This window comes from Nesoenas mayeri, assembly GCF_963082525.1.
Source record: "Nesoenas mayeri genome assembly, chromosome: 3".
NCBI lineage: Eukaryota > Metazoa > Chordata > Aves > Columbiformes > Columbidae > Nesoenas > Nesoenas mayeri.
In genome coordinates, this window is record NC_137544.1 from 25,780,162 (window position 1) to 25,852,250 (window position 72,089).

General features: G+C 38.3%; 1 protein-coding gene across 1 annotated transcript; it reads left to right on the top strand.

The window, feature by feature from the left end:
• Positions 1 to 6,529: 6,529 nt before the first annotated feature.
• On the top strand, positions 6,530 to 51,929 carry FAM83B (family with sequence similarity 83 member B; the record flags this gene model as incomplete). Its single annotated transcript, XM_080342774.1, has 4 exons — positions 6,530 to 7,362; positions 39,350 to 39,514; positions 47,287 to 47,411; positions 49,562 to 51,929. The coding sequence occupies exons 1-4, from the start codon at positions 6,919 to 6,921 to the stop codon at positions 51,927 to 51,929; spliced, it is 3,102 nt and encodes a 1,033-aa protein (XP_080198900.1). The 5' UTR covers positions 6,530 to 6,918.
• Between the last annotated feature and the right edge of the window lie 20,160 nt (positions 51,930 to 72,089).

Consider the following 72,089-nt stretch of genomic DNA (forward strand, 5'->3'; position numbering starts at 1 on the left):
TATTTAAAAAGAACTGATTTTAAGTTTTCTTAATCTCTTCTCATCACTCTGCTTACCCATTAATTTTAAAATTGGCACAATGTACTGGCTATTTAGAGAGCGCATCATTCTCTTTAGTAACAACAGCAATAATAATGCCTTAATATTACTGGTACTGTATTGCTGTTTTATACTGTATGGTTCATTTGTATTGCATCTGTTTGTCTGTATTGCTTAAGATCTCGGTATTAGATCAGTTTCCCACTGAGCTTGGCACTGTAAAGGCACAGAAAAAAAACCCTTTTATTGTACAGATAGTAATGTAGCAAAAAAAAAAACCCTAGGTCCTTTTTTCATGCAGATTTTCTTATTTAAAAAGCTATTACTGGTCTCATTACAGCTTTTTGTTTATGCAAGCTAGTACTCAACCACTGAATTCTCTAAAAGAAAGACCCAGTAATACTTGTAAATTTTATGTAATAAAAGTCCAACTAATTCAGTCAAGGTCAAAAGTGCTTTTGTGATCATCTGTCTACCTTCCTACCCTTTCAAAAACAATTTTAGAAAATAGATCTGCTCTTTAAAAAATTTACATGGCCCCACCACTTTATGTACAAGTTTCCACAGAAAGATATTTTTCTTCCGTACCACACATTTTCATGAGATAAGAAGTGCTGTGTATTAACTAGCTATAAGATACTAAGCACATTTTAAAAATTTGTTTGCTTTTACAGCAGTTTTCCCCCTTTATTTTTCATCAAAACCAGGGAAATTCTTTTTTTTTTTTTCAGGTGTGAGAAGAATCTAATCATTTAACCCAGGTGATCCTGTGTCTGTAAAGTGTAGTTCACGAGAATATTCGCACCAACTATTTCCTCTCATGCATTCCATTACCTGAATTAACTGTACAGAAAAAGTCACTGCCCGGTGGCCACCAGACATATACGTATATCATTGTACAGATATTGCATATTTTTACTTTTTTTTTTTGTACCTGTCAGAGAACTGTCATCAAAAAGTCACAGTAGAACCATGCTTACCTTCAGGAATAGGATATACTCTGCACTTATATTGAGCAGTAAAAAAAGTTTGTGCTTTAAGCAAGACTCGATGAATTATTGCTGATAAAGCATAATTATCAGGGTTAGACTGTATTGTCTTAAATGGATCATGAAGTAGCTGCCTGCAGTTATCCACCACAGGGTATGATATGGACAAAGCCTACAAAAAGTTTTCTATCTATTGCCATCAATTTAAAACGACAAAGAAAACCTCATTAGGTTAAGCCTCATTGTGCTTAAGTCATGCACATATGTGATGAGCTGATCTCTTGGCAGTTGCACAATCCTACTAAAAAGATGACTGTGTTTTGGAAGAGCCTTTCAGAGAGGGCTCTCAAACGTTTCCAAAGGTGAGATTGCCAGGTTGGGGTGCTCAGCCTGCAGGCTGGCGAGGAGGATGATGCTGGCTGCAGGAAGGCCCATCCAGCACTGGAGCCAGCAGGAAGGCTCTACCTTCCGTTCCCTTTCTCTAACCGGAGACATTAAGAGCGAAAGAGCGTTTTAAAGAAACTGAGCAATGGAAGAGGGCTCATCGGCAGAACCTAATTTAGAGACCTCAAAGGGGAATCGCTCCCTTGCCATGACTTGCTCCCCTGGAGTTAACCTGGAAACCGTGACTCGAGGCTGACAGGTTTATTTTTTCTCCAAGCCAACGTCTGCATTGAGCTTCATCTCCCACGCACACCCCGATTCCAGAGGTCCCCCGCGGGGCTGCCGATGTGAGCGGCCGGGGCCGGGGCCGGCCCCCGCCCCGCGGGACCGCGGCCCCCTGCGCCTGCCGGGCGGCCCGGCGGGCAGGGCGGGCCGGGCAGGGGCGGGGGACCCCGCCGCGCCCCTGGGAAGGCGCTGCCCTTTGCTCCGCGCGAGGGCCGGGCTTCCCCAGTTCAGGCAAGCCCTTGCCCCGCTCCCGCGGCGGCGGCGGGTTTGGTGCGACACCGTCCTGACATGTTGTAACTGGTTTCCACACCCACCGCGCCTGAGAGCGACGGGAAGTACCTGCGATCAACCCTGCGCCGCCTTGACTCGCCGCCGCCGCGATCGCAGCAGCCGGGTCGAGCCGCTCCAGAGGTGAGACCCCACCGCGGGGCACCGGCCAAGTAAGTGGGTTTCCTTTCTGCCTCCCCCGGGCCGGGCGAGGAGCAGGAGCAGGCGCATGCTCTGCCCCCGCCGCCCCCGCTCTGCGGACGGGCGGGTGGGGCGGCCGCCCCCCGCCCCGCCAGCGGCCGCTCGGCGCCGCGGGGCGTTTGAAACGGGGGCGCGGGGATCGCGGAACGGAGGCGGTGGGGCTGCTGCTGCGGGCACCCGACGGGAGCCGGCGCTGAGCGGTGGAGAGCGGCGGCGGGAGAAGGGCCGGGCGGGGTCGGTGGCTCTTGGGGACGGGCTCCCCCGCCGCGCTCCCTCCGGGGCCGGGGTCCGGCGGGGCGTTACGGCCCGACCGTGGCCGGGGGTGACACCCATGCGGTGTCCTCAAGGCTGAGGCGTGCCCGAGCACGTGGCGGTGCCAGCTGCTTGCCGCCGTTTTGCCTGAAAAGTTAACTTTCTGGTTTAACAAAAAACCAAAACAACAACAACAATAACAACAACAAAACAACAACAACAACAAAAAGAAAAAAAGAAGCAGGAACGCTTGCAGTGTTGTTTTTTTTGGCTTGAATTTGATGCCCTTTGCATCCACAGAAAATCCTGTAATTTCATTAATAATTAAATAATTGCCTTAATGTAGGTAATTCTTATTTGTTCCTGATAGAACTTTTCAGTACAAAGGTTGGTGGGAGGCAGCTGTCATAAAACGCCTGTTTATTCTGTGAAAGGCTGGTCACACCAGGCCATTAAGCAGTGGGGAGGCTCCTCAGCACAGCCGTGGGTTGGAGGTGCTCAGGTGGATACCCCAAAAAAACATACCTGAGAGAGAGACCTGCGACAAGATGTTCCTGCGGCTTAAATTTCCCTTAACTGAGGTGTCAAGGTTGAAACTTTATGCAGAAACTGTCAAAGCAATCATTTTTTCTTTGGAAAAGAGATAAGGACGTCCTGAGGAGACCACCAGGGCCTGGCCAAGGACTGGCTGTACAAGCCTGAGATTAGAGCTGCTCCCCAAAGTTGCTGAATAGGGAGAATATTAGTAAGGCAGGGAAGCTGCTTGTCTCTACCTCTAGCCTGGAGGACTGTGCTCCTGGAAGCACGGCAGAACGCTGCATCATTTTCTTCAGTGGTCATTTGTCATCTGCTGCTTCTGTGTAAGCTGGGATACCCTCTGTATCTTTCTGCAAAAAGGCACATTTACTCTTCTTTCAAAGAAAAAGCTCTCTTCTTGCTGGGTTCCTGATAATGGCACTGGAAAGGTCCAAGCATGTTGTTAACAGAAGGACAAGATCACATCAGTGCAGGATTCAGAACTTGTGTTCTTCAGCAAAAGATCCAGTTTTAGCAGCTGCATTGGAGTTTAAATTCAATCTAAGCCCCTTAATGGTACTTCATAAAAAAGTTTTAAGTACTTGATCCCTGTTTCCAAGCACAGAAGATGGTTCATACAGTTGGCTGGGATTAACAGCCAAGGTTATTTCATAGAGGATGAAAAGTAGCTTTCCTGGTGCTGGTAAAATTTGTAGTCATGTACATGGAGTCTGATCAAGCTCTGGAAGCCTCCAGAGATGGGCCTCATTCTGCACAACCTTGCTAATAGAATTGTTGACCTGAGGAGGATTCTTTGAAGAATCAAGTTGATTATGCAGAAATCATTGTACACAGTTGAAGAAGACACCAAGAAGTTTATTTTAGACTTTTGTCTAAACCTCTGCCTCTATCCAAAATGATACTATTTTCATTTCCTGTAAAATAGCTCTTAGCTTCTAAGGACGAAAATACCCGTATCAAGACATTTAGAGCTTTTGTCAAATATACCTGAAGCCATCATTTTAATTCAGGAGTTTGCTTTTGTTTCTTCTCATGAATGAATCACATGCTGATGTCCTTAATTCCAAAAACCAAAATTAAAATTTTTTCATTTGTCTCATCTGTTCTGTGATTTATTTCCATGCTGGCAGATTCTACATTTACTTGCTTAAATAAATGTGCACTGCTTTAAGCTTCTTTTATAAACAGCACTTGTAAATCAAAGATCAACATCAAAGATGTTCATTGTAAAATAACTATTGTTGTTTGGAAGACACTACATTAGAAGTCACACCTTTCCAAGATTATGCTACATTTATACCCTGCTTTCAGCATAAGTCTGAGCACAAGTTACTGCTTTTGACTTATGCCACAATCTATTCATTCATTGATGTCAATGAAAAGTCAAACAAGATACTATACTATTAAAAAAATCAAAATAACCAAAGAAAAGAAAAAAAAGCATATGAGCCAGCACACACATGCAATCTTTTTTTGCCTTTTACTTGTTCATGATATTCAATATTTTATATTGCACAACTTTACGTATTAAGTATAGTCCTGTTCCCCTATATTACTTTCAAAGGAAAGAGTGAGAAGAAGAAAAAAGGAATTTAGACAAGCTTTTGAAATAAACACTTAGGTCTTTCTCAACTGTATATATGAAATTGATGGAAAAATTCCTATTTTAGAAGTGTATCCCTTCCAAAGTTGTAAGAATTTTAGAAATGTATTTCATTTGCCTTTGTAAAATCTGATCTAGTCTTGAATGTCATAAGAAGACTGTTTTACTACACCATTTAGAGAGTTACTTGTCCTGGAGGCCCTACAAGGGGTTTTGATTGGATTCTCAGTAAGGTCACCTGTATTAGCGTTCACACTCTTCAGAACAGCTCAGCTGAGTAACTCTGCATTTTGTTCTCTCAGTGGTTTTTAATTCTAAAATTCTTTATCTAAAATGTCTTGAAAACCTGTCCTAGGTGATTGGCTTCCATGGGACACTGATGTGAAAGTGTTAATTCTACACTGTTGTGAGTTTGACCTTGAATTGGTCTGTCTTGTCTGCACCACGTGCTTGGTTCTGCGTCACCTCACACCACAGGCTGTATCTGCCTCTGTGCAAAGTGAAATGGCATCACTCCTGTTTTGTAATGTTTTATTTCTACCTGTGAGAGCAGTGTAGAGTGAAGCCCTGGGTATCTGTCACAGGAATAGATGTAATTCTCTGTTGGGGGAGAGCAGTCAGATCCCTTTTACTTACTGCTTTCCAGTTCACCACCAAGCTACTCTGGAAGCAGCCAGAAACACTCCTTTCCCCCAGGCTCGAAAGCAATCCTATCTGGGAAGATCTGCCATGCTACTTGGCTGAGAGACAGGATTCAAATGGAATTATTTCATATGACATGCTGATGCCAGCCTCAGATCTGGATTTTTCTTTCTTGGTCTTTTTTTTAACCTCAGACTTCCCAAGTTCCTCAGAAATCTTGGTTTAATTGAACATTTAATTGGACTTTGGAGTATCAGTAGTGTATGGAGATTTTGATTTTCATCCCTTTAAGTTAATGTAGCTAATTTACGTTTCCTTTCAAGATTGAAACTGTTCCCAGCAGACAGTGGGAATCAAATGCAGTTTGCAAAAATATCTGAAATGTGGAGAGAGAATTGTGTGAGGTTCGTAGGCCAGTAAGTGAAATGAGAACCCCGTAGCACTATTCCTTGCTATTATACTGCCATGCTATTAATTTGGCTTGTAGGGAAACTTTCAAGATATACTTTGTGTATGCATTTTGTAACTATTCTGCCTTCCTTGGATGTCTGTCCTACTTCTGCTGTTTTAAGCTTCATGCAGTAGACCTGACAGATTAAACACTGCTACCATGTATCATCTTTCTATTTTACACCAACACTCTCATGAAAATCCGTCCCCCACCACCCTTTTTGTTATTTTTCGTGGCTTACCTGCCCCCTGCAGAAGTTCATTGCAGTTTAGGTTTTAGGCGAATGGTGGAGTTGCTGTAGTCCTGTAGGGTTGCACAAACGTGAAGGAAGAAACGTTGGCCATTTGTCCTCTCTCTTCCTTAAATCCCAAGTTGTTACAGCAGGAACCAACATGCTTAGCTTTTGCTAAATGAAATAAGAAGATGGTAAGAATGAATTTATAAATCATCAGCAGTAAACAACTTATTATTAATGTTTTGGAAAAAAAAAAAAAAAGGTAAGATTAAAGCAGCCACTCCTTTTGGCAGAAGGAATGAAAAGGGTGGAAACTAGACATCAGATTGCTGATTCAGAGTTTGATCCCAGATGTGGGAGGAGAAATCTTTCTGGAGTTCCTCATAACTCACTGAAATGAGGTAGGCTGGTTCTGCTTGGGAGCAACAGATGGATTAGATCAACATGGGAGAACAGAGAGATAAGGAGAAGGACCTGAATGACTGTGGCTTCAAAGAAGCCAGAGAAAAGGAATGAGTTGAAGAGAAAGATTAATGCATCAAAAAGTAGGAAATATAATTGCTTTCTGAAGTGTTTCTCTGAACCCTGTCAGTTGTAAAGAGTTTTGAAACAACCTATGGTAGCATATTGGAACACATGTTGGGTATGTATTGGTGTTACTGGTAGAGATCTTCAGTGTATTATGAGCTCTGCTGTAGCTTTTAATGTAAGAACTTCATCAAATCCTTTAATTATGTGCTTAGTTTTGCCTTATGTAGAAGAAGCTCTTTGTCTAGCTCTTTAACATTCATTTGGCAATATTAGTCCACGAGCCTTTAAAAAATATTTTTGAATTCTTGGAAGGTGCTAGAAAAACTTAAAGCAACATTACCAGAAAATTATTTTGAATAGTATGTGTGTATATGTCATAGATCTCTAGAAACATTCTAATTGTTGGTGTTTGTTTTTTTTTTTTTCAATTTTCTCATTACAGATACATTTCGTCAGCTCATAAATGGAAGTTTAAGAGACTTTATGCAAAATATATGTGAAAATGGAAACTTCATCTTTGCTATCGTCTTTACATGATGAATGCAGATCAGACAACTATATTGAACCTCACTACAAAGAATGGTACCGAGTAGCTATTGATGCTCTAATTGAAGGAGGTTTAGAAGCCTACAAAGAATTTCTTTCCAAGGAGAGATGTTCAGAGTTCCTAGCAGATGAGGAAATTGATTATATTTTGAACAATGTTCACAAACTTCCCCAAAACACAGTTTATTCCTCTAACCATGCCATTGATGACACCTCTTCCTCGGGAACCTACTGGCCCATTGAATCAGATGTGGAAGCTCCAAATCTTGACTTAGGCTGGCCCTACCTGATGCCTGGAATTTCTGGTGGCACGAATATTGATCTGCTTTTTCATCCTCCACGAGCACAGCCTTACACCATAAAGGAAACTATTCGGAAGCTGATACGAGATGCAAGAAAGGTAAACATGAAAAATAATATTAAGGGGAAAAAAATGGCAATAATAATGTAGTTGGTGTTTTATTAGAGGCTTTTTTTTTTTTTCCTGTCAAGAAGAAAACAGTCTGGCTGCTAACAATTAAAATGGAAAAGTTTTCCCAGACTGAGGTCGGTCCCTTAGTAGCACATGCACCAATACTATTAACCTTATTTACAAGGGATCAGGGATTAATTGGAGGGATTAATGAAGAATAATTACTATTTTACTGTAATGCTGGCCAGTTCATGAGAAGTTTGTAGATAATCAGTGCACCTTTTCTTTGACCTCAGCTGAATATACCTCAAGTGATACAATTCTATATAACTTCAGGATGTATCATAAGGTTTCTCATGTCCATCAGTGGGAACATGCATCAGTTTGATATGGTAGCCAGTTGTTATAAGAAAATAACACCTTGGTGTACATCTGACTCATGTACCTGGAGAGTCCCAGGTTTTGTGATTTTCCATGCCAACTGTCCTTGCAGAAATTAGTTAGAAAATATTAAAGAGAGCTCAGAAGAAAACAAAATGTTTAGGCAACAAGGAAATAGGTCTTAGTTGGGTACCTTACCTTCATTTCTGACTAATGACTAATTCATAAGAAATGTGGACGTTCTCCAAATGTACTTGTCTCCACTTAGGGGCACTTACATATTGAGTTTCCTAAGGCACACCTGGCTTCCACCTCAGCGGCAGGGTGCTGTATGCACAAACCACCTTTTGCTTGCCAGTGTTGATTTTAAAGAAACACCAAGCTTGCAAATCTGCTTGACCCTGGGCCATGTTACCTTTTTAAACAGATGTGATCAGGTTTCAGAAGTATTTTTGGCAAGTACATCATCCTCCCCTTTCTTCCCCGTGAAATAAATTGGGTTCTGTGTGACCCTCCAGGTTTTTAATCAGTAGGATGGGCTCTAGCTCCAGTGCATCCATAAATACTTCAGTGGCTGAAACATACCTGTAAATGTGTGCAATAGAAATGAACTGAAAGGGGCAGGGAAGGGGAGGACAACGTCTCTTTTACAATGTCTCTCCTCTATTTAGATAAAGCATATGATTTGTTGCCATAACAGTTATCACTAGGCCTTTTATCCTGCAGTTTACAGTCTAGAATGATTGTATACTCAAGGAAGAGGAGAATGAACTACTTCTCTCCCTCTTTGTCCCTTTCAGAGGTAGATATGGTGTTTTCTGCTTCTGTATGTAGAAAGACTTGACTGTGACATGCCCCAGATACTTTTCAACTTCAGCTCCTGAGCTACCAATGTATCTACTCTAAGGGAAAACACAAAACCACAGTTAACTCTATTGCCAAGACTAGTTCAGTTTTGCTGCAAGGTCTCGAAATGCCATGAAGAAAGGCTGTTTCCAGTCAGTTCCCACGCTTTTTATGCCTAGCTGGCTGGCTACATGCAGCCCAGTCCCTTTCCGACAGCTCTCTTAGCTGGTGGTGCTGCCTTGTGAAATGCTATTTTAAGGAGTATCCCTCCTCTGAATGCAGCTATGGAGAAAAATTAGGTGTGATTCTTTCCCCTCTTTGGAAAAAGGGTTGAGTGCATAGTGTTTTGGCTCTCTAATGTGCTTGTGGTGCTCCTATAAAGAGGATGTTATGTATGTGTCACTGTCAAATCTCACAGATGAAAGGTTTGTTTAGTTGATCAGAACAACCTCAACAGCAACAACCATAACACTTTTGATACAGTGATATGGTTTGGTTGCTTCAGGAAGCAGCAATTAAATCTAAAAGACATAGTGTTGTTCAGCCTCTTCTGTCTGCAGATGTATAGAAAAGTTTAAAGGATTTCTAAGTAAGGTAAATCAAGGTATTTAAAACATGCTTACAGCAGGCAAACACATTGTAAACAGGCTAACCTACTTCTCCTAAGCCACATATAAAAATGTAGTTATACTAAACAAGGTTCTTTGTTATGTAGTAGTCGAGATGTGTAGTCTTATGAGAATATTCAAAGGAAATAGGAAAAGGTTACACATGAAAAACAGAAACCTGTAAAGAATAAACAAGTTCTTCAGCAAATCGCATTAAACCAATACAGCTCTAAGCAAAATCTATGGGAATTTCAGCAAACTTCTGTGGGAAAATAGAGACAGTCGGAGGTGAGCATATTCATACCACCAAACTTTAAGCACTAAACATGAGTGCCTGAGTTCAGGCACTGATTTCCCTGTGCTACCCGAACACTCAGTGCAGTAGGAAACCAGCTTCTACAAGGGCAAGCAGAGAATTTTTCTGCACTGATTCATCACATGAAGGAACCCATTCGATTTGTATTTATGTGTGTATACTAGCCCAAATATTCATGAAGGAGACTGAGCCAATTGAAACCTAGCTTCTTTTGAATATTTGGAGATACATAAGGTTAAGATGACATTAGTAGACTTACTCTTGACCTCTTTCATGCTTGATGCATCACAGTGTCAGTTGTTAAAATGACTATTACATATGTTAATTTTGACCTTAAGAATACGTGTTGTAAACAACATTAAGCAACTTGCTTGCTGACAGTGATTTTTCCTGATGAAAGAGGAAAATACATTTTAAGGCTTAGCTACACTAGACTAAAAATAGTGACTATGAAAAAGTGTCGTAAGAAAATCTTGTGTAAATTCATAATATTCATAAAAATTATATGTCACCTTCATTGTAAGTACAGTCGATATAACAATAGAGTTTTTCTTACAGAAAAAGATCAATATTATTAAATCCTAGATTTTAACCATTTTAAGGACATGAATCCATTCTTGTGATATATATTTCTTATATTAGAGTAGAAGAACTGTATCATAAATAAGATGGCATTATATTCGTCTACACTAGAGCACTCCTGTGGGATAGGTGTGATGTTAGCAGAGTGCCTTAGGTCAAACCTAACATGTCAACAAAATGGGTTTACTGTTGGTATAACTAAACCTCATCTCCAAATGATACGGTTGCCAGCCACGCTCTTCTGTCAACATAACCTGTGTTCATACAAGGAGGTTGTTTGGCGTGACTGTGTCAACTGGGGAGACATGAGTCTTTTGCAGATGTTGATATAACCATGCAGGGAAAAAGCACTGCAAGGTCTGTCTGACCTTAATGATGGACGGACTTTTGCAAACAAGCCAGTAGCCTTATTTCTTGTGTGTTTTGGAGGCTTCTACCTTTAATCACTGGCAGGTTTCCGGCTTCTCTGAAGCTTGAGGTGCTCCTACAGCCTGACTCATCTCGCTTGGCTGTCTGAACCACAACTGATAATGTTTAGCAGTTTTTTCTGAGAAGATTATTCATCTGGGAAATAGTATCAAGAAGATTACTCATCTGCATCAGGTTAATGTGAAACTTCCTCTTCTTACTATTATATCAAGTAGCACACAGACTTCGATAATTAAGTATCCTTTCCCTCTGTGAATTTTCATAAGAGTTGCCTCAAAACTGTCAGTTATGAAGCTTGTAAATGTGTACAAGAAACAACTCGTGCTGTCTTCTCAGGTATGATTGACAGGGTGAGGCAACAGGGAAGGGGCAGGACAGAGCACCAAAGGGTCCTTCTGGCAGTGTGTTTTTCTCTTACTTCATTAACTGGATTCCTCTATCCACCACCGAGACATTCCTACATAGTTTTAAAGAGAATGCAAAGCTCTGAGTCTTTCGGATTGATATCCACATAAGGACCAGCTCTTCCTGGAGAGAATTCAAACATGTTTTTTAAAGAACCACATTGTTTAGGCAACTCAAGGATTACTGGTTTGCAGCACAAGCCAGGAAATACTGAAAGACTTCCCTGACATACTTTAGGGAATTTCTGATGGAATGTAAGAAGTTGCATGCTATTCGACAAACATGCAATACTTTTCACTGATTTTGTTTTATTCAAAGAGATTAGCAGTCTTAAACTTGGCTTCATAAAATCAGTGATAGTTGTGAGACTTTTAAAAATCTTATTTGTATTCAGAACTTGAGATGGTTAGCTTGTTATCATTTTGGAAACTCAAAAAAGGCAGTTGTTTTTGCAGAATTACTCATGATTGCGCTTTTTAATGTGAGAAATTATTGCAAAACTTGGATCCTTGTGAAAGAATTAAGTTACACTGTAAACAAGTGTAATTTGTTTTTAGGTCTTGCTGAACCCACTGTAGGTAGACCTTTAGTAAGTCAAAAAGGACTGAATTCTTGTGAGAGATGCTTGTGTTATCTTCTAGAGCAGTGAACCTAGGCAAATAAACAAATCCAATTGACTCATTTTACAATCGTATAAAAAGGAAAATATTTTCTTCCAGTTTGGGTGAGGTTTTTTTTTTCCTTTTTGTTTTGTTTCAGGAGAGAACGAAAGGTTGTTTATTACAGACAAAATTATTATTCACTAGTGATCTCATTTTGTCATGTGTATAATGCAGTAATAATGATCTAGTTCTGGCTGCAGTCTAGTGTGAAAGAACATCAAATTCTCTGCATGCCTGTATGAAGAGTGATGTTTCTATATAGAAAGAAATTTGTAGAATATGGGTGTGTTGAGCAATCTTTTTTCACTCTCTCAACAATATTCTCAACCAACTATTTTAAATATAATTTGAACACACACTGGAATAACAATAATGTATCATGTTTTTGGCAATGCTTATCTGAGCTCATTAATTGCAGCAGTCCAAGCAGACGAGGGAGAGGGGCTGCATTTTTTTTTGTTCATAAAAGCTACAGCAATCTGCTTAATTCAGGGAAAGGGAATAGATAAATGTAATAGTCATCCCACTTAAAAGTTTTCTATATGGTCTGTAGAGTGTCTGATAAACAATGGATATATTTTAAGCTGAATGTAACACATAGAAAGACTCAGTTCTCAGCTGAAGATGTATAGGCAACATTTTCCTGCCAAAAAATTCTACCCCGCCAGTATTTCAGCAGGTGCTTTTTGGTTCAGCTGCTGTGCTGAAGGGTGCATTTACCATTCACTTCTAGCCACTTTCTGTGAAATGACTTCCTGATGGTTGAAAACCAGCATGTCAGTCATGCGTGGAGTTTCCAGGCGAAACATGACTTCTAGCTTTTGATAGATTTATTACAGACAGTGAAGTCACATCCCAGCTTTTCTAATCACAGGGCACATGCCATGCATTAGAACAGGACATGTGTCTTGCTCTTGGTGCTATTATTGTGTGACTTGGTATCAATTTGTTGTTGTGTGCTCACAACACATAATCATTTCAAGTATTTTATATGCTCAGATTTGCCTTTAGAGTCCTTACATCATTTCACTTGCCTGTCCCCTGCTCCCTCTGCCATCCCGTAAGGGCGGTCGCAGCACAGTCACAGCAGAGCACTCATAATGCAGACCGAGGGCAGCCGGCCATGGGACGTCTGCAAGCACTTCTATAATCTGGAATGCCTGGGACTTGTGTGAAATACATTTCTTGTACATAGTTGCTCTACACGTAATACCAACAATTTTTCCTGATAGCCTTCCCTCTTGGTTGGGAAGGACCTAAAACTGAAAAGCAAGGTAGGGTGAGCCTGGGGTGTGGGAATCTGATAAAGTAATTTTTAATCAGTTATGCAGGATTTTTACTCACAGGTTTCCATCAGGTCAAAGGTTTACAAGACTATTTAGAGGTCATCAGTACTCATATTAAAAGATAGAATTACCTAATTTATAGGTATTGGTATTTTAATGTCACAACTGTGCTGATGCGCTATCAAAATATCAAACATCCATGATAGATTTAAAAATATAATATGGAAAATGAAAGGCCAGATCTTGCAGGAAGCTGTATGTGTTTATTAATGTCTGTCCCATTCACATGTATATAGGAAGTATGCATACACATATGCTTTGTAGCAATATTTTTTCATTAAAACCTTTTCTCTCATTGACATAAGTCTTTGTCAGTTAAAACAAAAGTGCTGTTAAAAAGTCAATTACACTTTTTGCACATTCAGTAGATTAAAATATTCTTTATCATATTCTAAAATAACTTTGTACTACAATGTGCTGAGGTGACTGTAGGCAAAAATATGCTACAAATACAAACTCATTGGTTTAAAATAATTTTGCCCCGGCAGAATTCTTCTTTCAGTGCCCAGTCCAATGTACTTGGGTTTCATCCCTCTCCTTTACTTGCTTGTCAAAAACAAAACCAGATAATGTTGAAGTACTATTTTCGTTCCTCTGAATTCCTATCCTCAGGAGATCTGAGTTTTCCTATTATTTTTTTTTCAGCCAAGGAACAATCTTGCCTGAAGAACTACAGGCTTAATCACCTCATATTCATATTGCCATAGGCTGTTTTTGATCTCTTGCAGTTTTAGCATAGCTTTTGATCTCTAGTAGCTTTCCAACATAGCCAGTGATGCTCTGGGGGTGGGGGACACATTTTGGGTGATCTTAAACTTTAAATTTGTTTGTCATGTAATGAGAATTTGGAAACTAAAATATTTTACTATACGTGAGCATAGTTTGGTACACAGACACTTGCAATACTGCAGCAGTATTTGTGTAATACAGTATGATAGAAACTACATGGAAAGTGGAGAACTGCTGACACGGAGCAAAACAAAAAGCACAAAAATCCAAGGAGAGCTGCCAGTTCAGAATTTCCCAGTCTCCTGTTTGGAAGGAGCAGGATTGAATGCCACCAAGTTATGTGTATTAAGTTTCCTTATATATCAGATCTGAGTACAAGTATCTACCTCACTTGTAATTATTTCAGGACAATTCACTGTATTATTTTCCCAGAGGAGTACTGCACGTATTCAAGTGCAGATGGTAGAGGAGTCAAAGTACACTTTGGTATTTACCTCTTTAAAAGAAGTGCAGACCTTGCCTTTGATACCAGTGCGATCATGCCTTTCCATTTAGCCTGTTGATAAAGTATGTCTGTAACCATTTTCTAATAAAGAGGTTCTATTCTGTACAATAAAAGTTAAGGTCTGCATTTTCAAAAATGGTGTCTGCATGCCTGAGACCTCTAAGGGTGTTTACTCTTAAAAATCCTACCCTGATTTATCTTAGAGAGGAAAGAAATGATGGCCATCAAAACAATAACAGGGTGTAACTGGCATTGAGCTGAATACTTTATAGTAGGATCTGCAGACATCCATAAAATGACTCACCTCAATAGAGCTGTTCAAAATAAATAAAAAGACAAACCCATGGCTTCCTTGATCAACAAAGTGAATAATTTTTCAGTATATGGTCCACTGATCAGTAAGCCAGTTGAATTTACTGTAGTGTTATTCGCATTACAAATATAGAAGTGAAAGCAACCAAACTAGCCATCTTTGCTTTCCTTGCCTTTGTTTGACATCATGGTCTCTTCTCCCAGGCAGTCAGCAATAGGACAAGGGGGCATGGGCTTAAACTCTGCCAGGGGAAATTTAGGCTGGATATTAGAAAGAAATTCTTTACAGAGAGAGTGGTCAGGCATTGGAATGGCTGCCCAGGGAGGTGGTGGACTCACCATCCCTGGAGGTTTTTAAACTGAGATTGGACATGGCACTTAGTCCCATGATCTAGTACATGGACTGGAGCTGGACCAAGGGTTGGACTTGATGATCTCTGAGGTCTCTTCCAACCCAGTCGATTCTATGATTCTGCGATCTTGTAGCCTCCTCTAGGTGTTCCTGCTCCGACAGGGGGATTGGACTAGATGATCTTTTGAGGCCCCTTCCAATCCCTAACATTCTGTGATTCTGTGATCTTTTCCGATATCCTGGGTGTTTGTTTTCTTAAGCTGGAAACATTATGTTTTGTTGTATGTCTGTATATCATATAGTTTTCTGGTGTTTTGGTCTTCCTGATCAGTGCCAGCCAGTACAGACATACCACTACTGCATTATAAACAGTAGATTCCGAAATTACATACTCTCCTTTATCCTTTATCATCAAAGAATATGACCAAAGTGTGTGCAGTTTTACAGATGAGAACACTGAGCCACAAAGCATTAAGTTAGTATATGTCACGATTTAAAAAGAGATACAATTCTGAACCAAAAGCCTTAGAGTATTTATGTTAGCAAACAGTACTCAGAGAAAGTAGAGACCAAATAACAAGTTTTTATTTTCTCGTCTTTGTGCTTTTTAGTTGATAAAAATCATAGTCGTGCGTTTAGTGTTATAGTTATGAAAACTGATTTCTGAGGAACATCAGTACTTCTCAGAAAAAAGTTTGCATTTGTATATGACTATAGCTTTATAGTGCTTACTTTTCAGAAATATTTGTAAAAGCATAAAGTCCTTTCTTATCTTCAGATAAAGAGGGTGTATCTTCATGACATACACAGGGTGTTCTCATACCTTAGTTAAGAGCAGATTATCCTAACTAGTTCTGTCTCTTGGTCTGGAGTGCTTGCACTGCCTGGCTGTAAGACCCAAGGGAACCAGAACAAGATTCCTCAACACCAGGTTCCACGCCGACCCCTGCTCTCCTCAGCAAGGTGTGTGGGCATGAAGCTGCCTTCAGAAAAGTTCTGTGCTGCGTCTTTCATCCGGGGGTTTTTGCTAACTGCAGCACCAGATCTCCTCAGGCCTTTTCACTTCTGCCAGCAACCCTGTTGAAGAAGATGAAGCTGGGCGATAGGATAATATGAGAAGTTATGCACCGAACCTCATAGAGATGAAAAGAAAACTTTGATATCTGCTTCATCCACTTGCAATCAGGCTAAAAGAGTAGCACAGGATTGTGCATTCAGGTAGGCAAATGGGTGTGCCTTCAGTTCAAACAACAGCAGATATAACATCTCACCCTTATTTTCATGCTGTTTCCTGGAGCTGCAGGCACTTTTTGCCAAACAGGCTGCACTTCAGCTCAATAAGCTCCCTTTATTATGGTTTAAGCACTAGGTAAAGCACTAGACAACACATTGTAATTCAGGTGAATCTGAGTGGCATCAGCCCACAGATGGTATTGTAGTTAGTGTTTTCCTGCTAGGCTTTTGATGCTCAATAAGCCAGAAATAAAAATGAGGATGAGATGAAATAACCAGCACGTAAGAAGAGTAAGTGCCTGCTGATTCTCTGGACCTTTCTCAAGAAATGCCTACCAAGGGACAGCCCTTTTTAAGCTGTGCAGAATTCACTGCTAGTGAGCTGTGCCTCCTGATCAGAGACATCAGAGGCAGCGAACAGAAGTGACAGTGTCAGTCAGCAAATCTTATTTCCCTCAAATGCCAACAGGATACTGCCTGTCAAAGCAGCCAGATCTCCATCCAGCATGACAGAGCACCATATTATCTGAAGCTATCTGCTGTTCTGATAATTTCTTGGCACTGCCTGATAGTGGATTAGCGCAGGCATGTAATAATTGCCTGAAAAGTCACTGTCAAGGGTGTGGGTTTCTTTTAAATAATAGACAGGTATATGTGGCTGCACAGTGTCTGGTTGATAGAGATCTGTAACCTGTCTTTGCTGAGGATGGGCCTAAACATATCAGCCATCAACAGATCCAGCTCTTTCAGTAGTATGTACTGTTACAAATCTACAGAAAGCTGCTTTACAATGTAACAAAAATATTTTGGTGAAAGGAGATACTTTTGAAGTGAAAAAATTAAGCATAGAGATGAAACCGTGAATTATGAATGATTCTTCTATTTGTTTATTTGTTTGCTATCTCCTTATTTCATGTCTTAGTGCTCTGTGTTTACTAGGCTGACATATTACATGATTGACAGGCATTAAATAATGCAGAAATAGTTACTTACACAGTAGCTGTAATAGTTATTTTTTCAGTAATATCATTATCTATTTCATTCACAATTTCTAGGCTTGCTGACAGAAAGACACTTGCACCAGAAATCTAATTAACAAGATTATTTGATTTCTTATGCATAAGTTGAATTTAATGATGGAAGTGCAGTCCAGATCTGAAGTGCTGTGATACAGGATTACAATTTCCTGTTACAGGATTTCTGTCCCAAGAAAGGTCTCAGTGCTTTGACTTGAAACTCAGAGGAGTTAAACAGTGTCTTTGCAATGGGCTCTTGAGACTCCAGGAAACTCTTCTGTGTGAACGTCAGAGCCTTGCAAGGCCAGGGGTCTGCATGCTTTTTGGAGGAGTAAAAAGGAAGGAAAAGATGTGCTGTTTCCAGTTCTGGGCCCCTCAGTTCCAGAAGGACAGGGAACTGCTTGAGAGAGTCCAGTGCAGAGCTACGAAGATGATTAAGGGAGTGGAGCACCTCCCTTATGAGGAAGGGCTGAGGGAGCTGGGTCTCTTTAGCTTGGAGGAGACTGAGGGGTGACCTCATTAATGTTTATAAATATATAAAGGGTGAGTGTCACAAGGATGGAGCCAGGCTCTTCTCAGTGACAACCAACAGTAGGACAAGGGGCACAAATACAAACTGCAACACAGGAGGTTGCACTTAAATATGAGAAGAAACTTCTTCACAGTGAGGGTGACAGAGCACTGGAACAGGCTGCCCAGGGGGTTGTGGAGTCTCGTTCTCTGGAGGCAGTCAAAACCCACCTGGACACCTTCCTGTGTAACCCCATCTAGGTGTTCCTGCTCCCACAGGAGGATTGGACTAGATGATCTTTCAAGGTCCCTTCCAATCCCGAACATTCTGTGATTCTGTGCACCTCAGCCAGAGGTATTTACTGCCCGCTTTAGGTACTTTCAGCATCTTTCTTGGATGCAGTGCCTGGTGTGATATGGGAATATGAGCTCCCTCATAGGTCATAAAGAAACATGAATGCTTTGGAGGGTGTCAGTCAGCACACCTGAAGCCAGTGCTTGCAGTGGGGAGTTTGAATCTTTTCCTTATCTCTCCCAGTAAGAAGTGGTAAACCATAGTCATGATATAAGAAATACAGCAATGCTTTTGAATTTCAAGTCAAATAGCTCAATTTTATTGGCAGGTTTCTGATTAAATGTTGGAGGAGGTATATTTTCTGAATAGAAATATCTGATTTGCCCTCTGTTTTTTTTTGCAATAAATTGAACTCTTGGCAACAAGGATGACGGTTAAACGTAGAGCATTAATGTATCGGAAATTCCAATAGCCTATTTAATTACAAAAATTACTTGCATACACAACTGATTTTCATCTGTTTTTGTCAAACAATACATTAATGAAACCTGAAAAGAAATGTCATAGGTATTTAGTAAGGGGCAGAGAGAGGAAAAAATATTACTTGTTCAAAGAAGAAGCTTTTTTTTGCTTCTTGAAACAAAATTAGATCCCTAATTCTGAGAGGATTTAAATACTACACTATCTGTACACAAGAGGTTCCATTAAATTAACATACATATATGTTTGCGGGATTGACACCTAGGGTTCTGACCACGTATCGTTAAAAATCTGATTTTAAATATTTAAATTATCGCTTTCTCTTAAATCCTGCCGTGGTAAACTTGTAGTACAAAATGAGCATGTATCTCCATCCACTGTGAGCAACTAAAAAAAGTATAACGTGTCCAAGCAGACTCCTGTAATTTTTTTAATTCAAAAGAAAAACTGCGTTGAAGAACTGAGTATCTGAAACTCAAGCAAGGCAGTGAAATTGGTGGAAGGTTTTCCCTTCCTAGGATGCTGTTCCAGCACTCAGTTCTCATTTACTGACCCCAGCATGCCCATGCAAGCTCAGGTCCCACAGAAGTCTAACCCAAAGGAATGGACGTACATGTGAACGTTATGGAAGACAGGCTGGTTCCTTAACAAGAAATTCAAGAACAAAACTAATTTATCATGTTGATGCATAAACAGTAAGAATAGTTTTTGCTGATCTAGAATGTCTATCAAATAACTTTTTTTTTTTCCCTCTAACTTTGTATAAATGGCCTGAACCAAAATGATGGAGTTCTCTGCTAGCAAACTTTGAGAGTTTGTAGCGGGGATAGAGGCTTCATTATCTTCTGCCACATTACATGTGCTTACTGAGCTCAAATACACTGCCAGGAAAACTCCATAGAGAAATTTCTCGATTTGTACTCCTAAGGCTTTAGAAATGATTGCAAAATATGTATTAAAAGCACACATGTGCTTTCTCATGCATGCTGACATGCAAGCAAGAAAAATGAAAAAAAAAAAACGGTAAGAAGTGAACGTCTGGAATTTTGTTATTATGGGAGAGCTGTCCAAAATATTTGATGGACTTTGTTTTTTAAGTGCTGCATATTCTTAAATAAAAACAAACAAACAAAAACTAACGAACAACCAACCAAACACACACACATACAAATATAAACAAAAAAACCCACCCAACAACAACAAAACAAAACACCTTGAGAAACTGTCTCGTGGACAATTATGCTGATACAAAATTGTGTGTACATAGATATGCATAATTATTTTGAATTTTGTTAGTGGTGTTTCAAAAAATCCTAGGGATCAGAATTTCATCATCTGCTGAATTCTGTGGAGAGACATTGCTTATACGATCTCAGGAGGTGACTCACTGCGTTTAATTATACAAAGTAGTCCCTCTTGAGATAAGAAGTTAAAGAAGAAAGCATTTCAATGTAATCTGTTACTCTCTAGTGCCTAACCCAGCTCTCTGTTTTTAAGGTAGTAGACTATGTGTAACAAAAATACAGTTATTTAGAAAACAGAAAAGATCTAATAGCTGAAATTTGTAACAATAGTACTTCAGTGCAGACATTGAAGTTATCAGCCTGAGTAGTATATTTGAAATCAGAAGTAAAAGATTATCTTTGACAGATTTTTTTTCCATAGGATGTGATGAGTTTGAGAAGAACACAAAAAGCCAGATGTTTGAAGATTTTTTTGGGGCATTTCCAGCAAAGTACATTGACTGAAACATTTTAGCCGCACAGTTATATAGCATTATACAATGTGAAAATCCACACTGAATTAGAAATAAAAGTGTGGCAATTTAATTCCAAATACAGAAATATCTCTGTCTCATTTTAAAGCTACTCAGAAGTAACAAGAATTTGTTGACTACATTTCAGTTCACCCTGATGTTCACACAGAGTTTCTAGTTTTAAAAACCCAAATGGAACTTACTCAAAACTGCTTGTTTTCATACAGTTTCTATGGGGATTCACAGTTTAATGAATGCAAAAGGAAATGGAGCTCAGTTCAAGTTCTTCCTTAAGAGATCTAAATTTTGTCCAACTCTTTGACCAGTCTTGGCTGAATGTGTGTCACAAAGCTTAGGCACAGAAGTACAAAAAAATGTTTTGGTGCCTGTTGGAGGCATTGCTGACCTATCATTGCTGTCCTAACATAGTTCTGTGAACAGTGGAGATGTTACTGATAATTACACTAAATATTCTTCTGTTTGGAAATCACGCCAAAAAATCGCTTTGACCAAGCTTTGAGTTATTTCCCTAGGGAGGAAAATTTTAAAAAATATGGTATGTATCTTAACATATAAATTAAAAATGATCTTGGACTATATTTCTTTTTTTTTTTTTTACTAAATTCTTCCATTTTCCCTAAATCCTATAGTGCTGAGTTAAACTAAAAAATATGCTGAATTATATTTTCCCATCATAGTATATAAATTTTTTATTAGCTCTGAATAAAGTCCATAACAATTGCAATGTAAGTGACAGGCATTGATCTCTTCTGGTTTTGGTGTTAAATTGCTTCTCTGTGGCTCTGGATGGGATTTTAGCTTGAAATAGTAAAACGTAAAGCAACATGGTTGGTCAGTCTTGTTACTATAAACTATATAAACCCAATAGGGGAATTCTATTTACTTATAAAAAAGGGAAAAAGTGACATTAAATACTTTTCAAATTATCTGTGTAAACAGGTTACATTATATTTATAGGAATAAATATGCACGCACACACTGGAATTTCATTGAAAAGTTTACTGTCAGAAGCTGCCACAGTAAATGTTGCACCACATAGGCTGAAATGCAAAATACCTATGAATATATGTATGTGAACATTCTTTCATGTTAACTATTAACATATTTAACTAAATTAACACATTAGGAAAACTGAGAATGGCATTTCACTTAGGATATTTTTAATTGATTTCGAAGTTGTCCTTGGCTCCTGAAGGTCTGCACGTTGTCCAGGACGGATTTTAATGTTAATAAACTATACACTCTTTTTCCTTCCTTTCTCATATTTTCCCTGAACCACAAAACCAAGAAATTCTCAAATTAAATGTTTCATTTGTTTTCAAGTTGCCAAATGTTCCTCAGTGTTTCATTTGCAGTTTTTGCATGCTCTTGGGTGCTTTATGCCTGGGATTTTGAAGAGAATGAACCTTTAGCACTGCATCCAGTGAGACTCCCCACACTACAGGTTTGTTCCCCTCAAAATCCCAGCAATAAGGCTTTAGTTTTCAGCTCGTTCATGTAGCTGTGATCTTTCCCCCCTCCCCGAAGACTAGCTGCAATTCTGATATTTTAATGAATATGATTTTTTTGTATAAATCAGTCGTCTTCTTGATTTCATGCTGCTGCTTGTTCTGTGTTTGCCTGTGCTCTCCATGGGCACTGGCATTGCTTTCCATTTGAAATAGAGTTTTCTAATTAATTTCATTGGAAATTAATTTGGAAAATGGCTGGGCAAACAATAATCAATATTTGTATCCTTTAAAAACTCATAGCTTGTTATCAGATTTGTGGACCCTCTCTTTTCATCTTTGCAGCTATTTCCAGACTGCAAAATCAGCTGAGGTTAATAAAACCAGGAGATTCAGAGATTTTGGTGCCAGAAGGGACCATTATGATAATGAAATCTGAGTCCCTGCACAAGTCTGGCACTGTTGCATCTTCAAAGAGCTGCTACTAAGAATAAATCTGACCTTAAAACACTTGGGTGCTAGCCTTACAGTCAGCACGTCTGGGTAACTAATTCGTAATTGTTCAGGAGATCAGTTTTTTGGGTTTTTTTTTTTGTATGATCACTTTTCTCTAAATGATGGAATTTACTTGAAGAAGCCCATGACCAGACCAAGGCAGCCTGAACTTCCTGCTTGTGTATCTCATCACTCAACATGACAGTCAGCCAAAAGAGAAGGTGCAGAGAATTTTAAATATGGGACTGGAGGGTGAGGCTCAGCTCAGGCTGCTGAGTAGCTGCAGGGATTGCTTTCAGAGGGACTTTGGGATGCTCAGCGTCTCTGTAAATACAGGGCATTAGCCTCTGAGGATTTGTTCGCATGGCAGGGTAAAGTGCAGTGAGGAGACTGACAAGCAGCAGGGTGTTTTCACCTTCCCAAAGCATCACATCAGCCTGACTAGACTGTTTCCAGTCACAAAACTAATTAGCCATGGGCTGACTCAGATGTCCCTGCGCAGGAGAGCGGTGTGACAAGCACGTGCACACACCCTATATATTTTCAGTTTCCCAGATAAAAATAGATGTAATAATGTTATTCCCACATTTATGAGACGGTTTGTGCTTTCATATTAAAAGTTTTCCATATGTACTGAAGTGTTATTGTAAGTCATGAAAAAGCAATTCAAAAAGTTGCCCTTTTTTTTTTTCTGGTTATTTTTCCAAGTCTTTTATGACAGAGAAGTGGCAGGCTTCAGTAAGTTTTAAACTAGATTAAATGCTCTTTTTTTGGAGTGATTCACATGCTTTTCTAGCTCCATGCGTTTGTATAAATTCAAAGACCTTTTACGTCCTTTAAAAAAATAACATTCTTTGTATCCTTTTATTTTTGCTGGTTATAAGTCTTGTGATTAAAAGCACTGGTTTTAGGACTTGGAAGACTTGTATACAAATTCCTCTTAGGACACAGGCTCCTCCGCTACAAATATGAATATTAGCTCAGAGGGATGTGTGAAGACATACGTAGTTTGGAGTCCTCATGTATTAGGGGTAGTGAACACAGTTGCAAGAGCTTAAGCTGGAGTCCACTTTCTTGGGTGATTCTAATGGTTTAAAACTTTTTTATGTGTATGTTTGTTCTTGTTGATGGGACAAGTGAGTGTTCAAGCAGAAATATTTCAGTCATATGCAAATACAAGGCAAAGAGTTGTTTGCTTCTCCAATATCTGCCCATGTTCTGCTGTTACATTTTCTCACAGCATTCCTCTGTGCGGCTGTGAGAAACAAGAATACATGTTTTTTCGTGTTCATTCGAAGTACACTTTCTAGTTTAGGTTGCATTTCAGTGAATGTTCTGTCACCCACGTAGATGTCATGAAAGTCTTATCTGTTGCATACCTGACTCTTGTTTCATTGCAAAAATTGTTCCCATGTCAATTAAGATAATGTATATTATATTTTATATGATTGATGAGAGACTGGAGTGTCTTTTAATTAGCAACTACTGGTCACAGTTGACCCAAAGTTATAAACTCCCTGAAAAATTCCTTCCTGACAGCTGCATCTCATCTCTCTAGTGAATGCGAACTGCACCGACACCTGTGAGCAGGTTCAGAATGACAAGGAGAGACTCTGAAGAACAGCAAAAGCTGGACACATTTTTAAGTGAGCAAGAAAAAAGGGTGAAAGCCATCCTGTTATTACACCTGAAACAAATGATGTTTTTTCCACACTTTTGTCAATGATTTGAATTTTTTTATCTAAAGGAAGGAGGTAAATACTTCTTTTTCAGTCAATGTGCATATAAATGCGTGCAATCCTCTACATGCACGTGTACTCATTGCGTTACAGCAGACATGGTTTCTAGGTGAGCACATATTCACAGTCTGGTACAGAGAGCTTTACTGGCAGGAATTTGGACTGGGCAGGTTACCCAAGGGGAGATCTTTCCTGAGATTAGAGAGGTACTTCATAAGAGCAAATGCTTATTTCAAAGGTGCTAGTTTGCATTTAAAGACAGTTGTTTTCCAAAGTGTTCTTGGAATAAAATTTTCACTTCTACTCCACAGAGGTATTGCAAGTTCTCGTCTCCATCCTTATTTCAAGGAACTCAAGTCATACACTATATTAAGCTATTAGCATGCTTGGCACATTTTTCAAGAGCAAATTTTCCAATAGAGTGTGTCTTAATATAAGCCTATGGGTAGTTTGGTCAGTGGTGTTTCTACCTTTTGTTCCTTACGATTAGACAGGTTCTGTTTTTAATAGCAAAACTAGTGAATTTTCATCTCCTCACATTTGTTAGAGTATATACCCCTGAGGTACACATTTATTCAGCATGGGAATGTTTTGTGGCTGCAAGGGCCTCACTGGCACAAACAGAACCTCTCAAAGAAAGCGACTGAAGAGCTGCAGTGGGTGCCTGTGAGGCTCATTTTCTTTTCATCATAGAGTCATAGAATAGTTTGGGTTGGAAGGGACCTTCAAAAGTCAAGTTAGTCTAACCCCCCTGCAATAAGCAGGGACATCTTCAAACAGATCAGGTTGCTCAGAGCCCCATCCAGCCTGGCTTTGAATGTCTCCAGGGATGGAGCATCTACCACCTCTCTGGGCAACTTGTGCCAGTGTTTTACCATCCTTATGGTCAAGCCTGAATCTCCTGTCTTTTAGTTTAAAGCCGTTACCCCTTGTCCTGTCATAACAGGCCCTGCTAAAAAGTCTGACCCCATTATTTATAGGCCACTTTTCTTCCTCCTTTCTTAAATCAGGGTACCTGCTGTGATATTCTGGAAGAGACTCCCTTGCCCTAGTGGAGTCTTTGCATTTCTTGCAGATGTGCAGCAGGCTTCATGATTACATCTCTGATTATCATTACCCAGATGGCTTGTGTGTGTGTGAACTGCCATGTGATGCACGTCAGGAGGAATATTTTGTAGAAAGGGTAATTAATGATCTCACATACGTGAGGTTGTACAGTTGAAGACTTGTGATAACATGTTTCCCTTCAAACCATTAATAAAACCCTATTAACTTACCATGTTGGTCACTAGCTCAGTTGAGTATAAAGAGTTCGGTTACTTGCATGCTGATAACTCATTTATTTGAATAGCTGTTCATTTTATTCATTCATGAATGAGGGCTTTGCATTATCCTTGTGAAGATGAGAAGCAAGAGCGGAGCAGCATGAGCACGGGATGGCAGTGCCCGTCTGTGGCTGAGGCAATGGAGTCTGGATCGCAGAACTCTGTCCTGCAGCCCAGCCCTATGTCTGCTCCTCCCCAGGGGCATCCTGGGGGTGGCCTAGGACTCTGATTCAAGAAAATATTATCAATATATTGAATAAACTTTTAAATATTACTAATACATTTTTACATTTAAATGGAAAGACTACTAGATAACAATTATTATGATTATCTGATCTGACTTTATCACAAAGACCAAATAATCTTTCTGTGATTTTGCATAATTGCGTTATCTAATTGCAAATGATGAATTAATACTTCACTTGTGGCCTTGTTGAGGAGCTGTATGGAGATCAGTGAAAGCTGATGATAACTGCATGTACAAAAAAACAAAGCGTCACCAAGATCATTATTAAGCTGTATGGCTTGTTGCTGTCTGACAAAACTGGTTATTAAAAATTCAGCTCACATAGAGACTAAAACATCAGTTTAGCAAAAAACTTGGCAGAAAGAAATAAGAAATAAATGTTTATTTTCATTTTTAAACTTGTTTCTATTAATTTCCTTTAATATCCATTGACTTACTACTCTCCCAAATGTCTTACTATATATGTAAGATTGACCTTTGAACAAGAACTGTCAGGTTTATCTTAAAAAGCTTTTAGAAGGCTTTAAAATTGAAATCTTTTTTTTAAAAATACAATATTTTAAAGCATAGTATAATGACTGAAATTGTACCTCTTTCAACTAGTAATAACTTAACTTGTAATTTCTCTCTTTTTGTTTGTTTGTTTTAGGCTTTGGTTTTGGTGGGTTTTTCTGTTTTGTTTTGCTTTCTGTTTTTTGGTGGGTTTTTTTTTATGTTGTACTTGATCCAGGAATTAAATATTGTTTACTACCTTATTTAGTTCCAATTCACTATCCACTCCACTGGGGTCTACAAGAATTGTAGAATTACTTATCTGCTTCATTTCAGTTTGCTTCACAGGAGATTTGAGCAAGGGTTTTTTAATTGCTTTTCTACTCTTTCAGCCATCTTGCTCCACATGGTAATGTGCATAAAAATTTGAATTTGTTTTCTTCCTGAAAAGCTTCACATAATTACCTATTAACTAGATTAATCTTTTCTGATCTTTAGGACATTCTGCTGCTTTCAGACTAGTCGGCAATTATTTTTTCCTTTTTCACCTAATCTGTAATAAATAATCTAGCATGCCAAGGTAATGGATTTCACCTGAGGATCTCAACATAATTTGCAGACAATAATTAATTAATTAGTTTCACAACCTGTCTTTAAAATAGGTGAAATTGAAATGCAGCCTGCCAGCATGCAGTCATTAGCAACATGTTGCACCATTAGCTGTAGCTGCTCTATAAGCAGGTGGTGTAACCCGCTGCTTCTGAGTATCAGTGAAGGTTCCTGCTCAAGTGGCACCTTGTTTAAAAAAATAAATAATTACAGTCATCTGGTTGGGTTGTTTACTTGGCGTCCAGATGTAATTATACACTATACGGACATATGCAGGCAAACATGATGTCTGTAATACATATTGCAGAATAGTGATCTGACATAATTTCTGCTACTTTTTTTAGCAACATAAATATAGGTATTTTTCCAGGCATGGTATTTTTACTTATAAATGCATTTTGTCATGTAGCTGAACTGGAAAAACAATTAAAGATACATATGGTGTGAATAGAGAATTTGTCTGTGATAAACATTGAGGAAACTTCTCATTGTTCATCCTCTTCTATTTATACAGGAGGATTGTTGGATTTCCTTCATACTGACCCATCTCTGACCTGTGACCAGGAATTTTAAACAGCCTGGATTCTGTATATTTCTCGTTTGCTCTGACCATATTAGAATATGACCATACTGAATTGAGCTTCTTAAACAGAATTAGCTACATCTATAAGGTTTGAAATTAGTGGCAGTGAAGCATATAGCATCTGTAGCAAGAAACAAAAGCTTTATTGTGACTATCATAACAATACGGTCATAAAATATGTAATAAAAAGTGACATCTTTTAAAGTTTGCATAAAATGCGTAAGAACCCATTTTAAGCCCACATTCAGTATCCAAAATCTTTTTTTTTTTTCCCAATCTTAAATTTAACTAAGTTTGAAGTTCTTGAAGGAGGACGGGAGGCAGAGGAAGGGAGAATGAAAGAATTAAGGGAGTGAAGGGGGATGCATGCACTTTTGTGACAATAATATGAACATCTTTAATATGATGGAGTCCTACAAGCTACTAGAAATACTCATATGCGATTAAAATGTTTTCACAGGACAACTGGTGTAAACAGATGGCTATTAATCAGTCCTTAAGTGTCTGCACCTCATATGTCTATTAATGACTCTTAATCACACGTAGGAACTTGAATATAAAAGCTGTAATCTTGAAAAAGGATGAAGTAAGCAATATTTGAAAATATATATTTTTTTACCACTTGCCCTTCTCTAAATATATAATTAGCCTTTATTCAGTGATTTTTGTGTTGGTTTTCCTTTCAGAAGGCAGGCTGAGCAGCCAGCTTGGTCATCAAGCTGTTTTTTTAATATTAGACATAAACGTAATTTCCCGGATACTCAAAAGTTTAATTAAAAATGACCACCATCAGAGCAGAGAATTCTGTCACTGTCTTAGGTATAAACTATCCAGGTCTGCTAATGGCAGTCTTGTAAAAAATACTACTCTGTTGCAATGGACTATTGCAAATACAAGATTATCCCACTTATTTCGAAAAACCAACAGGAGCCTCTGTTGAGGACTGCCCTCTCCATTTTAGTATTGCCTTTGCTGTACCATGAAGTAGGGGAGGTTTTGAAACACTGATTTTCATGCACCTCCATTATTTCCAGGGTCTCCTCTGTCTTATGTCCCTGCCTTTCTTTTTTGACTATTTTCTTACATGTGCAATGTACTTGGTAGTACATACTCATTCCTGTAAGTGACAACAAGGGATTTCAAGCAGTATTATATGACTGAACAATACCGTTATGTTTTATTGGATTTTTTTTTTGTCTGAAATATATATGTTCTAGCAGAAGCATTGAGCTCAGTGCAGGATATTTTAAATATGTCATTTATTTGTAAAGTATTAATATTATAGATATTTGACTCTTCCCATTTAATTTCATTTCAGAAACGTGTTTACTATTCAGGTCTCAAAGATGACAAACAGTGCACAGCTCCGGTATAATCAAACTCAAAAGCAAAAATTTTTCTTCCCACTCTAGAAAAGTGTGTCTGAATCACCTCTTATTCTTCTAAATATTCCTTTGACTACAAGAATCTTTCATTGTTTCCAAATGTCTAATTAACAAATGCCAACAAAGTTGCCTCCTTTAAATAAATGTTGCTTCATTTTATAGTTTAAACTCCACAGCCTGTAAATGTTCACTAATGTTGTGGTTTTCTATACATTGTCTCGTGGTTTAAAATATGTAAATTCTCCGGAAGTGAGTTTCAGTGTTGACAATGTGTTTACACAGGATTCTTGAGGAAACTGAGTGGAGCAGTGAGGAAGCAGGCTGACTTGAAATTCATCCATTCCCAGTCTGAGAAACCCCACCAAAATATACTCTTAAAGGTGGCAAAAAACCCAGCATCTTTTCAAGAATTTTTACCCAGATTAGCTGAAATCTCGGACATTTACTTTGACTCTTTGATAAGAAGCAAATTATTTTAATATTTCTTGAAGGAAATCTCAGAAGGAGCCCTCAGAAATGTTGGCAGCCTGTCTAGTTTACCTTGGCATGAAGAATATTTGTAAGCAGGAGCAATGTGAGTGGACAATATTAGTACATTTAAAAAATGTTTATGTCCCTTTGCATTTCCCACCTCCCTGCACCCCAGAGGTTACGATGGCTTTTTCCCATGTTCCTAGTTATGTATGGCAAGGCAAGACAGCCATTCTTAATTTCAAGTTTTGAAAAAGTTCTTCACCACACAGTAGTCAACTCATACTTCCCTTGGCCAGGTAGAAGCCAGCTAGGAGTGTCTGCTGCTCTTACTAGTACTGCAATTGTTTGGCAGAAGTCTTCAAACTGAAGCTGGTTTCTGAGGCTGTCCTATGATGTTTTCAGTCCTGCACGGCAAATCAAAAAGTAAAATTTATGAAGAGCTTAGTTCTAATTGCTATTGGCACTTTTTAAGAAAATAATTGAGGCTTATCACATGGTTGCGCATTGTTTGTTTTGGAGCAACCATAAGTAATGCACACATGAATAAACAAGTACTTCTACTTACAAACAAATTTAAAATAAAAAGTCCAACATTACAGTATTAATTCAAGTAGCCTGAACATTCCTTAAATATTAAGGGATCTGGTGAGAACCCACATATTAAAGCTGTTAGTAATCTTTTAAATAAAAAATAATTTCTGAAGCAGCAGCGAGCCTTTGAAATTCATCATAGAGAAAGCCAGAGGCTAGAGAAGTACCTTTTATTTTTGTCATGAATTTCCACTCTGGTAGAGCTGAGTTGTAAGCTGACAAAAAACCTGGCATTACTTTTCTGTTTGCTTTCCTCAGGAAAAGCTTGGCAGCATCCCAAAATAGCAACTGCATTCTGAAGAGCTAAATACAAATATTAAAATCCTGCCACCCAACCAGCTGCAGCACACATGGCACTGAGAATAAAGCAATGACATTAATGGCAAGAGAAGAAAGGGCAGAGTAAGCTCCCAAACATGCTCCCTCCATCATGCCAAGGATTTTCTCTGTGCTTCTCTGTAGGACCTCTGCTCCCTTCTGTTCGCACTGACGGGACACAGCTTGCTTGTTTAAGACAAAATGGTTTAGTTATTGGTGGGAGCATTGCAAACAGAAAGGAAGGTGTTCGTCAGTGCTTGTTGTTTTAATCATTCATGATGATTCTTTGCAGATTTAGGTAAATCTTTTCTTGTTTGAGGTGTGCCAGTCGCTGAGCAACAGCTGTTTCTTTGCAGAGTATTTTTGCTCCTTCCTTTCTTCCAAGGGTTAGGTTTCTAAATGCTTATTGGAAAGTCTCCATGAAGAATCCCCAGAATATCCCCTTCCCTCCTCTCATCTCTGTGACTTGTTGAAACTCAATTCTGCATGTGCGGAAGCAAAGCTTCAGAGGAATTATTGCCTCTACAGCCAGCCACAGCGAGGTGGTATCTCCTCTAATTCCATCTGCTCAAACTGAGTTCTTACTAATCCTTCAGCCAGAATAACAACTACCAAACCCATAGATACAGATCACATTTATAGAATTAATGTAGCTCACTCCCATATGTTTTGCAAGATACTCACCTGTAAAATTTCCAATTGCATAAATTTGGAGAGGTAACACTGAGGGTGTAATTTTAAGGCAGTACGTGTGACGTGCTAGCTCAGTCTGCAATAGCTTTCTGAAAGATAATACAGAAGGCTACTGTACATTCACTTTTCAGAGAAAACAATCTTATCTGCACTTCAGAGAACTTTTGGGTTGGCTTTAGCTTCATTTGTGGAAGAGCTAATCCTGAGCTTCTGATCCACTTTTTTAGAGACATGGTAAGCTGCACAGAAGTTGCCAAATTGGGCAAAAGGCAAAATTGTCAGGTAGTAAGAATAAGATGGTACATTGTAAAAAATTATTTTTCCCAGTGTATTTATTTCAAAGTTAAATCCCACCCTTCTTCAGAGCTGCTGTTTTCACTGCCATATCATTCTTTGCTGCCAGAATCAGAACATTTTTCCCCCTTATTGAGAGCTAGAAAGTTCCCTGATCACACATCTTTCTTACATGTTTTGGGCAGAAGAGATGAGTTTTCACCATGTGCGCTACACAGTTAAACACAGTTAAACCATTTAAATAATGATTTATGTGGTTGTTTGCATTCATAATCTTCTGAGAATATTTTTGCATTGGTTTCCCATATTGTTTTGCAGGAGATTTCTACAAGAGTAGTTTACCTTTTGTTTTCTGGATAGTGACTCTTCTTTATGAATTTTCATTGATATTGAGCATATCTAACATCCTGTTACAGAGAGAAACTGTTGTGGTTTTTGAAGACTGACGATGTACATGTTGAAGTTAATTTTTATTCCGTTTAAACTTAGTTTTCACCTTAAAATACTTACTTTGTGTAGGTAGTATGTGACATGATGAACTGAGGCTTGATGATCACAACAGGAGACACGTTCTGTTCTGAGTTGTACATTTTGTGTGTTTTCAGAATTGATGTCAGAAACATGCTTTTCAAGCAGCAGAAGGAAAAGAGGATAGTGAGGGCTAGGACAGCTTCCTCTGAGGTGGTGTTGTTGCCTATTATGGTAAAGTGCCAGACTTCACCCTGCAGTTAATTAAATTGCTTTTAAAGAATGCAATAATGGAAGAACATCTTGAAGCACACTGTGTGGTTATGGTCTATTGCTCTCTGAACGCAGAGCCAAGTTAAATAAGTTAAATATGATGTCAGGAAGCCAATTTTGGTGATAATTTACTATAAGTAGTGGCATTAACTTTATGGAGGTTGCATAAGTGTAAATCATCTGAGTATTTTTTCCACTACATTGCTACAGTACTTGTACAAGAATGGATCATACTGAGATGTTTGATTACTATTTGTATTATTGTATCTAGACTGTTTATAGAGGAGGACTCCCCCATTATACCTCTCCTTGGCACTTAATCTCACGACTTTGGATGTGTTATACTTGCTACAGAGGAGCTTAGCAATTCGGTCAGCCCGAAGGTTGCCTGAGATATTCAGGTGCAACTCACAATGGTTTCAAAGTATGTTTTGCAATGGAAGGATGTGTTGTGCAAAGCATTTCAGGGCTGTGTTTAATTTTGAAAATTAATACAAAACTAATGAACTATCATCTTAAGAGCACCCTGGTGTTAGCAACAGTGCTGTAAAGTGTAGATATCAGCTGAGTTATTAGGATGCTGTTAATATGAATTGCTGCAATCATAAACTGAATCCAGACCCTCAATCATAAACAACAGCATAACATAATTAAAAAACCCTACAGTAATTTGTGGGTCATGTTACATAGCTTACCAGTGGGAAGGCTATCTGTATGGATCACAAAATTTGTCGCTCTTATGGTTCCTGAAACCCCCCTGGTGAATTTGCTACCTGTTGCAAACAGCAAGGCATGCAATACCCTGCCTTCCTTCTGCAGTGTTGCAAGCGTCACAACCTGCCAACTCTCTGAGAAAAGCCAGATTCAGATAGCACCCAGCCTGTGCCACAAGGAGATTCTCTCCAAAACAGATATCTGTGAAAAGGAATTTGACTGGAATACCAGGGAAAAGGTCAATGAAAAATAGAGTTAACAATTCTACCTGAAATGTGGTTCCTCAGTCTTGAGATGAAGAAGGGTGCTGGTCTTCAAAAGCACTGCACAGCAATATGGATTTTTTCATAGTATGCCCAAAACCTCAACTAGGTTACAAGAAATCAATACTCTTACAATGTAGGGTAGGTCTGCAGCATTATTCCCTACTAGGTTATTGATATAACCTCTTTAGTAAAGCCTGACCTAAGGAAGCAGTTGCATTAGAGGATTCCTTTTTTTAAATGTTTATAGCAAAGGAGGTGTTAAATGACACACTCTGCAAGATACCTTTTAAAGGATTATAATTAGTGCTTGTCAAAGGAGTGAAGATACTGGGATAATGAAACTGTCAGTAGTTCACAATATAGACTTACAGAGCCCTAGCAGTGAAGGCCTTTAATTACATCTATGCCTTAATTTCGGTATACACCCATTAAAAGGGTTGATTTTTATGTCCTAAAATTGACTGATGAAGATTAATCCATTGTTTTTTCTTCCCAAAATGAGAGAAGTAAACCAGAGGAAATCCTTTACTTCTCAGTATTATTTATTTATAGTCCCTGTCTGTATTATTTAAGCCTCACAGCAAAGTTTGTAGTTACTACCAAACATGGCAAAATATGCTCAAATTTTGACAACGATGGGAGTGGGGATCTCTGAATCATTGAACTGCAGACTCGGTCAATTGTAAGGGACCTCAGGTCTCCAGTCCAACCTCCTGTTTAAAGCAGGGCTAGAGATAGGATCTGACCAGGTTGCTCAGGGCTTCATCCAGTTGGGTCTTGAAAACCTCCAGGGATTGTGACTGCACAACCTCTCTGGGCAACCTGCTCCACTGCTGGGCTGTCCTTGTGGGAATGGGAGTTCTTCCCTATATCCAGTCAGAACTGCTCTTGTTTCAGTTTGACAATTGTCTCTTGGCCTGCCACCACTGTGAAGAACCTGGCTTCATCTCCTTGAGAACTTCCCTCTAATGCACTGGTGACTGCTGTAAAATTCCCTGAAGTCACCTTTGCTCCGAACTGAACAAACCCAGCTCCTTCATGTACTTTTCACAGGGCAAGTGCTCCAGCCCTGAACATCTTGGTGGCCCTCCCCTGGACTTGCTCAGATGTGTAGTGACAGATGTATTTGTGCTGTTGTGACTGGCAACTTCTTTCCATGTAAGCCTGTGGACAAAGTTAGTTTCTGAAGGTGAGAACCATTTAAGCAAATATAATGCATGAGAATGGGCTCAAACTAGTGACTCCTTGAACAATGCCTGGCCCTATAACATGATCAATAAACAGAATTGAATATCAGCCTCCTTTTACAGTCTCATAACATCCAGTGCAATGTCATATTACTGGGTACTTAAACTCCTGTTTTCCAAGAATCTGCATAATTTTGCAGGAAATTTCAGCTATAGTTGTTCATTTTAACCTTCAAAATATGTGTCTGTCTTTAATGAATCTTGTCACTGGTACTTTATGCAGGAGTGAGTCATTTCCTGAACTTGGAGTTCATTAAAAACTTTTAAAGAATGAAAAGGATTTTGTATTAAAATGATCTGATAGTGCAGAGATAATGAGTTCTAAAATGTTACTTTACCTGATATTGTGCAAATTAAATAAAATACATCAGCTTACTGGGAAAATACGTGTTTTAAAACATTTGCATAAAAATAGTGCTACTCAACAAAATTATACTTTTCTGCCTATACTTAAATGTTTCTAAAATGTTAAAGTAATGTATGAAGCTTTACTTTTCTATGGCAAACCATAGTCTTAGAGTCAAGATAGTAGTAAGAATAAAAGAATATGGCTCTACTAGTGCCTTCATTTAAATTGATAAAACTATCAGCTTTATTATGAGTAATTTTGTGCTCATTGACTTCAGTAGATTTTCTTCTTCAGTAAGGATTACACTGAAACCAAATTTTGACCTTTAAAAGCATTCACCACTTCAAAAAAAGAATTGACATGTAAGATTAGAAGATTAGTAGTAACAATCTCAAATTATTTAAATTTAATTTTGGGGGAAGAAGACTAGTATAGCAATTGTTTTCTGTACTGTCTTCACTTTTACTTGATCACTTATATATACTTTCCTATTAGGTTGGTGCAAAAGTAACTGCGGCTTTGGACCATGAATTTTAAATTATTATTATAACAAGGCTCAAACACATCTCTCTTAATCAAAATAGGAACTGTTAAAATCATTTTTATCAATGAGAAACACATTTGTTTGTTCCTGTAGCGTAAAAATCTGTGCTTTGGCATTTGACGAACTATTGGAAAGCATTTTCTGCATCCTGCTGGTTATGGAAGTATTTTCCCTGCAAAAACTTGTCAAGATGCTTAAAGAAGTGGTAGTCGGTTGGTGAGAGGTCAAGTGAATGTGGCAGATGAGCCAAAACTTCGTAGCCCAATTTGTTCAACATGCAGTCGGGTGTTTCCCTGGAGAAGAATTGGGCCCTTTCTGTTGATCGATGCCGGCTGCAGGTGTTGCAGTTTTCGGTGTGTCTCATTGATTTGCTGAGCAGACTTCTCAGATGTGATGGTTTCACCAGAAGGCTTTAGTAGATCAGACCAGCAGATGACCATCTAACAGTGACCATGACCTTTTTTTGGTGCAAATTTGGCTTTGGGAAGCGCTTTGGAGGTTCTTCTCAGTCTAACCACTGAGCTGGTTATCCTCGGCTGTTGTATGAAATCCACTTTTTGTCTCATGTCACAATCCAATTGAGAAATGGTTCGTTGTTGTTGCATAGAATAAGAGAAGATGACACTTCAAAATGGCGATTTTTTTATTTTGGGTCAGCTCATGAGGCACTCACTTATCGAGATTTTTCATCTTTCCAATTGGCTTCCAATGTGAAAGGACCATAGAGTGGTCAATGTTGAGTTCTTTGTCAACTTCTCATCTAGTTGTAAGAGGATCAGCTTCCATGATTGCTCTCAGTTGGTCATTGTCAACTTCTGATGGCCACCCACTACGCTCCTCATCTTCAAGGCTCTTGTCTCCTTTGAAAAACTTTTTGAACCACCACTGCACTGTATGTTCGTTAGCAGTTCTGGGCCAAATGCATTGCTAATGTTGCGAGTTGTCTCTGCTGCTTTATGACCCATTTTGAACTCGAATAAGAAAATCACTTGCATTTTCTTTTTGTCCAACATCATTTCCATAGTCTACAATAAATATAAAATAAACAACAAGTAATAAGTCAGTAGCAAAAAACCATAAAGCTAGAAAAGCACATTAAAATTATGTATAACACGTTTATTTAAGAATGTATTCCAATATCAAATGGCAAATTTCAAAAATGCACCACTCTTTCTATGCATAATACCAGCATTATCTCCGCCAACTATTTTCTCCTCCCTGAAAGTGTAAAATGCCTAATTATTCTTGTCTCAGGATCATTTTTGATCACAGTGGTACTCAGTTTCTCAAGGACTGGAAATTTATCCCAGAATTCTGGTGCTTTCAGCAGAAAACTACTGCACCCATCCTGCATGGCTGAATGGCCTTCGTATTTCCTACAAAAGCATTGGTGCTTGATTTTGACAAGTCCTCTACATTATGGAAAACAAATGCTTTGGAAAGAAAATGGTAGTTTATGACAAAGTCTACTGTATGACACTGGAGTGTTCTGCTTTGGAGGATTTTCTTGACACAGGATAGCGTTGTCATGCCCACAAGAAACATGCAATTTTCTGACTTATCTTGTGCAATTTGAATTCAGTTTCTTCTGCCTTGCTGGATTCCACTGTTAACGTAGCTGCTTCTTACAAGTGTTAGGGTGGAAATTAGCTCTGCAATTGCAAAAACAAATTTAAAAACACAGTAGTGAAATCTTTCCTTCTAAAGTGATGCAAGAAGTCACTAATCCTGCAGCTGTTATTACAGCTTTAATTAGAGATAGATACACACTATACAATACCTCTTTTGAAGCAACTGCCTAGTCTTGGTCTCCTTAATTAATGAAAACCTGGGCCCCTGAATACTGCATGGGCTTTTTCCTTCCCCAAACTCAATACTCCCTTCTGCTGCAAAGCAGACAAATTTATGGAGTAATGAGCCACTCCCCCACCCACCCTTAGCACTCCCCACCCTCCCCACCCCCCAACAAAAAAAGTTCAGTACATTCAGAAGGCAGAATATTCTATGGCATGTATGGAATTTACTCTTTCCACATCAAAAGCTGTAGTTTATGATTAAACAACTAGTCTGATTTGTAGAAATCAGTATACAGAAATGACCTTATCACTGTAAGTGACCTTTTACTTATTAATGTGTATCATATGCATTGTTCACATTTGGCACTATTCTTCTTCCAGCAATTGAGCCTAATGATGTTTGCGTTGACTAAATTAATTGAGTGGTGCTAAGAGTGAATGTGCAGGCTAATGAGGGCATACAACTAGAGTAATCTTTGGCTTCCAGGGAATGCAAAAGTGGATGTCCAGCTGGCTGTCAGATCACGACTGCAGCTTTGCATACGTGCGCTTAAATCTGATGAGGATTTTTCAGCCAGCACAAGCTTTAGGTTTCAAAATATAATCCCTGTTTCAAGACTACTTTTTCTTGCAAGACTACTTTGATGCTTTGCAGAATTAACTGCAAAATTAACAAGCTAAACAGTTTAAGAACAGTTCTACTAGTGAAGACAAAGAGGGTTTCCCTGCTTATTCCCAAGTTACGATATATCTGCATAGCAGTGTACATGCATCCCTCCCGTGCCACCAGCTTACTGGGATGCTAGCTCATGTGTTTATTTCTCTGCTTCTCCATCCATCATAAAGATAGACATGGCCATTCTAGTCAGTTTTGGGTTTTAGTTTTTATTACTTATTCTTGGTTTTTTATTTTCTGTATGTTTCCAATATATTAGTCCTTGCAACTGCAGATGCTGCAAATAGATCAGCCTCTTAGGTATGTGCCATAGGAAAATGTTAGAATGATTTTTGAAGGCTGTATTGGTGATGTTGAATATTTCAATGTATTCATGTCAGTGTATGCTAATCAAACCATCCAGGATTTCTCTCTTACATTTAAATAGATCCTTTAATGTAATGAGTATCTATTTCTAAAAGATCTGAAGAAAAGGAAAGGTTAAGGAGAAATTAGAGAGTTTGGAGGGAGGGGGACTCAGGTAATGAAACAGAACTATTTGAGAAGAGACTTTATTCTTTGGTCTTTGTACCTAACACACTGGATCTGTGCTGGCAGATTTCTGCTCAGACGTAAGTGAAACAAGACAGATGAATGAATAGGGTTGCTGTGTTCAGTTAACCTTGTGTATCTCAGAAACAAAACCAAGCAGAAGGTGTTGTCTGAAAGTGGTGAGTTCCATAGAGTCAATAGAAACTTTTGTGGTTTTCAGTCTTTCATTTAAAAATTAGATAAAGAGATAAAATTTGTACTGTTAAAAATCACTTCTAGATTTTCTTTTCAAAAAGTCAATGAAATGAATGAGGTAGTGCATGGACATATTACCAAGGACTTTTGAAAGAATTGAATTATTTTATACTATTCAGTTCCCCTCTGACTGGTGGATTTGTAAAGAGTCTTTTTATTGCCAGGTGACATGTTATGGTAAGGCGAAGTCCATTCATTTTTACTACTTCAGGAGCTATCTTTTTAGCTTTCATAATGACATGGTTATTTTACTTCTATTTTTTGTAGTTCAGGTCTCATTAATATTTCTAGTGGTTTAAATACGTTTGGCATAAGTGAGTCTTTTAGTGCTAAGCACGTAGAATTCAAAAAGGTGATTTCAGATGACTGACTGGAGACTTCTACCTGTGTGTGTGCAACAGCATTTACCAGTTTTTGTGAGTGAGGTAAATGTTTCAATTCCATTATAAGATGAGTGATTATAACTGAACAATTACACTATTAAAGCTGAGGCACAAATCATTTAAAGATTAGTGAAAATGGTAAAGCATGCTCACTATCGAGCCTGCTCTGATACCTGTTTTGATCTTGCACCAGAGACATCTCACTGGAACTTTCATGGAGACTCTAGTGGATAAGAATATTGTCTTCAAAAGTTAAACCTGTATCTGTTCTCCCTCTGTTATTTCCTCTAACACTTCAATACTAGTTCTTCCCAAATTGCTAATGATATTGAGCATATCATCTCAAAAATACCATTAGCAGGACATTGCTTTTCCCAATCAGAAATACTTACTTTATCCTCATAGGTTGAAGGACATCAGTAGCTGGTGTTCAGCATTCTAATCCTCTTGAACCAAGCTCTCACCAGTGGAGGCTGTTTCACCCCAGTGAGATTGCTGCATCAGGATGGATCTTGAAGTCCTCAACTCCTCCAGCTCTTCAGTGTCTGCTTATTGACTCCCTCAAGCTCTTGAGCCATTAGCTTTAGAGAAGATGGAAGATGAACAAGCTTCTTGTACAAAAATGTTATCAGTTTGGTTTGTTTGTTTGTTTGTTTTTTAATGCACACTGCGGTTATATTATGGTGGTTTATTTTTTTCTACTGTATTCATATCGGTTTGCCCTTCCCTTCTCTTCCAGTGGATTTTCTTTGCCTAGTACACCAAATCACCACACACACTCAGGACACAACTTTTTGTTGGACTTTGGTACTTGTGACAAGTGATCCAGTGATCTTGGAAAGCCTTCCAGGTTAAATGGTACCACATGGAAAATATTAGCACATTTTGATGTGTAAAAAATTTTAGACTGTTAGCTGCCCAGTGCAAGCTTTAGTGAAGAGTTTTATATATACGTTTATACAGTGCAATAATTTGTGTATTTTCTGTTTTATTCAGGTCATTGCCATTGTTATGGATATGTTTACAGATGTGGATATTTTTAGAGAAATTGTGGAGGCATCTACTAGAGGGATTGCAGTGTATCTCCTGCTTGATGAATCAAACTTTAGTCACTTTCTGAAAATGACGGAGAAACAAGGCTGTCAAGTTCAGAGGCTCAGGGTAAGGCTTCCTGTTTTGCCATGCATGAACATTCACTGCTCATTCCTCCTCAAGCTACTGAGAAGGGACTATTATTCAAAAAGTGATTATCAAATACTACTTTTTCAAATGAACAGTCAGGTATAAATAGGTGTGCTCTCAGCAGAACTTTCTCTACAAATGTTTTTCTCTTTCAAAAGATTTTTATCTTTTTCATGTGTCAAAACAAGAATATTTGATAGAATTACATAATTTTTCATATATTACTTATAAAAAAATTTCCATTATTATGTATTCAGGAACAACGCATGTTTGAAAAACTAGGCTTCTTTTGGCTTTCCCTTAATGTAGCCTTCAAATAAAGTAATAAAGTTTATGTAAATTAATAAATTGCATACTTCATTTTATGATATTTTTCTTTAAGGTTATTATGTATTAAAATACTTTAAAGGCCCAAGATTCTATTTTGTTGGTGTTTTCCTGAAAATCCATATTTTCATGTCTGTCTGAATCATGTCTTACAGACTATTACTTTTACACATGAAATATGTATTTTTATCCTCTAAGAAAGATAACAAAACTAACATTTACATTTTTCACAAGATGTCCTGTACTGCCCTAATATTTACCAGAGATTAGAATACAAACCATGAGCTGCACTGACCTGAAGTAAATGCTTCATAAATACTTCTAGATTTACTGTACCATAGATAGCACTGAAGAAGTTCCAAGGATGTTGTCAGAGTTTATTTGCAAAGCGCTGAGCACTGCCTTGGCTGGACTTCGGTATCGTTCCATTTGCAGTTCCCTGTTTCTATAACTAGTTAGGCCATGTTCACACCAGGCAAAAATGTGAAAACTCTTCTTAGTAGCATCCATTTTAAGAACCCAGTCCAAAAATCAGATAGAGATGTGTTGTATTTGTAAGGATAAAGAGGGATTTTTGGTAGAATTTTGTAGCAAACCTGGGTTTTATACCAATTTTTGCTCAGACATGCTGACTTAGGTCCTTAAAAGTATTCCCACCCCATTGTCCATGCTTGTTTCTTGTGTGTGAGTGTGTGGGATTGCCCTCTGGTGGCCTAATGCATAGAGCTGTGGGAACTTTTGGAAAGAGAATACCAAAAACATGTTGTGGTTCTATAAACACTGGTCATGATGGTCTTCATGAAGTCAGGCAATATTTCCATACTCTGGAACTTGAGATATCATCATGTGCTGATTACTTGAGTTAACTTTGCCATAGGGGTTGCCAAAAATGATGTATGTCTTTTTATGGAATGAGTTTTATCCTCTCAAAATAAAAGAAAATAGGAGCATGCATTTCAAGTAATATCTCAAAAAATGCCATAGTATGCATTTTCAAATTAATTCTGTGCGATTTGTATCTACAGCTGTTTTGAAAGCTTTTGGGTGAATTCAAAGTTGTCTTTTTAAATATGACTTTATAGACCTACAGGCATTTATACTGTGCTTGAAAGAAAATGAAAAGATACATATTACAGAGAGCTAAACAGTAATCCTGTTGTGTGCTGGGTTTCCAGTTTAGCTTGTAATAAAGCTCTTCAAATTAATGGCCTTCTCATCCAAGTGCTACTCCCAGTGACTGTTGCTCTGAGAATAAAAGCTTACTACTCCCACAGTCATTCTTCTGTGCCTTTCATGAGGATGAAACTTCAGGTGACTATGAAAGAACAGTCAGTATGTCAGTTGAAGTTTTCTCCCTTTCTATTTTTCCCATCATCTCAAGGTTCACAAAAAAAAATAAATCTTCAACTTGTTCTGCTCTTGGCTCTCAGTCTTCCCCTTCTGTTCAGTGAAAGCGTGAAGAGGACAGAGATGTATGCTTCTATTTATTTCCTGTAAGATGCAGCAACAGCAGCATTGATGTTGTTATTCTCTGGCCTGATTTGGTTCAGTCTTGCCAGGAATATGGCAGAACTTCTTCATGATGAGCTTTTCTGACTCATCCCCTTCTCTGGCTCTTTTTCTGTTCCTTTGAATCAGTAAAAACTGAGATGCAGTGATGAACAAAACTGTATTTTTAATTCAGATTTACAATTCAGTAGTCTTCCATATCGGGAAAAAAAAAAATAAAAAGGAGGAGGATTTTGTCCATAAATCTACATTAAATGTCTGTGCAGACAGTTCTACTGCTCCATAGTCTGACTGCATATCACGGTGTTTCCCTCTTTATTGAAAGATATAACTGAAAAATTGATAGACTATATATTCTGTGATTATTTTATGAATTCTGTATAGGAGAATATGTAATCAGGGGGTTACTAGGAGCTTTTTCAGTGTTTCCTACAGCATTTCTTCTTCTTACTTAATGTTCACCTTAATATCACCAGTGGCACTCAACTCAAATAAACAATTTCTTTACTATATTTTTCCACTTATCTCTCCCCAATTTCTTTTATCCGTTTCTTGACTGTCCTACATTTTTCCTTAGTGATTAATTTGTTTCTTTTTTTTCTTCACTCTACCTAAGCTTCTTTTAAATAACTTTGTCACTGGTCTGATTTGTTGTTTAGTCAGCAATTCATTGGCATAGAAAGATGAAGAGTTGCTACAGATTCAGACTTTTTTCAGGTGATTTTTCAAAAACTGATAGTTAAATTTTTTGAGAGGTGCTTTGTTTTGCTGCAACTGACAGGTGCTGCAGTAAGCCATGAAACCGTTTTGCACTGCAAAATGCAGCACTGAGACAACAGTCCCCCGAACCACCAGAATACTCATTGTAGTAGCTTGATTTTGGACCAGAAATATCGAACCAATGTAGGCAATGTTGTTTAATGCCCAAGAAACCAACCAAGCTCCTCAGCTGATGGCAGATCTTCATATTTTATTTGACATGAGAAGTGGCATGTGTCAGGGCTCCATGCACTGCAGAAACCTGTTTTTACTTCTCTGGCAATGAAGAATCATCTTGCTACACGAGGATATTAAAAGCAATTTGGCAGGAACTGTTTATCCCCTGATACTCCTTGCAATATTTTTAATGAACTGCAGGAATGAGAAAATAGAACCACTAATGAATTGATTTTACTTTACTTTTGTGAAGTTTGCTCCCTGATACGCAAACTTACCTACATAGTAGGAGCTGCTCTTTAGACCTGATTGCAGTTCATTATTTCTTATCAGTGTTATTAAAAGCATCAAAAGTTTTCCAGTACTTCCAAGTATAAGTCAAATTTGGTTATTAAATAGACAGGTACAGCAGGGTGTCATGCCTGTGAGCAAACGTCTGTGCCAAGGGACCCTAGAGCCCAGTGAAGTCATTGAGATTTTGTCTTCAGTGGTCATTGGATCATATTAAAAGTCAGAATAGAAGTGAACTTGAAGACTACTTAGCATTTGTACAGCAACTATTATCTCTTAGTAAGAAGAGAGGTCTAGGTTAATAAATGACATTAGTAATGATGAACAATATGAGAAATGTGACTTTTTCTTTAAAGCTGTTGGGCTAGACATCCATTTGCTTCTTTGTGCATATTCTTGACAGCAAATTGAGGGCGAGTAATTGAACACTGATAAAAACAGACTCAACAAATATAAAGGACTGAAGTGAAATGTTTGAGATTATTATTTTCACTGTACTTATCTATCACATTGGATGGGTTTTACCGATGAAAATAAATGTGTAATGTTGAATTATACTTCAAAATTTTAAATCATGCTTATGTGTCCGTCTCTGGGAAGACAGTGATGCAGTTGTACATGAAAAGAGAAGTTAGAGCTCATTTCCTGTTCATCATTTGGGTGTCATTTAACTGGATAGCCCTGATGGCCATCCTTAAACTGCAGCCACTGGATGTTTTAAACATCCCCGTCCTACAGTCTAGTCTTGGAGGAGGGACAAAAGCCTGTGTCTGGCTTCAAAATCCTCCTAAAACATCAAGTCCTTGATTAAATTATTCTTCCATATGCATTCACTAGCAGTCACTGACATTTGACTTGCTATGCCAAATCTTACATACTTTTGTGTGCCGTGTAGGGTTAGCTGGGATCCTTCATGATGTGTGGCTTATGGTTTGCACATGGTTTTCCTCTCAGGATTCGTAAATCAATTATTTCTTTGCCCACAACAATGCATAACACTTCTGCTGGGATCTGTTGTCAGCGCTGGCAGCAGGGGAGTCCTGTAGCCTGAGGAAGAAAGCAAGTAGGAAGGTGAAGCCCTGTGTTTCATACCAAAGGGGACTTGCAATTCAATGTGTATATATTTACTGCTTCTAATCCTAAGTGGAACACATTGTTATCATATATCCTCAAATATTGTCTGTACTTTTGGCGATTATTCAAAGTATGCATCCCTGGCACCTAGTAAAAGGGTTTGAAGTAGGTGAAGACCAACAGATGAACTGTAGAGGAAAGGGAAGTGTTATGTGAGAAAGGTGAGCATGATCTGTGGCACATGCTTTTGTGATGCTGCCATGTTCCCATCTTTGAGTGGATGACCTACTGAGACACAGAACAAGTTGGCAGGGTTAAGGATGTACGATAGCAAAGCTGCACAAGCTGAAGAGAGGGAAAAGGAAAAGGGGAGCAGAGGAAGCAGGAACAACAATTTTTTTAACAACGGTAATTTAGTGTAAATTTTATTTCTTTTTTAGATATGCCTACTTGAAGTTATATTTCAACTTATGAGTACCTAAGGCAAAGCTTTTTTATATATAGCATAGTAATTTGCAAGCTATTACCCTTGCTTGTGCCTCCAGCATTCCAGATTCCCAAGTGATATCCTGACCAATACCGATCAGGCCTTATCTCCATAAGATTTGATGTGTTCAACTGGCATGTCTTTAGGCCAGCATTACTTTTTATAGTTATTTGGAAATGTATAAGCTGCCTCTCAAGTTACCTTTTTCAAATTATAATTACATAAATAAAATTTAATATAGTTAAATATAAGTGTGACATACAAATATAATTACATGGTGTATAGAATTGGGTAAAACAGTCATTAAAGTAAATGCAGATGTTATTACTAATTCACAAACTTGTATTTTATAGTAAATAAGGGCTTACTATAGTGGCAATCTTTAGAATAGGTAAAGTCCAATATATTTTTTTTTTCTTTTTCAGGAATTAATTTTTCCACACTATTTAACTTTCAAATAAAGTCTTTTTATTTAATTATTTTTACTTAAAGCTTGAGTAGATGCTGGAGAAATAATAATTTACTTCAGTGAGATTGGCTTTTTCAAAGTTCTACAAAAAAATGTACTGGGAAAGTGGAAAAATTGACTTTCATCTCTAAGAAAACTTCCAGTTGGAGTGCAGAAAACTTGAAAGACACCATGTTAGATAGTCAGAAGTGATTAGCAGATAGAGATGCAAAATAATGTCAACCTCCTGTTCAATAATGCGAATAGGGTTGTTACTGTTATTGATTCCTTTTTAGCTTTTTCCGAAAACAGGACTAAGCACCCACTTGTATTTTCCCTTCAAAAATTTTACCTTTTAAAGTCCTACAGCACTTCTTGACATTTAGGTCACAAACAGAAGTAATTTTTAAATGCTGTCTTTGTAGATTTTGACTGAGCTGCATTTTTGTCCAAACACAGCTTGACAAAAATGGTAATAAAACCTCACCTAATAAATAACACTTAAAGAACTTGGAGAGCTTGAGTCAAACCTTAATTTGCCAGCTCAGCAGCTTTTAAGTGTAACTCTCACTTCTTTGATTTGATTTTTCTTTTTAGAAAAGTTTTAATATACCAACAGTCAAATATATAGTAATTTAGAAAATGTGTTATTTGGAAATGTGCTTTCATTTCATGGAGATTTTGTCCTAATTTTTTGAATTTTCTGTTTGGAAAGATAAAGTTCATTGGATTATAGTAGACACTGTATCATTAAAAATTCTACAACCTCTGTCTATTAGAACTTTATATCTTTTAAGTAAGTGTGTAAGTGTTCCTATGGACAATAAAGGTTTATGTAACGGTATTGCAAACTCAGTCATACTTTATAGACCGGAGTCTTAAATACTTTTGTAAGTTTAAATATCTCTAGAGCTTCCTGAGGAGAAGTGGAGTGGAAGGTGCTGAGCTCTTCTCCCCGGTATCCAGTGACAGGACGCATGGGGATGGTTGAGAACTGTACCAGGGAAGGTGTAGACCGGACAATAGAAAGCATTTATTTACCAAGAAGGTGTCAAACACTGGAATAGGCTTCTTGGAGAGATGGTTGATGCCCCAAGCCTGTCAGTGTTTAAGAGGCATTTGAACAATGTCCTTAATAACATGCTTTAACTTTTGGTTAGCCCTGAATTGATCAGATAATTGGACTAGGTGTTCGTTTTAGGTCCCTTCCAATTGAAATGTTCTATTCTATTCTATTCTATTCTATTCTATTCTATTCTATTCTATTCTATTCTATTCTATTCTATTCTATTCACCCTCTGATTTTGCTGAATTTACCCTGTATACAATCTTATCCGTTTTGCTTCATGAACAGCCCAAATCCATCTCTATCTGACCTTTACAGAGCATGTCTGCTGTGATTTTCAACCTGTCCTTGTTGCAGTCCTGTGAAGCAAGACTTTCCTCTGTATTCCAAGTTTTATATTCCACTATTTCTGTATATATAGTCTACGTAATAATTATATACATTCTGTTTTCTTACTGCCAATGCTAAACTACAGATTTCACTCGCACTGAAATACTTGTAAATTACCACAGATTAGTGTTGCTAGAACAAATATTGCAAAGCTAGAAACTACAGTAAATATTGTGATCACTCACAGCTATATTCCAAGCTATTTTTATGTCTTGTGAAGCATTTTGTATCTCACAGACACATGGGGTAGATGCTGTAGGTTGGTTTGCATTGAAAAGAAATTTATTTTTTCTATAAATAAGCACCTTTCTGTAACAATTTATGATAAAAGATTTTTGATTTTTCTTCTACATCTGTGTAAGAGCTTTTTGAAAATTATTATTTGTACAGTCCAGAAGGTGTTGTGACACTTCTTTTGAATTATTTTGTTTTGGGGAGCTTAAAAAAACAAGTGACAGTAGAGAGGTAAAAAAAAAAAAAAAGGCAGCTTAATAAATTTCATCCACAGCCTGGGAGGAAAACTGACCACATTTTTGAGATTCAACACGGAAAATTTCCATAGGGCTTCCTAATAGAACTCAAACTAAAGTGCTGCATAGAATTAATGCTACTTACGCATTTTATGGTACTATGTCTGATTATGGAAATGTGATTGATCTCATGGTGCAAAACTGGCTGAGAAATCTTAGTGGTGGTAAAACTCCAAGGGATTCTGGTTCCTGGAGGTATCATTCCCTGGATCATTCCTTTGATCTTTTGAGGTCCCTTCCAATCCCAAACATACTGTGATACTGTGATGGATCATCTCAGATGGGGTATCTGTGTTTGTAGATATAGCAGCCTTATTCAATTAGAAGTGATCCTGGCTCTGATTAGCTGAGATGCTTGGAAATCTTTTAAATTCTAAAATAATTATTTTTTTTTACAGTACAAAACCTCTTTCTCTTGTTGAAGATTTGTTGTGTCAGAACCTTATTTCTGGGAGTGGTGGCTGTGGAAATGCAAAATTTCATTTTCTGTGGCCTAGGGAAGATCATTAGGACAACGTGATAACTTACCAGTTTGGGTCCCAAAGGGACTAATTTGATCAGAGTTTACTTCCCTGCAATATTTATTAATATGAAATAATCTAACACTTCTACTGTACCTCTGACTTTCAAAACCCTGAATGCTAAATGTGGAATATAGTATACCAATTAAAGTATTTCAATTGTCTTTTTCAGAACATGAGGGTGCGGACAGTAAAAGGACAAGATTACTATTCTAAAACAGGAGCAAAATTCCATGGAAAAATGGAACAAAAATTTATTCTTGTGGACTGTAAGAAAGTCATATATGGTTCTTACAGGTAAGATCAGTCACTTAGGTGTCCGTAGAATATCTGTCATCTCAGCAGTTGGGTTTTTTTCTATTTCTGAAAGTCCTTCCAGGGAACTCCATAGGCAAATTTTATTATCTTTCTGCAACTTAATAAGTTATCATAGATACATATTGCTAGCTAACCTAGCACAAAGCCAAATTTTGAGAACCTCTGTTAGTTTTTCACAAATAACAAATAAAGGACGTAGCTTTTGCTATAGCTGAAAACTTAGTAAAAAGACAGAAAAATCCTCATTTGTCTCATATCTTCTGAATTATCATGTTTAAAATTCACTCCAGAAGAGGCTGTTTAATAAGCTCCATTGGATAGTTCCTCTTCACAATAATCTTCTAAAGCTAGTGTTATAGACCTATTCTGTGGCACTCTGTAGTGTATCCTGGTCAAATTCTGATTTGTCCAAGTCAAGCTAATATAGTCTGTATTTGGCTAAGTTTCTTTATTCTACTTTCCATTTCATTTCCAGTGTCTGTGCGCAAAGCATAGGCTGGAAGAACTTACAGCTTTGCAGAACTGGAAAAAGTTAAAGCAGGGTCAGTTTTGATCTCACACGTTATTAAATATTTTCTTTCTTTACATGCTACACTTCTCTCCTTTGGCATACTGAATTAATTTCTGCCAGCGTAGTGCCTGGGTGCCAGATCCACAGCCACTGACTTTCATAGGTTTCCGTCACTGTAAGCTTTTGAAAATCTGTCTTTTTATTTCCCGAGACTCGTCCAGCCCCAAATTCAGACCGATGTATATAAATGGTAGTGAGGTAAGCGACAAGTTCATAAAGGAATCAGTGTAAGAGACTCCAGGGAGAGTCTGCCTGCTTTGACGTGTACACACAGTGTTAGACTATGTGAGAATGTGATAGTTTTTCTCATTTCATTTTGAAAAATAACACTGCTTTGAGACCCAGCACCACAGGGGCTGGAATCATCAATTTCTGTAAGAATTAAGCTTGCTTTGTAAAAGAATCTGGTGATTTATAACAGGAAAGACAAGTCTTTCTGAATTTTTCCTTTCTGAAATCAATTTAAAGCTTGTTGTGTTGTTTTGATGTTTGTTTCTTTGTTTTTGTTTTTTTCCTCAAATATTACAAAATATATTATTCTTAACTGTGAAAATTAATTGAAAAAACTTATGTATCATGAGCTGATTTAATCTCAGCACACTATTAATTCCTGAAAAATACAAAATTACCATACAAATTAAATGCAATCAGCAAGCTATTTATGTGAATAAAATAAACCAATTTTCTAACATTCAGAAGACAAATGCAAATAAAACAAGTTCCTGTTTTAATTTATTTTTTCCCCTTCTTTTTTTCCCATGAAAATAGAATTGCAAAACAGTTTTTTTTCTTTGTTGTGATCTACAAATTGCATGCTTTCAACACCATGCTATTAGGCTTGTTGAGACATCCTTAATGTACATGTTAATGTATTTTATCTCATTTTGTAGCTGTAAAATAGCTGTGGCTACTTAGCTTCGAGCATGTGTTCAGCCTTTCTAGTGCAACAGAAAAAAGGAAAAATTCCTTCATCTGAATATCATCACTGCAATAAAAAAAAAGTTCATATCCAATCTGGTATGCATAGTAGAAAATGTAAACTTTTCAACAATTCTGAGGTACCTTTTTTTGAAAATGTGTTTAGAGTGAAGTACATTTAGAACTGCTGAAGCAGTTCTGCATATTACTCCAAATGTATTTTTTTCACAGCATAACCATACATTAACATTCTCTGAGTCAGCAGTAAATACAGTGGGTCTAGTCAATCCTGGCTTAGTCTTTGTAGAGGTAATTTTGTGCCATTAGGTATTTGCACTCCACGGTTCTACATTTGTGAACTTTTTTTTGCAATATCCACTTTTTATAACAGCAATTCAGTGGTTATAGACTCATTTCTTCTCCCACTGAAAGCTCTGGAAAATCTCCAGATGAGCTTGACTGGTATTAGTTCAGACTTTCCAAAACCAAATTACATGAATCATGCCTACGGTTTGTTTATTTATTTAGAAACTATTTGTAGAATACTGAGGTTTGTGTGAAAGCTTTCTTATCAGGAAGGACCACTGTAATACATTAGTTCAGAAGAAGTGTTTCTAATGGTCATTTGTTTTTCTTTCAGCTTTATGTGGTCATTTGAAAAAACCAATCTCAGTATGGTTCAAGTTATCACAGGACAGCTAGTTGAATCCTTTGATGAAGAATTCAGGACACTGTATGCCCGTTCTTCTGTTCCTAGTTCGTTTGCCCCAGAATTAGCACGGGTAAACAGTCGCAGGATACTCTGGGATAATGATACATACCAGCACTCGGTATCTTCCTTGGCGTCGGTTTCTAGCCAAAGAAACCTTTTTGGTCGGCAAGACCAGGTTCACAAGATAGATCCTGTTTGTTGGAATACTCGTGGAAGATACGCAGGAAATGAAATAGATAAATATGGCTTGAGAAATCAAGCCTATAATAAACAACCATTTCATCCAGCTTTTAATGTGCAAAATCCAATCCAGCAGTATCAACCTAGTGAAAAGAATGAGCACTGGAAGAGACATAGCTATGCTGGGGAGAAGCCAGAAAGGACAACTTACCTATTGCTCAACAGAGCAATTAACAGAGCGAACAATCCATCAAATATGTGGAAAATGCCATCCGATAGCCTTAGTATTGTTTCTTCATTACGAGGAGGATATGCAAATAACTACAATACACCCCAGCAAAGTTTTGCTGATCAGTTTTCACGACCAAAGGTAAATCTTGCAGAAAGAAATTCAATTGTACGAAGGTCTTTTAATGGGACAGATAATCATATCCGCCATCTGCAGCAAAGGATGCCAACCCTGGAACACACAACAAAATCATTCCTACGTAACTGGCGAATTAAGTCATATTTGGATGATCAATCAGATTATCCAGTAGAGTCTAATGGGTCGGCCTTGGGTGACAGATATGACAGCTATGACACAGCTGAAAATATTAAAGCTCATGCATTGTATTCTCATTCTCGATTACGATCATCGTTGGTGTTTCAGCCAACTCTACCAGAACAGCAGGAAGTAAGCAGCTGTGCGAGTTCTTCAAATTCAACTATAATTGGGTCAGAGGGAAGTGCAACACCTAAAGGGACATCTAATCATGCTCCAAGTATGGAGAATGGAACAGATAATATTTCAGAAGAGCTTAGCACAAATGTCCCACTTAAATCAGATGCACCAAAAAACCACAAAATTCATATTGCAGACAACACAAAACCTAGTATAAATTCAAATGCAACAGGTGACTCTTCTCTCTACTTGTACACAACACTGTGTGCAGACAAACATGCAGAAAATTCGAAGAACCTTCAAAATGAAAATATACTAAAGAGGAGAAGTTTTCCCATGTTTAATTCAAAGTCCATATTAGACCCTGGTGCCAACAAGCATGCATCCAGTTACGTTTACAGCACATTGACTAGGCATAGACTTAAGCAGCCAGTTAGTCCAAAACTTCCAGAAGACACTCTGAAGAGTTCTAAAAGCATGCACAGTGTGACAAACCACTTGCCACAGGAGGAGAAGAACCTCAAAGGAGAATTAAAGAGCCCCACTGCTAGCAGGGCCATCTCTATGGCTGCTCTCACTGAAGCTAGCAAAGAGGAGTCTTGTAAGGATTGTACATCAAAGAAAGAAAGTAAGAATTCCCCAAGTTTTCTAAAGAAAGGATCCCAGAAATTGCGGTCACTTCTTAATCTCACACCAGACAAGAAGGAAAATCTGTCAAAAAACAAAGGTCCTGCCTTTTACAGAATGTGTAGTAGTTCTGATACGCTGGTTTCTGAAGAAGAGAATCAAAAGCCAAAGATTTCTGAGAATAAGACAGAGTCTTCCCCAAGGAGAAAGAGAAACACATCATCAAATTCTCAAGGTAGCTTGAATAGAAGTAAAGAAGATGTCACAGCGAGCCCAACAAAGTCTCCAAAGTCTCCAAAACCTCCAAAGTCACCAAAACCTCAAAACCCTCCATCTGATGAATGCAATAAAAAGTGTCCTCTCTTGTGCCCTCTTGAAAGTAAGTTCATAGAAACTGCAGGAGATGCATCTACCCCAAGATTTAATACAGAGCAGATTCAGTATCAAGACGTAAAGGAAATCACCACGAATACTACTCCCGAAAGTGCCCCTGTTCCTGTTCTTCAAAGAGCGAGTTCAATGACACCACAGCCGGCCAGCTCAAAATGCCAAGAAGAGCTAAGATCTCGTTTGAGTGAAAGGCGTGTTTATAGTCGCTTTGAGCCATTCTATAAGATAGAAAATGTGAGCCAACCTGCACGAAATGCACCCAACAGCAGTTCACATCTCTCAGATATCAAAAGCAAGACCCTAGGGAATAGTTACGGCAGGAGTAATCACATGGTTACCTACAACTCAACTGCTTACCATCCATTGCAACCTAATGAAAATAAGCTGAGAGGATTTATGCAAAAGTTTGGGAACTTCCTACACAAAAACAAGTGAAACTTTTGTTGATTATGTGGAAATATAGCAAGAATAGCAAAGCTGGACATAATTGTAACTGGACAAGACTGACGGGCAACTTCTGTGGAGTCTTCTTGAGTCTAGGACATTGGAATGAATGTACATATTTTTACATAATTATCCTAGAATTGTAATACTAAAGTCTTTACAGAGATTCTGTGTCCAGAAGATGTCTCAAGGGAGTTGTTTATAGTGTTTATATTGTAAGAATAATTTTATACATTTTCCTTGTGAAGAAAGTACATACTAGCATATTGCAAGATTAAGTGCAGGGAAAAAAAGATGGAGAATGTTTTTAAACCTCAAATAATACTGTTGCCGAAGATTTGCCCTTTAAAAATAGGATAGCACTAGGAATAGTCTTGCATTTTTTCAACGTGTATGTACATTTTTAAATGATAAACACAAATGTTAATGCATTGCATGTTACTTATCTTTAATTTTTGAAAACCTCTTTTAGGCTTCATCTTGTTAATAATAATTTACCCCATAGCACCTATCGAACTGTTTGGGCAGCAGATGGATCTGTCTTACTTTGTTGAATTTTCCATGTAATATGATATTTTTCTAAAGTATTTGGCACACAGACCTTAAAGTGACCTAAATCTGAGCTTTCACAGACTTGTTTACATGGTTAAACTAGTGCAAATGTAAGATGAACGTTTAAAACAAAAAAAACTATTTATAAAAACAGATGCCTTGAACATAGCTTACAACTAGTTTAAATTTTGAATGGGTTAATTACATTTGTATAACATGCCAGTATTCTGTAATGTATTCTAAAAACAATTTTTTGTTACATTTTTCTATTTGGTGTTTTAAAAAAAAAAATCTGTGGACTTCCATTTCTCAGGTAAGTTTTTGAGTTTCACATGCAAAAGTCTGTTTTAAATGTTGCCAGATATATTTGCAACTCTGGCTTTAATAACCTAGTTTTTTTAAATAAGGTTGCAAGTGCTTAGCCTAGGCACTATGAGGAGGATTGCAAGCTCAACCCTGCAATGCTGCCATATGCTCAGATGAATATTACAAGGCCAGGAGCAATTAGGCATCTAAAAATGAGATATGTAAAAGTTACCAAGTCAAACAGTAAGGCACCTCTCCTAAGCCAAAGAAAGTATCAGTGAAGGGTGATAGTAGCAAGTGTTTAACCTTAATGAAGGTATTTAGGCACCTAACTGCGGTCTGTGAAACACGTTTTTGTTCATCTGAGCCTCTCAGTCATAAAAAAATTTCATGATGCGAAGTGCCTATGCCAGGTTAGTGCTTCCAAAAAACACAGGCAAGGTGTTTGGGCAGCAGCATTGCATCCACTTTTCATCTGCAACGTGCAGCCGGAACATCCATCTGGCTCACGTCCTCCTGGATATGGAGGCTGTCTCTTAGGAGAATGCCATAACCATTTAGCTGCAAGACGGTCTGCAATGATTTTGCTCCAAATTCAGAAATCTGGGAAAAGTCATTGCTGGAAGCTTATAATCCTTACACAAGGTCTTCATGTTTCAAGAGCACTTTTCAGGAGACAAGTTCACTTTCAGATCTGAAAGGTCCTACAGCATTCTATGAGGGAGTCCCACTAGGAAGATCTTGGCTTTATTCTTTAGAAAGAAACACCAAAAGGCATTTCATGCACCAGCTAGATTGAGTTCATTTGTCTTTTCTACCTGTGGCCCTGGGAAGATACTTTATACAGAAATCTACTTCTCACCAAGAATCTGCTCCAGCTTCTGTGAACTCACCATAGTTATTGTCAGTGATTTCAGTGAAGCAATGTCACCTTTTTGTTCGAACTGTTTTCCAGGCAACCTTATCAGGTTATAATAGTAATAACTGTTTCATTGTGGGGATGGTATTTATTTATGAGTGGCAAAGTCTTGCATCTCTATTCTCTGCTGAAAGTTTCAGTTTCTCCTTCACCTGTGACCACAGAAGAGATTTTATGAATTTCTTGATGACCACTGGTCACTTTGTTCACTCCTTGCCATAGCTGGTATTTTTCCCAAGTGAACATTTATACTGAAATGTTCTGTGCTGACAGGGGCAGCAGTTTCAGACCCACGGCAAGGAGTGCTCCAGGTGCACAGTGCTTAGTGCTCCAGGTATATTTTCAGTATAGTCACAACATACTTCCACAGCTACACAGCTAAAAGCAATGCAATACTGTATGTTTTATAACTCTTAATATTTTTATCAGGGAAGACAACTATTCAGGATGATGCCTGAATTAACAGTACAGCAAAGGAACTTAAGCGAGATGCAGGTGGTGCTAAAAAGAGTGTGGGTAGATTTAGGAGGATCTTTAGTTTTCCCTTGTACTCTTATGAGCTCTGACATAAACTTGTAGGCAGTTATTACATTTGGGAAGGAAATGAGAGGGGGAGAACAAGGGTCTTGGGGCATGTTTTGAAGTGACAGTGCTTTCCATTTTGTAGTAGCCTTTGGGAAATCTATTATGATACAGTTTGGAAAAAAAATTACTGTATTTTTGAAAGTAGATTGCTAATTAGAGAGTCCTGAGAAGACAGATATTTTAATTTACCAAGCCATCTATATTTATAAATATATACTACTATTTTGTACTCACACAGAAGATTTAAGAACCTTCAGTGGAGAGCCTGCTCATAGACTTGATAATGAAAAAAAAAAAAATCATGGTAGGACTAGCATTGTTTTGATTTTCAGATCTCTTCTGAGAAACTCTGCATAGAGATGGTGCTACTTTAAGCCCTGATCTGAGATTAATTGAAACTAATGCAAAAGACCACCATGGACCTCAGCAGTAGGATCAGACATTTAATGTGCTGGCACCACTGTTTTAGAAACGTTACAGGAGCAGGTGCTCCTCGGGGGGACAGGAGGCTCTAGCTCCAGAGTACATGCAGCACTGTGTCCTGTGTCCTGCCTGTGGCCAGGACTGGGAGGGGTGGGGGGAGCACAGCAGCGACCTCCCAGGTGGTGCAAGGAGCAGCTGGCATTTTATGCCTTCCAGAATTGGGAGTTAAAGGTAGGGAAATACAGCTCACCAATCCTGTCTGATTTGCCTCGTGTCTGCATGAGACCTCAGCTGTTTCACGAAAGAGAAAGGAAAAATATGGGGGTGAAAACCAGGTAGTTTGCATTAACACAGGAAACATGCACATTTTTTGAGGGAAAAATAGAGCTTATATAATATTTTGAAGTTCCTTTTTTTTCCCAAAGCTTGCCTTGTTATTTCTGCTTTTCCAAGGAGATGCATTTCTTTCAATGTGTCCTAAATGTGCTCTGCACGTTGCAAGTGTGTTACACCCTGCGCACACCCAATGCACTCCCAGTTTCGTAAGGCTGTGAAGTAACAGCGGTTGCTGCGCATGATTGTCATCTGGCCAAATGGCTTGGAAGTCGTGAAACCCATAAAAAGTGACATATCATTTCCACATTAAATAAAACTTCATTAGCACCATAATGGATTTAGGCGGGTGGCTGTGCAAAAGCTGGTCAGGGTTATTTTGTGCTTGGCCTTTGGGAGGACCATTGGCAGTGGAGGACAGTACTGCTGGGAGATACAGGCTCCTCATATGGTGCCCATTCAATCTATGTCATAAATAAACCTCCCCTGCATAAGGTCATAATACGTAGTGAATAAATTGCTTCATTTCTTCAGCCTTGTAATAAACAGTTTTTATGGCCTCTCAGATTGCAAAATGTTGATTGCTCTCTTATTAATGGGCTGACACTGCACCCTTTATTCATGCTAACAAACATGAACTAGACATAAAGGATGATTAAAAATTAAGGAAAATTAAATTTCCAGCTGTCTAATACATGAGGATAGTAATATTTGTTACAAACCTTGAGAGAAATAAAAAGCTTGCCATGCAATAGTTGTGCATTGATAGGTGAAATATTACTATTCAGAGAAAAAACTTTGATAATTTTTCAGCTTTCTGAAATGTATTAGGAAACATAGTGGTTTATAAAAGAAGTCATAAGAAAAATAATTCCAAAATCTGTTGCAAGGCAATGTAAAAATAAAATTTAAAATGGCTTCACTAAGCTCTACAATAAATGTATATTTTTTTCATTTGTAGCATTATGTGGGATAAGCTTTAAAACCAACAAGTAGCTTTGCAACTCTGTAATGTAGAGAGATCAGTAACGTTACTGTGGTGCTTATTGTGATTTATTCCCCTTATCCATGTTGTACTGCACAGTACAATATTTGGGGTTTTTTTAGTTTGTTTTCATTAAAGTCAGGAGAGCTAGGGCAACATAAAGCTGCAGTAGTTCACAGGTAGTTGAGACCTGTTCCTCCAATTTTGTCTTCACTTGCGTGAGTATATATTCCATTAGCACTGTGGTGACAAGAGAGCAGACCGCAATGCTCAAAAACCCATCTTGCCATTTCATTCTTTATTTCATACAGGTGCTTACAGATGTCCTAGTTCCTTTATATAGGGTCTGCAATTTTTTATTTTCAACTCAGAACTAAGAGCTACATTTAGGTCTCAATTTTTTACATCTTGATGTGATGCCAAAGACATTACATGTTCTGAGAACTGTTTTCTGTATTGAGAAACAAGATGGAATAAAATATTTGGTCTTGAACAGCTCAGAGCTGCTCTGCTGCTCTACTGTTTAGCAGACCTAGTAGTGCAGATTTCTACTTTAGTGATGTTGACTAGATAAGTTTTAATCCACTTAATCTGCTTCTTCCTTAGAATGATCCCCCCCAGGTCAGTATTTAAAACCAATTTTTATATATAGAACACTTTAAGAAGTGGCCAAGTCCTATTTCTGAAAAGGCGGGGGGATACAGTGTGCTAGGTTCCCAAATCAGTCTTTGTATATCTTGAAAATATCTTTGTGCGTTTCTGAAGAAGAGAATCTGGTTTACTAAAATTGGGTGGAAATATCTTCAGAAGAAGCTGCTGTGAAGACTATGCATCTGTCTCCTGCCATGTGTGTTAGGCAAACTAAAAATTCCATAGATATGTGCAAAAAATCATTGGGGAGAAAAATAATCACTTCAGATAAGAGGCCCATGAAACATGTTTATTTTGATATTGTTACTTCCATGTGTAAATACAGCTGGGAGAAAAAATGGCTTGTTTTCTCTCCAAAGCAGACAAAATTTAGTACGGTTGAACTAGAAGTATCTTAAAGACTATGCACGAGTGGCAATATTTTATTGTGTTTGAGAAATGAGTGCAACTCATTTATTAGCATTCAGACACAGGACTCTTACATATCTGTTGTACATTGTTTGTTCTTGCCTCAGTTAGCAATCAACATGTGTGAAATTCAGACTGATTGTGTACGGCTTCCCAAGCGCTTGAATAATACTCCGAAGAACCAGTCCAACAAGGCATTAAACACACGCTTAGCTTTTTAAAGCAGGCCATCCCAGAATAAAGTATAACACCAGGCATATGTGTTTGTTAGATTTTGGTGAAAAAAATCTCAGTGTAGTCCTAGCTGACGTATTTTTGGAAACTGTTGAATATATGGTTTCATTCTTTTCTTTGTTCCATGTCTAATTTTGACCTATGGTGACACCACATTTCAACATCATATCTGGCATGTTTCTTACAAATGTCACATATGCTACTGTTAAAATATAATTCTTCTGGTTTCAAAGTTTAGACCAATTTTCCTTAGCGCAGGGTCTGTGGATTCCTGGTGTTCATAAGGTTTCAATATGTGACATGGAAGTGAATTCAGGTGACTGAAAAAATGCAACCAGGCAAAACAGAAAAGCTTTTGCATGTATTTCCACATACAGCAAAGAAAGTGAGTAGAACCAGAAGATAAAGCCATAAGTGAACATTCATAATGTACTTATTACAAGGTGAAAATGAAATCTGATACACCAGCACTGCAGGGAAGAAAAAATAATAATCAGGTGTTCTTTAAGTAAAAAAGCTGAGAAAGACTGATCTAAATGATTCAAAACAAGTATGAGGAGTGCTATGAACACACAAGACCCAGAATAGATATTACTGGGTAATTTCTGGGAGGAAAAGGAGAAAAAATAAAAAGAGATAACTCCATCAAGTTGGTTTCAATACTGACATATGTAGAAGACTCTGCTGGCTTAATTTTAAATTGTTACTTGACAAGTAAATCCTTTTTCTCAGATGGAATTTCCGGGTTGCATAGCAGCTATGTCATGGATATACTGTGTATGTACAGATACAAACCAAAAATTGTCTTGAAATAATTTATTACTTCTATTTTTTACCAAATAAAATGTTTCTTTTAAAGCTCAGCTCATTCTTGTGTTCTTGTTTTCACTGGGTCATACTGTTATTAATATTATTCATTCCAGAATTTACAACACCTTTTAGAAAAATGCTGACATGAGAAATGTGGAGTAAAGTGTTGTAAATTAAGGTCTCAAAGCTGCTTTGTGGCCACATCACTGTTTGCAGAACTGCTGCACCTTCTACAGGACCACGAGTCCACCCAACCAACAGAGAAAATACCAAGGTCGACATCACTTTAATGCAAAATTTCTGGAATAAAATATAGGTAGCAATAAACTGGATCAAAAATTAAATAATGTAAGGACAATTGTGTTCGCATTGATGTTCTGACATCTTGGATTGGTTTGCCTTCCTGTTAGTTCTGCCTTGCTAGTGATGTCAGGTTCAATAGTCTTTTCTGTGTCCTTTCATTTCCACCTTAATTTCCTTCTTCCTATTTCCATGAAACATCCTTCAGAAATGTGTTTACCTACCTCTTGCCTTGTAAATGCTATTGGAAAAATCACCTCCATCACATTGCTTGAGAGAATTAGTTTCAGACCACTCCATGCATGAGTGTGTGCTGCTACTGGATGGCTAGTGAGGAATTGATTTTGAATCCTGCATATTAGGTCAGTGCACTTGAAAAAAACAGTAGGAAACGTAGTAACCTTTCTGAACGGCTTACAGTCTATATTTAGATGGAGGAAGGAAATGAAGAGGAAGAGAGGAAGCGAAAAGTTAAAAGGACGAAGGTTGTAATACAGCGAGGTGGTTACTTAGTCACTAAATATGAAAATTCCAATGGTTGAAGGTGTGATGGTGTGCTTCCAGGCACATGTGCTTGTACCTGTATGCATAACATCAAAGCTCCTACTTGTAGAGGAACTTCTATTGTGTAGTAATATAAGTAAAATTCATCTCAGTTAATTGAGCTCAGACCTTTGCTCAGTTCCCACACACAAGAAGTCATCGTAATTCCCATTTCTTCTATTTTCCTTCCTGTCTTCCTCACTTATGTACAAGTTAAACTTACCCTGCCAGCAACAATGTCTGCAACATTACAGCATCACTTTAATTTTCATAGAATAACAGAATAATTTGGGTTGGAAAGGGCCTTTAAAGGTCATCTAGTCCAATCCCCCTGCAATGAGCAGGAAAATTTTGTGGACATACCAGTTAAATTGAGTAGGAAGCTAAGCCTATAGCCAAATGAAGACAAGACTGATGGCTGTATGAGTTGGATATTTCTGACAGGAAAGTACTTGCAAGCCATTCAGTATTGAAAGTTAAAATATGCCAATTTTTTTAATTGAAAACTAGAATAATTAGAGTGAATTATGGCAGACTTGCTTGAATCTCAAATTATTCCTCATAGAGTTAGAGCTGTTGTCCACTTTCAGTGGATGGGGAGCCCAGGACTACACTGCTCTCGCACGCTGGAGCAGCTGTGGGCACAGACATGTATCCTTGTGTTACCTCCATCCAGTTCCATTGCCTTGAATTTAAAAATAATATGAGTGACTTGGAGAGTTCATGTCCAAGTGTGTAAACTGCATCTTGTTTGGTACAAGAACATGCTAACTGAAAATCTTGCTTCTATTAAGTGCCTGTAAAATTGTCACTTTCGATACTGCGCTTCTGTGTATATAATCAACAGTTTTTCCCTATGTGTCTCAAAAATGACCAATTTTCACACTATAGTTGAGACACTCAGCTATTTTTTATCTTGAAGTGGTGACTAGTGGTACTTGGGGCAATATATGGTCATAAATGTCAGTACATAGTCAAGACTTAAGAGAAAAGATTAACCATTACTCTTTGTGTGCGATGGGCAGTTTCAAACCCATCAACCATGATCTTCTCAATTTTTCTATTTTACTTGCTCCTCAAAATAAAAATATCTCAGTGCTTTTCAAGGTGGGAAAGACAGTCAAGTCTTAGAGTTTGGTACAGCTTTGTTGAAGTTTGTGGACACCTGCATCCAAGTGAAGCTGAGGACTCGGTCTTTAAGCAAACAAGTCAATGAGACTGCCAGGACTGGGGTTCGGAAACTCCTCATGATGTTTTCTCTGATTACAAGCATTACAGAGAGCAATATAGGGAAGCACATGGTTGCCATGTACTTATTCTCACACTGATAAGCCTGTTAGCCAGAGAAGTGCTGTCAAGGTGTCATGCACACCTCAAGATACGTGTCCTCCATTCTTCCTCTTCTGAGCAGGGCAAGGACTTTGGGAAAACACACAAGAAGACAGAGGAAAAAAGGAGATTTGGGAAGACCAGAAACCTGTTTGCCAGCAGATTTTTTTTTTCTCACACCCCACTTAACAAGACTTTGTGAAGACAGCATCTGTCACTGGTTACTTGACACTTAAGTAAACTGCTGGCTTTCAGCCATCTCTAGCTATGATGGTCTCTGCACTGCAGATTCTTAGTGGTGAGGGAATATTCTGGAGAAATATCACTGCACACAATCTCTTTTCAGCCAAGTAACCTACAGCAGAGCCTCTCTGCCATTGTCCAAAAGATCATGCCATCGTCCTTTGAGGCTTCAAATGATTGGGTAGAGACAGGATCACAAATCACAGGTCTAAAAGGATGTCCTCACTTGCTGGGAAGACATAAGCTGCAAGAGAGACGTGTGCCTCCCTCTGCAGATTTCAAGAGCAGATGTTCCACAAGCTAGCTTTTTCTAAATTTGATTTTTTTATGATTTTGTCATACACAGCGTGCAGACTTAAAGCAATAAAACTGCCCAAATAATAAAGTATTGAAACTTTAGGAGATTATAAACAGAATTAAAGCTTTGCCTGGAGCATATTTGTCTATGTTTTCCCACCCACCTCACAGATGTGTCCAGAGAGCAAAAAGCAATGAAAACATGAGTAAACTGGAGGGCACCTTTGTGCCTCATATGTGTTCATACTTTTTCTTCTACTGGGGCTCCTGCACTACCTATTAGTTTTAGCTCTCTACTGAAAACCTGTGGGCTCAAGTTGCACCTCTTACACTGAACTTCAAGCCCACTTTTCATAGACTTTATCCCATTATTTCATTCACCCTTCTGTGGGGTTTTTAAAATATAATCTATATTGAAATATATTTTTCCTATGGAGTGTTGCTTGTTACAGAACTAATATTTTGAAGCTTTTATATACATACATATATACATACACACATGCTTATTTTTCACCCTGATCAGCTCTAAAGACATCAAATATATTCAACTGTGATCTACAATTCAAAAGATATTACTTTCTCAGAAGATAAATATTCTAGTCTATAATCTTTAGGTTAACAGGGAACATTTTATTCAGGTCACAAGCCAATAATTTGTTTGAATTATTTTCAGATGGATTATTTATAACAATGTTAATCCCATGACCTTGAGAAATTAGTAGTGAATGAAGATGACAGTTGACAGTCTGAATCCAATCAACATTTACTTAATTTGCATTTCCTTGAGCAAGTACTACTAAACCTCACCAAAAAGAGTGAGCATTACACTTGGATTTACACTTCCATAAAGTCTGCCACAAAACTGCTTTAACTGACCTAGTAGCAACAGAAATAAATACACATCAGTAGATGTTATAAATCTCTCATGCTCAGTTTTGAAGCAAAATTTAAAAAATCATGGCAGGGATTTGGAAATTGGGGTCTCATTTTCAAAATCACGGGAAAGACAGCCTTTTGGGATTTTTTTTTTCCCCTTTGGGTTTGGTTTGGTTTTTTGTTTTGTTGTTGTGTTAATGGTTTGTTTCATCTTGTTTTGTTTTGTTTATTACGGAGGGTTAAGCATGGTATCTAACTTACACCTTGCATTTTGCAGACAAGTGTACCTTGAAAAGACTCATCATGCTCCACTCTTACTGGTTTTGAAGGGAGGTATTCAGAACTATAAAGCCTGCAAATAACTTGTGTGATTTTGGAAAGGATGGCTTCAGTCACATAATGAGAGTCCCAGGGTTCACATCGGAGTCTACACTTCAGAGGGGGCAACTTTCTAGGGTATAACATGCTGAATTTTGGTCACATGTGCAACTTGGAGAGCTTATTTTCAGAAGAATGTCAGGAATGTATAGGCATCTTTAGATGGCAAGTATTAGAAAGTCTGAATAATAAATTAAATTTAAAAAAATACAGAATTTAGAGCAGGAATAATGTCTTCGTTTCTCTTTTTCTAAATTTTTATTTTTTCCTTCCATGAGATCAAACATCTTTCTTAATTAATAAATCCTCTTCATTTGAATTTTAAATAACTCTATTACCACAACTGCCTTGGGGCCAAAATTATAGGAAACACAAAAGACATGACCTTGCAAAGGTTGGGTATCTCAAGTTCCAAGGAGTATAGCATGAAGCATATTGTACTCTATTATTTCCCAAGTAATTTAACACTTTTTTCATCTTAACTGAGAAGTAAGAACCATTATGTGCTTGAACTCCTTAGAAATTGTTTTAATGTATTTGTACCTTAATAGCTGAGTAGGTGCCTACAAATCTTTTAATTAAATGGGAAAAAGCATCAGGGAAGAGAAAAGAGATATTAGTCCCTGCATCTGCCCAAGGCAGCCAAAACTTACATTGGCATATTTTTATTCCCTGCCATCAGCAAGCCGAATTTGCAGCACTTTGAAGTGACAAAAGGAGGTGACAACTGAAAATATTGTGAAGCCCCAGCTAGCGTTTCACACAGGGCACCATGCTTAGCTACATCATTAGTCTTTAAACATGAATCTCAGAAAATTACAAAAGACAAAACCCTCTGTTATTGACATGAGCAAAGAGCTGAGTTTGCCCACGCCAAGCAGCAGTGAGGGGAGGCAGTGGCAGTGTCTCACGGTGCTCCGTCTCCTCAGTGACAATGGAAGGGAACCACACCTGGCCTTTTCCTTGCTTCCCAACAACTGGATAAACTCTGTCCAAATGCTCTATCCTCTCTATAATTGTTTCAGTTTATTTATTTCAAGCGTGGAGCTCAAATCTAGAGGCAGAAGGCCTGCATCCTGCTCTGCCTCATACATTGTCAGGTTAGATAGTTAGGAAATCCAATCCCCAAATCTTTTCTCTTGATGCTGATGAGTGATCACACCAGGCCTCAACAAGATTTGTATTACTGACAGAAACTGTAATGTCTTCCTGAATATCACAGAAAGGGAAAAAGCCAAAAAGTCTCCCCCCACTGATACTTGTTATGTCCCTTTTCAGATGGGGCCAGACTGTTGTAGCCGGGAGAAGCACTGAGGAGGCCAGCAAGGGGACCAGTGGGTGTGAGTCGTCATTTGTCTATTGGAAAATACCAAGTGACATAAAACCATAAGAAATAAGAATCTGACCTCATCAGTACAGTGGGTTAATAGTTCTGTTCCTATAAGCACTTCCAAGAAGTCTCAAGCAGGTGTGGTCCACTGTGTTTCTCATCTGATGAAAATTTCACACACACAATCATGATAAAAGACCCATCAGTTTTCACCCATTTCCCAAAATAGATTTCTTCTCTCCCCACACTGCTACCCATGCATTTCTGGGTACACAATAGCAACAGCATCACTGCATAATGATACTCCAGAGAAATGTGCAAGCTACAGCAAATTTTGCAGTAATGATGGATTGCTAAATTATATGAGGTGCCATAGTTCAGATATCTCCATTCTCTTACATTGGCAAAAGTATAGATTTCACCTTAGGAGAGATCACAAGGCCATCTTCAGTTTCTGAGGTTCAATATCAATGTATTGGTTTGATAGCAGTCTTCATATGATAACTAATTGTGTCCCATTATATTTATATATATATAATATTAATAGTATTAAATAATAAATCAGTATTTAATATTGATTTGTTTGACCTGAGAAGGTAGTAAAATGCCTCAGAATAAAGGTCATATTAATAAACAGCCCTGGTTTTGTAGATGGTTCCTTACTGACCTCCAAAATTAAGAATGGAGGGTTCTTTGAGGTTTACTTTAGCTAGTAATCAATTATATTAAATGATGCTTAGAAAATGTATAATTAATTGTCTTTCAGTATGGTGATGTTGCAGACATAAAAGGATGATCATCAGAAGAAAGGGTATAGAAAAGAGGAAACGGATTACAGACTTTTTAAAATATCCTCTTTTTTTTTGTCATGTATATAATTAATATTCCCCTGTATAGATGAAAAACTACAGGTAAAATATAACATAAAAGTAGTGTGAATGAATAGATTCTGCTTTCTGTAAACCACAGTTAATAATGTATTCATTGCTTCCAGCTAAATCTAGACCCTACAGCTGCTAAATCTAAATAACACTGGAGCAATTTCCATGTTGATTTACAAACAAGAGAAGGCAGTTGCAAGTCCTGATTTTCAGGGTTGGCAATATCTTTAAATGAAGGACTGGACTTGCACTTTGGAGACTGAGTTTCAGAAGTTCTTCCACAGGTTTCTTATGTAGCTGGCTAAGACACAATTTCTAAACAAGCTGTGCAAGCACATTTTTGTATCTTCCATTTGTCCTCTAAGCTAAAATAAAGAAGCAGAGCTGGATACAATGACTAAAACACAGGTTTCCTTCTTGACTAAATTTCTCGATAAACAAGCACTTCTTTTTCATCCTTACCTGGTTCTCTACCTGACAGCTCACCTTCACCAGTGGTGCTCCTACAGGGTAATCCTGAGGAGCTACTGGTTCTCCCTCAGCTTTGTGCAAACCTTCTGCATCAAACAGGGATACACACAAATCGGGTGTAGGTGGACCAGGTACCACAAGTACAATAAATGGAGGAAATTTCAGTCAAGAAACTTTGAAGGTAGAGATGTGAGAGAGACGATGATTCTCACTCTGCCAGCAAGATCCAGGCCTCTTAGGGATGATAAAAAGCAGAACTTAAGTGGTCAGAAAACTGTAGTACTGACAGCTGACCTGGATCCACTGACTTCCCAGCTAGGCAGAAACCAGGCTGGCTTTTGAGGGTTGAGAATTTAGATTAATGTCAATAAAATGGGTGTTGTGTGGGTGGCAGTTTTGCAGATCTGGTTTCTGGTCCATTTTTGCTCTTCCCAGTACATAGTAAACCCCTTTCAAAAAAGAAAAGTTAAAATATCTTCCATTTACCTCTCTTCAACTGCCAAGGACAAGGCACAACACTTCCCCTGTGCCTGTTGTGCAGTTGGCTGTTGCAGTCTCATAGCCTTTCTGTCTAGCCAGCAAGAGATCCTCAATCATTCCTTAATATATCCCTTTTTTAATTTTCTCACTTATAGACATCATAACCTTGAGGACAGAGCACTGAATAAGTTTGTCCTGCTTCATCATTTGGCTGAACCACTTCTATAACTTAGAACTAGATTTATTTGAATAGGCTGAGTTTCTCTTTATAGGCTTGGGAAAAAAGAGGAGAGCAACTGTGCTGTGTAAATCTCTTTTAACATTAGTCATTGTATTTTACAGCACTTGCAACAGTACAGCTCTGAATAAATATCTTTGGCTTTTTGAAATTTTAACTAGGAAAGTTTGTACGTGACTCGTTCCACAATCATTGCATTGGTTTCACTTGTGCTCCTAAATTAGCGTGTTTGATTTTGCTTTAAGAAATCTGCCATGGCAATAAAAGGGTAATTCTTTGCTTATTTCTTTTTTAAGCAATGTTGCTTAACATTTGTAGAAATCATTCCGCCCTGCTATTTGATTTCTTTTTTCCTCACAATTTTCTGCCAAGATGGGAAAATGAGCTGGCAAATGCCAGGGATCCTCGTGGCTGCTTCTCCTGTGGCACTGAGAGCAAAGCAAACACCGCACTGCAGGGAGGAGTCAGCTGCTGCTGCCTCCCATGGAGGTGAGCAGGATGATGGAGGCTCCTGGACAAACCACCCAGAAAGGATGGTGGAAGATACACACCTTCTGCAGAGTCAGGGAGGGTTTCACCATACTCCATCAGCCATGTGTTCTCTCACTGGCCACAGAGAGCAGCAGATTCCTCTGTGGAATGGCTACCAGGTGAACTAAATTCAAAGCATCCTTGTTATTAATAAACTGCTGAAGAGATGGAGTCCTGAGCAGTGAGGAGGGCTGAGCTGCACCTGGATGCAGGTACCTCAGTGAGAGACACATCATGGGGGCTGGGGCTGGCTGCTCTCCACGTGCACCCCAACACCTTCAGCCCCTGGAAGCCACAGCTCATGTCCTCACTGACATTTGCACAGAAGATGTAACGTTAATCACCAAGCCTCTGCCAGTAGCTCCCAATGTTTTAAGAAGGTTTTTGTTGAGCCACACTGGGGGAGTGGCTGCACTAGTTGGACAAGAAATTGAAATACCTGCTGTAAGCCAGAGGCTAAGCTTAGCTGTACAAGGATGTGCTGTATACCCTTGAGAAGATCTCAATAAACATGATCACCACTCTAGAGCTTATTTCAAAACCAGACACTTTGCTTTCTTTTTTCTTCTTTGTGATAAGTTTCTTTTGGTTGTAGATCTGTATATTGTACCCAGGGTTCACTGAAGCAGCAAAAGTCTAGGGTACATTTTAAAACAACCAGTAAGAAACCCTTCAAAAGAGAGAGATTTTTATAAAGTGCTAAGCTCCTTTCTGATTATAACACTCTTTAAAGCACTTTGAACTGAGTAAGCTATGTGGGATCAGAAATATCCAAATTCAAACTGGTTTTGGCTATTTTGATTTTACTATTTGTCTGTTTTCATTCTTTATCATGCCATTAAACTACTCCCATACGTAAGTGAATATTCTGAACTTGCATCTTGGTAATTTTAAAAAAGAATGAACTAATCACTCCTTAAAAATAAAAAAGATCATAACTGGACTGAATAGGAATTGCCTTGACTATAGCTAGTTAAGGATTTTTAGCTGAAACTTTTTTGGAAGGAAATACCAATGCTCTGAAATGAAAGCTTTTTCATAACATTTCTCTTTTTTATTTGCCCCTCCAGGGTAAGCTATCAATGTGAATTTTTCAGCTTGAAAACATTTAGAAAAATTTTCTAAAGCAGCCTGACCACTGCGTTCAGTCATTCTGGAAGTGGAAATTCCACCCCATCCAGCTCAAAATGGACACTGGCATTGAAAAAGTGTAAACAAAAGCAATAGCCAAACATGATTGACTGGAATGATTTTGTAAATAGTGTTTTGAAACTTATTTTGCTAGAAAGATTTCACTTTTTGTCTTTGAATTTGAACTGGAATCTACTCTCTAAATCTAAAAGACCATTCATAGAAAAGAGGTTTCCTTTGCAGTTCTGATACCGCTGCTTTGTGGAACAGTTTGAAGACATAAAGTATTTTAGTTATTAACCATGCAGATTAATGAGGGAAGATTAGTGTGTTACTATAAAACCTTCCTCGTGTTGCTTTCCAGAGCAATTAGTTCATAGATACACAACCACATGTGTGAACTAAGGAGGACAAGGGACGAAGGATATAAGCTGTAACAAGAGGCGTTCGGACTACGCCTTAGGGGAAACCTTTTCTTCGGGAGGACAGCCCAGATGCCCAGTAGGTTGCCCAGAGAGGTTGTGCTGTCTCCATCCTTGGGGGTTTTCAAGACCCAACTGCATAAAGCTCCGAGCAACCTGACCTGATGCCACATCTGATCCAGCTTTGGGCCGGAGGTTGGACTGGGGACCTCCTGAAGTCCCTTCCAGCCTGAATTGTCCTGCAAGCCTAGTTTATTAGGAAGGCTAAAGGAGCTGCCTTTCCACCTGCTTACCAGGATTTAAGCTTGTCTCCTGTGATTGCATCTCTCTTCTATTTGTCCTGGTTTAACCTGAGCTAGTAATACAACCATAACAGCCGCTCAGTCACTCCACACTTTACCTCCCTAAATAGGGGAGAGAATCAAAAAGGAAGGGAGAAATTTGGATTGAGATAAACACAGTTTAATAAAATAATGAAAAACTAATACACTACTAGTAAATATATATATAAAATAGAAATAGAATTTAAATAAAAGATACCTAGTGGAATTCCTCATGAAGCCCATACACACCAAGAACCCAGTCCCAGGAAGCAGCACTTGGCCTCTGCAAAATGGCAAAAAGCCAATCTAAACATCCCAAACTCGACTTCCCTGGCTGGGTCTGCTCCACTTATGCTCCCCTTCCTCAATGCCTCACACCTGTGGGCAGGATGTCCTTGGCTCCCAGACCAGAGCAATCAAGAACATTAACTCTGTGCTGGGGTGTTATCTTTTGTTCTCAAACTAAATCCAAATAATGACCATGTTAGCTATGAAAAAAACAAACAAACAAAAAGGTTTCTAACTGCATGAAGGAAATTAACTCATTTTCAGCCAAACCCTCACACTGTTGCTCTGTGATTTTGGGCACTTGCAAACAGCTGGCTGACGCATGACCCTCCAGCGTCCTTGTGGCTCTGCTGAAGCTCAAGGAGTTGCACTTTTGTGCAGCAGCCCAGTGCAGTGTGTCCCATTCCTGCTCCTGCCTGCAAGCCCCAGCTTTGGGCATGTCCCCAGCATGTGTCACAGGCAGCAGAAAGATGTTATGCAGGATGGGGAGAGGGAAATCTCAGTTCTCCTGAAGCTTCTGCTGCTGCACATGGAGCTGTCACTATTCTTCTCACATGGCAGTCTGTCTTCCTTGAGAGTATCCTCAAGGGATGCACCATATTTATTTATGGTAACCTTTGGGTTTAATGTGCAAGCTGCACTGCGAATTTTATAACTTTGTTTTATCTTCTGCAGAATATGTCTATGTAGGCCATCTCTCTGGGTACAAAGTTTGCTCTGGGGCCTTGTTTTGACAGATTTAATGTTTCCTGATTTAGTTTAGCATTATTCAGCTGGTGATCTGTGAATTACTGTTGCTTCACAGAACATCAAAGATGTTCCACAAAATGATTGCAGACACACCTCTGTCCATCCCCCGTCCCCCGCAAAAAGAGCAAACCTCTTATGCAGTCAGGCACAAAATGAAGCAAAATGAGGGAAAGCAAATAATAATTGAGTGCCTAAAGTTTACACTGTTGTTTTGGGTTGGAAATGAACAGCATTGTGCTCGAACTGCATGAGATAGTCCTTTCTTTTTCTCTCCAAACAGTAGATGGGCCTTTAATCCAGTAATTTAGTTGACATATCAGTTAAATGAAATTAATTTAGATTTAGTTTTAGATGCTCTGAAAGGCTTTTTCCACAATATTGATATTCCAGCCACAACAGAGTACCAATTTGGGCAGTTAAATTTCTGAGCATTGCCTTTTTCAAAAGTGCAGCTGGCTAATAATGAGATTTTTCATGAGGTTGTGAGATAACGGATAAAACCTTCAGAAAATTCCTTTAATTGTATCTCTAATGTTTCTGTAATTGCCAACTGTGATGCTGCAGCTGCATTAAATTTTGCTTCCTGAAATAGAAATAAATGGTTGCTTGATGTCTTAGAATAAGTTTTAGCAGATGTGAAGGGTATGTTCTGGACTTATCCCAATGAATATTTTTGCTCTCAGAACACAGAAAATTCACAGTTAGCCCCAGGTGCAGTTCCTGTAGATGAGCAACCTCTCCTGAGCCGGGTTCTCTCTGATACTACTCCTGAGGGATTCTTCCTTCACCCTGTGGCCTCAGAGCAGGGTGAAGCAGGGGGTGCCACTGTCACAATGTTTAGACCATCAGCAGTTAGGAACATTTTTCTCTATGAAACAAACCAGCAGGTAGTGATTACCTGAAAGCAGTGGCTTGCAGTCCTTGAGGGAGGCTGTTGTGTCAGCCCATGGTGGGAGCTGGAGAGCGCCAGGTTCCTGCCTGCCGTCCCCCGCCCATCCCTTGCTGTGTCCCAGCCCTTCTCATGGCACAAGGTCAGCCTCACCCTTTGCTTCCACTATCTGTTTTAATCACCTGATGTCTTTGAAGTCACTTCAAAGGTCTGCTGTTAAAAATTAATATCCGGTAGATGATGCTTCCTATTGTTTTAGGCAGGGAAACTGCCTCAAGTAATGGTCCTGCTCAGGTCTTGATGCTTCATTCAACAGCTGGCTACATTTCCCTGCCTCTCCTTGCCTCCTAACTGTGTAGTTAACCCTTCATAACTCCTTACAAACAGCATGCAAGAAAGAAGAAATAGTGAACACAAAGTGGTTTACTATACTTAAATGTGCAGCTATTGCACAAGGTTTCCTAGGCATAAAGTGTTTAGGAACGTTGCAAATTAATGATGATCACCACATCTGAAGAAAACTGCCTCTCTCACTAGTTGTAGAACTGAACAAATCCACTAGTCTTCACAGTGATATACTTGCATTTCAGTGATATGAGATTGGACAGAAGTCTCATGTGTTTGTCCTTCATAGAAGATTTGCCGTACCATTGTGTAAGTCAGGATCACCTGCACTGCAGTCATTACTCACAGCCATAATACATAAATATTCTTTTATTACTGTTAATATTATTTTTTGTGAAGATGGTCATTTAATAATTTGATGTCCACCATTAAAATTCTACTCAGTATTTTCTAGGTTTAGCTGTCAAATGTGTAGTATTGAGATAGCTTTATAGGAGTAAAGCTGAGAAGACTTAGAGCTGTTAACTGGTCAGTCTGACCAATACCTTGAAGGACTCTGTGGGGTCCATGAGTAGATTTTAGGCCTTAGAAATGTGTTTTGTCACAGATAATTGGCTATGAATGGCCAAATGAGGATTCCTTCAGTGTTACTTCCACTCACAGATGTACCTGCTTGACCACTTTCCAGTATGGATGTCTGGGGAGGGAACAGAGGCCAGAGCTCCACTGATCTAGCTTTTAGTTCAGTTGTTTCTCTTTGAGCTACAGCTCACCTGGTTACCCTCTTGCTTTCTTCTCAGTTGTGAATATCTCAGCCCTAGAGAAAATATGATTCATTGTGTGCTGGGAGTTTTCACATTATCATTTCTGTTTGGGAAACTTTGCATGCTCTGTAATAGCATCTTCATGTTTCTGAATGCAGATTCAGTACATGCTGTTAAATATTCAGCTTTGTTCTTCTTTATAAAGTGCTGCACTGATTTGTATTAAATCACAGTATTGGTCTTAAAAATGTCTGGTCCTGGTCTCAACTACAAATGTCAGTAAAGTCTAATAAATAACTAATCTACAAGATAAACTCTTAAGAGAAAGCAAACTCTATCAAAGTAGAATTGATCAACTCTCCTTTGAAATTTCTTCTCTGAATCTACTCTGAAATGACCTAGGAGATTTCTATATTTATGTCAGAAAGTGGGATCTGGAGATCTCCTTAATGAAAAATATTTAGCTGTAAGAGGGGAAAAGTCAATAATAAGTCCATAGTAAAGACACTGACACAGTTCCAGGGAAAGTTTGCCTACAAAACAAAAATAATGATAAAAAACTGTTTTCACTAGAATTATATTTTTATTCATCTGATCTGAACTTTCCTAGACTGTTCTCAGAGATGGCACACCGCATATGGACTATGAACTCTGTAAGTCAAGGCTCTTGTTTATGGGCATGGCTATCCATTTAAGGATGCTGACTCAGCTGATAGTGCAGCTTACAAAATATCAAGGAAGGCTCATATTCATTTGACCAATGTGAACATGCAGAATTTCTCTGGAGTGGTTTTCTTGCATGCTGCACACCTGCCTAATAACAAAGGTGTAGAAGTCATTTAGGGATGAATGCATTCAAAACCTGCCTCTCCGTGGAAACAGATCTAAGATTAGGGTAGAATGAAGAACAGGCCTTCAATTAAGTCATGAGGTATTAAATCTGACCTAAGGTACCTCTGCGCAATACTACTCTGGCATGTTTACTGCTGCAGATGAAGGAAGTGTAATTCATTGGCATATGTGTGTCTCCTCCTACCTGCAGGCCTACTCTGACAAAGAAAGGAGTTTATTTTCTGACATTTCAGGAAAACACATATTCTTCCATGAATATTGAAAGTTTTAGTTCCTACTAAAAA